Source organism: Mytilus californianus, unplaced genomic scaffold (genome assembly GCF_021869535.1).
Source record: "Mytilus californianus isolate M0D057914Y unplaced genomic scaffold, xbMytCali1.0.p SCAF_3, whole genome shotgun sequence".
In the NCBI taxonomy this organism is placed as follows: domain Eukaryota; kingdom Metazoa; phylum Mollusca; class Bivalvia; order Mytilida; family Mytilidae; genus Mytilus; species Mytilus californianus.
The window spans coordinates 115,555,226-115,621,091 of NW_026262679.1; the positions used below are offsets into that span (position 1 = coordinate 115,555,226).

At 31.9% G+C, this 65,866-nt stretch overlaps 2 protein-coding genes across 4 annotated transcripts; both read left to right on the top strand.

The window, feature by feature from the left end:
* Window positions 1–18,223: 18,223 nt before the first annotated feature.
* Window positions 18,224–39,384, top strand: LOC127735900 (ficolin-2-like). The gene is made up of 8 exons (XM_052246324.1): window positions 18,224–18,367; window positions 26,638–26,828; window positions 30,622–30,729; window positions 33,408–33,515; window positions 35,466–35,596; window positions 36,800–36,896; window positions 37,451–37,615; window positions 38,789–39,384. The coding sequence occupies exons 2-8, from the start codon at window positions 26,690–26,692 to the stop codon at window positions 39,037–39,039; spliced, it is 999 nt and encodes a 332-aa protein (XP_052102284.1). The 5' UTR covers window positions 18,224–18,367; window positions 26,638–26,689; the 3' UTR covers window positions 39,040–39,384.
* Window positions 39,385–45,999: 6,615 nt separating this feature from the next.
* Window positions 46,000–55,602, top strand: LOC127735902 (peptidoglycan recognition protein 1-like). 3 transcript variants are annotated; one of them, XM_052246327.1, is made up of 3 exons: window positions 46,000–46,087; window positions 54,041–54,229; window positions 55,129–55,602. In XM_052246327.1, exons 2-3 carry the CDS (start codon window positions 54,046–54,048, stop codon window positions 55,482–55,484), a joined length of 540 nt encoding a protein of 179 aa, XP_052102287.1. In that variant the 5' UTR covers window positions 46,000–46,087; window positions 54,041–54,045; the 3' UTR covers window positions 55,485–55,602. The 3 variants fall into 3 exon arrangements, with proteins under 3 accessions (XP_052102287.1, XP_052102286.1, XP_052102285.1); XM_052246326.1 differs by lacking the exon at window positions 46,000–46,087 and adding an exon at window positions 46,242–46,534; XM_052246325.1 differs by lacking the exon at window positions 46,000–46,087 and adding an exon at window positions 50,409–50,581.
* The last annotated feature ends 10,264 nt before the right edge of the window (window positions 55,603–65,866 follow it).

Sequence of the window (65,866 nt, forward strand, 5' to 3'; positions counted from 1 at the left end):
ACAAAAACAAGTCAGCCAGAAGGGGGTGCAAAATCAGTACCCATTTGAATACCTTCTTTCTGTTGGAATACCAATCTACAAAACCCTACTAATATGAAGTCGATCAAAACAATTAACGTTTTGATGATATTATCTTTATTGTATTTGTTATGGGAAGCAGTGTGGTCATTCAAAAGTAAGATTTTTTTCTTAACACAATGAATTTATTAATACGTTTCCCCTTTTTGTAGATATAAAAATCTTATTTACACCGAATATATATCCTACAAGTAATGTTAAGTATTTTCAGTGACGAATGGTTTCGAACGGCACCTTAAGACAAAATATGATAATCCTAATCTTCCCTATTTCCAATTTCTTTTGTTTGCGTTTAGAATGATTCTGACAGCACATGCATAACATATCTAATGGAATGTCTTTGTCAAAGATGACCACAAATCGATATGTGCTTCATGTCGTATAGTGTAGCCACAATTCCGTTATCATATCCTCATTTACGATTACAACAATTGAGATTCGTCCTCTGATTTTTTTGTTGTCGTGAGCAATAAGAAGGATGCCGCTCGTACTAGATGGAACTATTTACCCTTCGGTATGACCTGAGCTCGATCTTTTCGAATTTCTGTAGAATCCATGTTGCTCAGTCTTTAATTTCCTACGTAGTTGTTTGAAGACTTCTATTTGGTGTTTTTTGGGGTGTTTTTTCTATTATGTTATCTGTCTTTATTCGATTAAAACCGTGGTATCTCTTCATCACTTTCATTTTTTAGAGTAAAATATTTTGTTAATTGTTGTTTGTCTCTTGATCTTCATTCTTTGCGTGTTGTTTGTCTTTCTTTGTTTATAATGTTTTGTAATTTGTTATTTTCTCACATTTTTACATCAATCACAACAGATAAACAAAGAGATTGAAAATTGCAGCTGTGTACAACTTTGATATCAAAGTGGAAAAACATAAGCAAAACAAATAAAACACATCATGATTTATGGAGCAATACATAATTGGAAGTCCTGGGAGTATAGATAATTGACATCCGTTCCCTTATTAAATAACAAAAAGGCAAAAAAAATTGCTATAATATTCCACCAGATATGATACATTTCTGACATCTGATGTAATATTTTGACAATGTTAAACTTAAAATATTGCCGAATTTATAATAAGTATGTGTTTAAACTTTTAAATGCATAAGCTACATACAATAGAACATGAAAGTTCAAATTATCTGGTGAAAAATGACAATAACACTTTTAAAACGATCAAAACACATAAGCAGAACAAAAGAACAACATGGCGGCAAATACGACAAACAGCAGTCCATTTAAGACTACACCAAAAACTCAAGTTTGAGTATGAACCCCGACAAAATTAGAGGGAATTCACGTGCTCCGGAACGTCAGCAATTCCGGGTCCATTATTAACACATATCGTATTATTCTTGTGAATATCTTGTGATTATAGTGGAGACATAACAGTCATTTGTCTAATCCTAAGATATTACAAAATTCTAAAACCATCGGTCAGGTGAACTCTAAACTTGACCGAATGTGAACTGGAAAACACATTTTGGCAGGACATAGTCATGACAGATTGTAACTAATGGAAACAACACAGACATTCGAATAATAAATACACTGTATATCAAAATCAAATAAAGAAAGATAAAATAAAAAGTTCATTAATACAAACAAAATCAAACGTTAGACTGTATCAACCAAGAGAAAGAATGAAACTATCATATTCCTGACTTGTTACAGGCCTTTCCCGATGAAAATGGTGTGTTAAACCTGGTTTATACCTAGCTTAATCACCCACTCGTTACAGTTGTTTATAATTCTGTTAAATTGACAAAATTGGGTGAACAACCTGAACAGCAATGATAGGTAATTGTGACAATAATTGGGATCAACGCAGCCAAAACTGTGTAAACATAAGTCATTGATGAATCTTTCGGGGACAGAATGCGCGATTGGCGTACACAATTTTTAGCCTGGTATCTATGATGAGTTTAATCACAGACATACAACACAACTGACTAAAAAAATCAAACAAATGTACAAATTAATCTAACCAAGACGCCAAAAAATTATTTTTGCAGTTCTTTCTCGATCAAGTTCAAATTAATTAAAATATAAAGACCAGGGTTAATATAATGAAAACAACACTGTAACATAAACATTATGTGTCCAATATCACTTGACAAGCAATTTTTTTTTTTTTTTGTTTGAATTTGCAGAAAGTAAAATAAAGATAAGACACGGTGAATTTCAGATTAAGTTCCGGGAGTTCTAAGAAAAAAAAACATTTATGATTTTACGCTTTGGGCAAAACGAACTTCTGCCTAATACGGATACCATATTCAATTTTGCATGTTGTCGACCAATAGTTTGAATCTTGCAATTTTTCTTTAAATTCTTAGTGTACATGTTATCTCTAAACTAATACTAGAATCTTCATCATTATATTAGGCGCAGCTTTTTGAGAGCTTACTTGTTGATTGTTTATGTCTTAAAAGAGTGATAAGAATTTATCGATTAGACAAATGAACACACTATAAAACCAAATTTCTGTTTATCTTCAGCATCTAAACTCGTTATCCTGAAATGCAATACAGAATATAAGATGGTTAATTCTTAATAACATTACATATAAGTTGCATAGGATTCAATAATTTCGATTGACCAAGACATTATAAAAGTTATATTTTATTTCCGCGTAAATTGCAGCATCTATTACTGCATGTGCTCTACGTGACAACATTAAAACAATGCATAGAATTATAATACTTTATTTCCAAAAGCAATACAGCTTATAGGCATAACAAAATATACATTGAATTTCAATAAACATATAAATAAACAGTAATAGATAGCGAATAATATCGATATAAAATGATTACCATCAGTAGCGCATCATTGTCAAAAACCTATATTAAATACGAAAGAAAACAAATACTTCCCTAAATTGTTAATTAAGGTCTTTCCTTTCACTATTAGGAAAGACCTTACTGTATTTCTTTTGTTTATTATTATTATTCATTCCGCCAAACTTTAACGACATTTCCCAAAAAAAGGACGCGACATGTTGAAATGATATTAGGTATCAAGTATCGGTTGACCAAAAGCTATCTTGTGGTTAAGGCACAAGAACGTAACATTTCCTTTAAAGCGGTTATCTCCCCTAAACCTGAAAACCTTGTTATCATTCAAACACCGTTTGACCGAAGAGATTTGACCTATCCGTAAGGTGGCATAACCTCCGTTAACAGTTTTTGAAAAGACAAAACCAAAAGTCCTAGACCCGTGGGTCTTTTGCAATGATATCGTGGATCAATGACCTTGACATAGGTCATAAGGTCAAAAGTCAAGGTCATGTCCCAAATTGCGAATTATGAGTTTTGACCATATTTTAAGGGTTTTATGTGTGTTTTAGAGCTTTTTAATGCATTCTACGCTTATTTAAACATATATTTTACACAACGAAAAGGAAAGACCTCCCAATTGTTCACGAACAATTGACATTTGTGTATTGTTATCATAATTCTTCTCGGGGAAAAAAGTACCAAATGCAAGTGATCTGATCTTTTCTGAAACTACATGTCCAATTGACAACAAAATTTGCATTCAGCATGGTATACATGTATTACATCTTTATATAACAACGTTGTGCAGTTACCTCCCAAGAATTGTCGCAGCGGGAACAAATTTAAATCATATACAAATCGTTTTCGAGCTCCGTAAATATCTGTGAAATCCTAAAATAAAATGTCTGCTCATACATCAAAATACAAATATGTGTTACAAACTGCTGCTGAAATATATACATTGTATGAAAATAATCGATAAACGTGTTTTAAAAGTACACAGGAAAAAATAAATCAAAAGCATGCACTGCTCGTGAACTCCGATCAAAATATCACTTACCTACAGTGACAAAAGAAATACGATATGTGTTATTCCGTCGATATACAGATTGTCTGTCCAACATTTCTACCTAAAACGAAATAAATATGCTAAGTTTTCGCTAATATGAATAAGCCTCGTGGCGTCACAATCCGCTCGAGAAACGCGTGCGGGACCTGAAATAGAATATAAACTTTCCAATTTAAATATAGAAACTTAACCATATCAAGGATATGCTTCCTTGTATGAAAATGTGAACTTGGGTCCCGCCCTATTTTTATTAAAAAAAAGGGGGGAGTGTCATTAAACCTGTTTCTTTCTTTTACTGAATCCTAATAAATAAAGAAATATCTCTCATTGGTCAGTAAATCTCTTGTGTGTGCTTTACTTTTTTTTTCTCTCCTTGTAATGTAAACAATTGACTGGTAGACGTTAAGACATTTTTGAACAAATAAAACAAACAAACAAACAAAACAAGCAAGCACAAACAAACAAACAAACAAAACAAGCAAGCACAAACAAACAAACAAACAAGCAAACATAAAAAAACATATAAGCATAGCAATCAATCATGTTTCAAAGGGGAAAGACCGTTTATATTTGCTTTTTTAAAACAATTGATTTTATATTTTCTTTTACATCTTGTACTGTTAATATCTGACTAATGTTAAGGCTTAAAGATTTCTCAAAAAGTATTGTTTTATATATCTTTTACGTATTCTACATATTTCCTACATATTCAAATAAAATGATACTTATCTTCAATTAATCTATCGTTACACATTGTACAATAGAAAAACAAAAGACTTGATTTAACCATATACGACGTCATATACCTAAAATACTATATGTTTCTGATTTAACTCCATATTTCAGGTTTGTTTCATAACAATTTAATGATTCTGTTTGTAATTTTGTAGGGTGTAAAAGTGTTGAGTGTGCGGACATTGTTAGTATGAAGCGATTCTAATCTTTTTACAAAATGTGTTTTCGGTCCCGCCTTTACACTCCTAAGAAATTGTAAAAAAAAACAAACAGTCAATTTTTATATACTTACTTTAGTCCTTATTTTATACTGCACTTCAAAGTTGATAAAAGTTGCTGTCTATTACAAAGATGGTCAAATTATATTTTATTGGAATGGGCTGGTTCATTCACTTGTAACCAATTTCTCCTTTATTCTTTATTTAGGTAGTACTGCTGATGTATATTACCTAAAATCAACTTATGTTGTAAACATGATTTGTGAACATTTGACTGGAATTTAGCGACATATATATCTCTGGTTGAGTGTTACACCTGTCAAACTGCATCTGGTAACCAAATATTGAATTAGCCATACTAAAAAATCGATCCTGATCAAACTCTACACCCACTTATATGTTTGGGTAAATAATATATTGTTTGTATTATTATATAACCTATGTATGTTTCTTGAATAATGTATCACTGTTATTTTCGGACATGACATCAAACAAATGAGTCGATGGCGTGTGTCTGGTTAGTCTAATCAATTAGAGATACTTCCTTGTCTTTATTCAGTACAAGAATGAAGATGGTATTGCAGATAATGTATACCCTCAAATTGAGTTGCAGTACAGTACTGTATATTTAGACATGAAACAGATATAATTTTAAACATATTTTCTCAAATTTGCAGTTGATAAATAAAGATAATATTTAGAAACTAGAGTTGACCATAGATTAATTTGGCAATCCTTTTACGTCAGCTAACTGCTAAGGTTTTTATATAAATTTATACATTCCTGGAATGTCTTTCTACCTGAAATGTACGGTGAAATATTAGAGTCGTCTCCTTTTGTATGTATTTTAAATATTTCGCATTTATAGTCTGCAAAAATATTGTTTTGAGGTTTCGGTGTCAGTCATATGTGGATTCTCAAACGTTTTAAAGATCTACAATCAATCGTTATAATATTGCAGTAATAAAAAGTTTTCTTACACACAATTATCCAGACCCTTTTGAAATTTTGAATATTTTGTCTCGTTAAACAAAGCTTTTTCTACGAAAATGGGTTTCGTAGATGCAAATTTCTTGATTATACTCATAAAAAGAACCGATCTGATTCCAAAAAACAAATACACTAAGGTGGATATCATTAAACTGCAGGACATTTTGACCAACAATATATTTGTTGAGTTTAGTGGATTGATTTTCAAGCTGACAGTCCGTATTCCAATAGGTACTAATTGTAAATCCCTTATAGCTGACTTGTGTTTTGCACACCACACATAAAGAAGAACTCATACAAAACCGTTCAAAGACAAAACATCTTGCAAGTTGATTTCATTTCCAGATATATTGCTGATGTCCTGTTACTCAATAAGTACATTTTATTGGCTATTGCATCTCATACACTAGTATTCAAGTGAACTAGAGTTTAGGGAGACTACCAAAACTAGAAGGTTTGCTTCATAACTTGATAATTATCGATATTGAAACAGATGGACGACTTCAAACTAGAAATCTTTATGAAAATTTAATTATCACTAATGTGTTTTTTTCTATCAGAGTAGTAGAAAATAATAAGTTCAACATGTACACACCTCATTTATTATTTTAATACCCTGCTGAAATTAATCAAGTAACACTTTTTTTTAACTATCCTTTATTGTTTTAAACTATAAAACCTGTTTTGATACATATAAATATATTAATACTTAGTAATAAATACATCAATGAGACAGAGACAAATCGAATCAAAAAGGAATGTCTTCGGTAATTCTTAACGATCATTCTTGTTTGTCTAATCAATGAAACATTTAGGAACGTTTGTGTGTCCTGCATCCACTTGTACATCTACAGAAATATCAAAATTTTCATTTTAATTTCGAAGTAAAAATTTGCAAAGAAAACAGATGGACTGTTGGTACCAAGTCAGGAGCATGTGATTCAGTGGTTGTCATTGGTTCATGTCTGTCATATTTGTTTTTCGTAAATTGTTTTGTTTTAGTTTAGGTCGTTAGTTTTCTGAATTGAATTGTTTCATATTTTTCATGTCGGCGCCTTTTATAGCCGATGAAGTTTTTCGGATACATCTCATCTGAGAGCTAGCCCCCGTCGATGATATTTTATCCTGAGAGACACCCTCTGATTTTTGAAACCATAGATAATCAATAATTACTTACCGCCAAAATTTACCAAGATTGTATTAATAACACATGTGATTTTACATTTCTTATGATTACAGTTCTTTTAATTAACAAAGAATGATAGAATTTTAATGCAAATTTTACAAGTTTTAAATGCATTACTACTCAAAGTTATAATTCCAGTATGTGTGACAAATTCAAAATATATTCACCTCTTTTTGAGTAAAATTTTGAATTTTGTTGTTTTTTTTGGTCAAATTCTTTCTATTTAATTCACCTTGGTTTGAATTTCCCGAGAATGATATAAGGTTCAGTAGATACGGCTTATCTATATAATTTTGCCCTTTATAGCTTGCTGTGCGGTGTGAGCCAAGGCTCCGTGTTCAAGACCGTACGTTGACCTATAATGGTTTACTTTTATAAATTGTGACTTGGATGGAGATTTGTCTCATTGGCACTCATACCACATCTTCTTATATCTATATATATTATGAAATTAATCCGAGTTATTCAAAAAGTATTTAGAAACAATTATACGTTTTTGTAGTTTGTTTTTGTATGATTGTTAGATTGATACGCCGAGGCTACGCAAATAACTGCGCCTTTTAAACTTTCCTTACTCTCAAAATAAACGCTCAATTTTTTACGTTGTTTGAAAACTACAAGCCACTTGTATCTCTATTTTCATAAAAATGAAAATGTACAAATATCTATAGGAATTAGTGAATATTTCATTGCATATCACTAAAATGTCTATCCATCTTAATAATATCTCTCAATACCGTTCTACTTGTGTATACAGAATTTTTTGGAATACAAAAAGGGGAGGACTATGAAAAGGGAAAAATAACGTTTGCTTCTTTGGTATATAGACATGCTCGGAAATTTTAGAATATGATACGTGCTTTTTTGTCGCCATGTGAATTAAACAACACCAACGGTAACAATATTACAGCAGTAGGTACGCATTTTGACTTTTATATATCGTAATTATCCCTTCCAAAAACCTTACGGGCGCAATCACAAGTTGTTTGGCCGTTACTTATTATCAGTTTCACAGATAACGACGGGTATGTTCCAACTGTTGTAACCACAATCCCGTCATATTTTTCTCGAATGTGATGTACCGAATAAGACTTATCACCGGATTGTACTTACATGAACAACACGACGGGTGTTGTTTGTCTTTTTGTCGTTCTTCGGTTTTTGTCAAGGCATTGTCAGTTTGTTTTCGGGTTTGGATACACCTATCAATTTTTTCGCCTCTCTTCTAATGTTTCTTCGGCTATGTTCAAGGGCAAAATATTCGAACATCCAAAATCAAATACAAATGTTGAATACCTGATGAAACCAAAACGAAAAGCCAAAACCGGACAAGGAATGGGGACTATGCATGAACGAGATACATTCCATAGTTAGAAACGATTAAAAAACATTTTTACTAAAACAAATATATTTATTTTTATTTTTATGCAAGCACCAAGTACCTAAAAGGGCGTTTTTTTTCTGAAAACAACAACATTTTCGTTTGAAATCTCCGGACTGTTAATTTTTCTATTACGCATTCTTTTTATATTTTCTCTTTTCAGATTCATTTAAAAGACATCAAAGTTCTAAAAGTTTATTTTTGTTTCATAGATACTACACTAGAAATAGACTTACATTTGCTATAACATCCATGACTCCAGTCTATAATATGAAAGAAATATTGCAACTTTTATTTACATTGGGTAGACTTTAAGTTAACAGTAATGTATATGATAACTATTTTTAAAAGCCTTTAAAGTAATTTCTCATTTGATGTATACAAATATTTGATAAAAGTATATGTTAAAAGTTTGAGGGTCATGCTGTGATGATAAAACATCTGAAATTTAATTAACAAAAATGAAAGAATTATGATACGGTATCGAGTAATATTTTATACTGTTTGCACTTGTTACATTGATTAATAATGTTTGATTTTGTCAGTTTTATGGACTTTCCCTTTTTGAAAAAAGTAAAATAATAAAAGTACTGAACTCCAAGGAATTTCAAAAAGGAAAGTCCTTTATAAAATGGCAAAATCAAAAGCTCAAACACATCAAACGAAAGGAAAACAACTGTAATATTCCTAACGTGGTACAGGCATTTCCTTATGTGGAAAATGGTGGATTAAACCATTAAATTTGAATTTGTCTTGGAGTTTGGTATTTTTGTTATACTTTTGTTTGCAATTGAATTCAAAATACTTTTGATGAATGGTATTAGAACTTCATATTCGTTGAAAAAAAAACAATAAATAAGTACAAAAAAATAACAAAAAAATATCTCTGATCCGAATACTTATCTAACTATCGCCTTACATAATTCAAGAAACAAATTTCCGACGAGTTTATTTAACTATAGATCCATTTTCAAAATGTTTTCTCATATTTTTAAAATTTACAATTCAACCGTTCAATATATAGATATAGGAAGATGTGGTATGAGTGCCAATGAGACAACTATCCATCTAAGTTACAATTTATAAAAGTAAACCATTATAGGTCAAGATACGGCCTTCAACACGGAGCATTGGCTCACACCGAACAGCAAGCTATAAAGGGCCCCAAAAAAATACTAGTGTAAAACCATTCAAACGGAAACACCAACGGTCTAATCTATATAAAAACGAGAAACGAGAAACACGTATGAACTACATAAACAGACGACAACTACTGTAACAGATTCCTGACTTAGGACAGGTGCAAACATTTGCAGCGGGATTAAACGTTTTAATGGTACCAAACCTTCCCCCTTTTCTGAAACAATAGTATTACATCACAACATAGAAAAACACACTATAAAATATCAATTGGAAGGCTTAACTCAATCAAAAAACGTAAATTAACACACAATGAACGAATAAATTTGACCTGTGACACCTGAATGCAAATACACAGTTAATAAAAAAATTACAAGGGATAAATAATTAAAGTCAAAAGTAAATAAACAGGTTTAAACAAAGTTAAAGTATGATATCACTGTGAAATGTCAAACAATTTTTAGAAAATCATCACTTTTGAGGAAACCTGCGTCATATTATACACAGGTAAATGAAAATAATTTTGTTGTCTTTTTTGTTGTGTAACAGCATTATGACTAATGCTGGTCATAATGCTGAATCAGATTGCAATTTTATGTTTTAAATAGCAATAGCTGAGTTTTGTACAGAAAAAAAAGAATATTCTTTACAAGAATCAAAGTTTTACTGGTGGAAGAGTAATGTTTTGCCTTTAATCTATTCTAATTTATGTCGTTAACGGGAATCCTTTGAGGCAAAATGTAAAAGTGTGTTGTTTTTTTTTATATTTAAACTTTCTCCTTTTAATGATGGTATTAATTAACCTTGGTAGTCTGGTTTGGAAATATATATATTTGAAACTTAAATTTAACATATTTTCAATTATGCGATGTTTTGGGAACCCAACAGGAATACGTCCTCTAGAATGCTTTATGTCTTTAAACAATTTTGCTTCTTCAATTGATATATTTTCTTTAAGAAAATTCCTAAAGGGGCATTAGCTGCGAGATATGAAAAAAAATCAAATATGATTTTTGTTTTGTTCAATCATTGATGAAAGTGTAATAGTGAAATAATAATTCGATTTTAGCAGCCAGTTAAGTTCAATTTTGTCAAAATAAGCTAAGAAAAAGCTTGCAAGTGAATAATTCGACCTCATTGAATCCGGATTCATGTGACCTTCAATATAACCCCTTAGCTAGAGAGTGGTTACGCATGTATTAGGCGTGTTCAGCTATTAAAACGAAAAGAATGTCATCAAGTGAAACAAAGGTGAACCATTTCGTTGACTGATTCGATCCCCCCCAAAAAAATTCCTATACAGGTAAAAATGATGATTAAGTTATTTTTTAACCTACAACACGAAATCAAACAGACCTAGTAAAGTCCAATTGAACGTGGTCGTTATCTATTTATGTTTTTGTTTATGTTTATATCAGATTATGTGACCGTCGGCAGTCTTCGGATGTCATCTCGATGGTTAATTAGATAGCATCTAAACTAAACTACATACGAAATGTTGATCCTAAATTATCGAGTCCATGCATTGTTAATTGTTTATTTCAGACTTATTGAAATTTGGATATACCTTTCAGTATTATAAATCAATTATGAGAATTTGAGTCAAATCGGTGATCATGAATTTGACAGCTAATGACCCTTTAAATGGTTCAATATTTACCAGCATTACATATTTTATATATTATATCATATATTTTACGATCTAATAAGTTTTTTTATGATTTTTTCATTGTTTTCTTTTTGAAGCATACCGTTTTGATCTAAGATATTAAACGTTAAATTATCAGCATTGGTTTTATGATCATTATTTTAACGCAATGTTATTAAAACTTCAGAAGGTTTCAAATAAAATAGAGAATGGAAATAGGGAATGTGTCAAAGAGACAACAACCCGACCAAAGATCAGAAAAAACAGCCTAAGGTCACCAATGGGTCGTCAACACAGCGAGAAAATCCCGCACCCGGAGGCGGTCTTCAGCTGGCCCGTAAACAAAAATGTGTACTAGTTCAGTGAAAATGGAATTCACCCTAAACTGAAAAACATATAAATGAACTAAAATTAAAAAAAACATACAAGACTAACAAACCACCGATAAAATATGGGATGCTTCGCACTTCGGTAAGCCGCGGGCTGTCATCGAAATTTGTTTTTGCATGGTTATAAGAATATTGATCTAACACGTGTATTTAATATTTAATACCTTTGAGTCATATTAACCTGCAGTTTTAATAAGTCATTCACCTAGAAAAATCAGGGATGATGAATAACTATTTCAAACTGTTTAACGTCTGTATGTCAAGCAAAACAGTCTTTATTAAGTCACCTACATTTGTAAAATAGGGTATTTATTTAAGCACTTTAATTTTTCTAATATACTAGTTTGTAAAGATAAACAGTATTGTTGTACATCATGCGATTCCGTGTGATACTGCTATTAGTAAATCTGACGAAAAACCCTTGGTAAAAGCAAAAAGTAGGTGCGAGGTTTTCTAAGAGAATAGGAGTGATAAATGCTGATGAGGAAATAAAGAGGCAGCATATTCAAAAATGTTATGCAAAAAAGGGAATCAATGCGTCGCTTCTTGATGGTCAATTTCCTACAGTTATGAGCAACCGTTTCAGTATTCAGAAAGGTTGTTATATCTAATTCTTCTTCTACTTCTTCTTCTTCTTCTTCTTCTTCTTTATGCGATGTAGTTAAACAATTAAAAGTTATATGAATGTTTTAGTTTTTAGTTTCCTCAGTTAAGTGATATTGCAAGTTCTTTATCCATGTCGATTATTCGTTAAGAGAGAAGCGGATGATACCAAAACTAATACGTTGTAAACAAACTGACAACGCCATGGCAAACAATGAAAAACTACCAAAATACAAACAACAGTATACCAAACACAACATAGAAAACTAAAGACTGGTCAACTTCAACCCTACTAAAAACCGAGGGTGCTCCGGAGGGGAAAGTTGATCTTGCTCCAAATGCGACATCTTTCGTGTTACTCCTATCAAATACGATGATGAGTTATATCAAATGCCTAGGCATCCCACAATAGGGGATTGATTATTGTTTCTAACCCTAAGACATCACCAAATTAATAAACCATCGGTAAAGTAAATGTTCTTACCCTGAAACTCGACCGACTGAGTCAAAATTGAAATAGAAACACGTTTATCATGACAAATGTCGACGAAACGAAGGTCTATAATTACAAAACAAACAGGTTAAACGAGAAGTCAACACATTATGAATTCAAAACGTATATCTAACAAATTATAAGCCTTTGATCAATGATGAGTTTTACATATATTTATGTAAAAGGCCGTTAAAAATGAAAAGAAATGAAAAAAAAAGACCCACAAGAATTAGCTGCATATTCTCCCTTGTTAATCTTGCTTGTTGCAAAGGCTTTTTGTTTGTGAAATTCATGTTGCAATTTGTGGTCATTAATGGATGAAAATATATCATCCTATTTCATAAAAATTGTCGTTTGAAATGAACAGCAAAAAATTAAAAAAAAATCATTCGATCTGATCGCATTGAATTTCTCTTTTTAAATCAAACTAGAATTTTAAAAAAATGATTTGACAAAAACGTGTTAACGCATAGCATATAAAACTAATGAAATACTGCAGTTGACAAAGTTAAGTGCCTCAAAATTTAAACAATGTATGTAAATCGATAACTTTGAGTTGGGTATCTAAATAATCAAGTTAAAGCAAAGAAATTGAGATAAAAGTATACTCAGTTACTGGGGAAACATGCATTAATTAGCATTAATGATGTAATATATAAATGTATGAAAAAGGCGTTTGATTTTTTACCAGGTGCGGAAAAAATAAATACAACCGCTATAAACTATATTTATGGCATACTTGTATATTGATCTTTATCAAAATGCTTCATAAATGCTATGATAGTCTATCAACACAAATATAAAGCATAGTTGTTAAAATACAAAACGTTCAAATGGGCGATCAAATTGACTGCTCCTATCACGTGATTTCAGTAAATATACTGATAAACTACAGAAACTGTACGAAACACGTGTCTCTCTCATTTTCTTGTGCGATTCCCTCAGTTTTTGTTTGTTACCTTGAGTTGTTGCAGTTGCAAACATCGGTTAGTTGCTGCTGCCTTAATCTAATAAATAAAATTTCAAAAATGAGAAATTGCACAGAGATACATTAAAACAATATCATAACATACCCTGAAGACACAATATATCCGTGGAACAACAAACATTTCATTTCTTGCAGTGTTCAATTAGACAAGTTCCTTAAAGGCTTTAAATGTTTAAGTAAATAACGGTTTCTTAAGTACATCTAACCATATCGAGTAATCACTGCATATCTTTATCATTATTTTACTATGGTAATTTATAAAAAAAAAATAACAAAAAGACATTCCACCTTTGTAGTTTTTATCGGCTAACCGTAAAACTTTAGTAATTTATTATTTGTTGGGTTTCTGGTTTTGCAATGTTTTGTTCCTGTTAATTTATGTTTCTTATCTGGTTGGTTTTTTGTTTGGTTTTGTCGTCTTTTCTTTGTTCTTGTTTGTTTGTTGATCCTTTTTCGAGTTTGCTATTTTATAAAATATAGAAATAAATAGATTTAGTTAATAACTTGATTTCAACAATAAAAGACCAAAACGAAAAGCAATATTTTAATTAACAAAATCATACTTAAGAATGGAAAGGATACCAAGACTTAGCTCATATGTAAACTCTTGCAATGTATACGCGGCAATAAGCATAGAATTTGATATGATACTCAACATCTTTATTCCGTTATACATACATCCTTTTCACAAGACAATATAAGTGCACGATTGCTATTTTTGGTACTTGTGTTTGATGAGATGTGCCAACAGCAAATGTCAAATTGAGGGGCAGTCTATTCGATATTTATACGTGAATTATAGTTATTGATCGTTTTAAGTATAATTACCTAGCTCAGTTACCAAGAATAACATAAGCTAAGCTGCTAGTGTTGGTGTTTTTCTTGTCTCCGAGTGTATGACTATTTAAGTAGCTTGTATGGGTGGTCTACAAGTCCCGGAGCATATCACATGCTCAGTAGCCATTTGAGGTGGTCTGCAAATTTCTGAATGAATGTCTTGTTGCTAATTAGTCACTTGGGTTATTACTTGCTTAGTAGCAAGTGTTGTTTGTCGACAAGTTCGTTCTTTGCTCATCAGAGTTAAAATGAAGTGGTACTCGGCATTCATAGGCAACCGTGCGGCCTTCAAAAATGGTTCATGTCTGTAAATTTGTTTGTCGTAAGTTGTATTGATAAAAATTAGGCCGTTAGTTTTCATGATTGAATAGTTTCATATTTTCGGGGCCATTTATATCTAATTATACGACGTGGGTATTTCTCAATATTAAATGCCGAGCAGTAACCTATAAATGCCTCCATCTTCGTAATTAATTTGAACTCTGGTTGGTAATTGTTTTTGGCAATTATACCAATCTCCTTATTTTTTACATAGATATATGTCTGGTGTTGATTTGTGAAAGCGACCGTAGTTTTGTATAAGTATTTTGTTTATCTAGACCAAGTTGACATCGAATGAAAAGGTCTCACTATTTCACATTTCAATCTAATTTATATATTTTAACAGTTCATTTGCATTTGATAATACTTTTCATAATCAGATTAGATAGTCCCTACGTATATAAATATTTCCTACTGTGGTTTTCAAAATATAATTGGTGGAATATTCTAATAGTTAACGTATGTAATGAAATCAACATTTGAATACTGTTAATGTTTTAATATAGTTTTGTTTTATCAAAACAGATGACACATTTTAAAGCATTTCCCTTTCATTACTAAAGCGTAAAACTTTGGTTTTCTATGTTGTTTTGTGTACTGTTGTTTGTGTGTTTGTCCTTTTCTTTTATAGCCATGGTATTGTCAGTTTATTTTCGACTGATGGGTTTGGGTGTCCCTTTGGTATCCTTCGCCTTTCTTTTAACATTTTTCAAACGGTTAATTTACAGCAAATGAACATTTTACTGATATTTAATATCATTGCAACATTGCTGAGTACTGTGTTGGTCGTACCTTGGGGATGATACGTCCACCAATAGTGACATCGACCCACTTGTTGTAAAAACTCATAAAAATTACAAGGTTATGATTTGTGACGGCATATGCGTGTTTCGACAATATTAGACTCATCAGTGAGACGGTGTGATTGGAAACCCTTTAATGGCTTCTCAAATTAGAAGACCAAACATTATCAATTTTGAAAAGAAAGAAATTTACCGATTTCAAAATAGCACAATCATGTACTTTTGAAGTGCTTTGCTGAATTTACTTTTATCAGGAACGCCTCAACTAAAAAAATATGAAAACCAAGTGTGTATAAGTACCCGAAAACGTAATGAGTTATATGATTGAAAGGAACATTAAGGATATGTGAAATGCATTTATGGTCACATTTGTTTGTGTTTCAAAATAAATATAAATGTGGTGGTTCTATGTCACCAACGAAATGTCAAAAATATATGTGTTTGTTTAATTTTCTGTATGATGCAATCTTTTCGTTTTAAAACTCGATATGTAGGTAAAGGTCATCTAAAAAAAATTAACGTTTTAGGGTTATGAAGGTACTGTTTCTTTTATTTATTATTTATATTGAGTTTTTTCTTTTTGATGTATTCAGATTCATTTAAAGGTTTCTTGTGTTCTTGAACTGTATTTTTATTGCATAGTTATTAATCTAGAAAATGATTTAAATTTTCTATATTATATATGATTTTAGTCTCCAGCAAATGAATGCAATACGTTAAGCTTTATTCAAATTGTGTAGACATTCAGTTTATATTACTTCAAAATAAAACTATTTGAAAATTTATCATTGTTAATTCTACTTTGAAAATTTAAAATTATTTACAAGTATACGTTTAAAGTTTGGTCATGATATTGCTGTAAATCATCTGGAACGTAATAAATCAATGTGAAACAGACATCATTTGCTGCTTTTAAAAGTCTATTCGAATTAACCTCTATTTGGAAAGTGTGAAACCTTTGATACGGTTTCTAGTACTGCTTCATACATTTTTACAAAAACTGAATGAACTTTGAATAAAAGTTGATGAAAAGTTTTTATATTAAAAAATCACCCATAATGGTAACAAAAGTTGAAAAGTACAAAAATAGAATATTATCCCTAGCCCAAACAGAAAATTATTTAGGCTGTTGCTTTACAATTTTCATCAAACAAAATCCCGAAAAGTTTATTTTACTTATGGGTCATTTTAAAAATGTCATTTTATAGGTTCTAATATTCATAATATCACTGTTTTGTGTGTCGTTATGTTTCTAACTGCATTAAGGCTAAAGATAGCTCAATAGAATTGAGAATGGAAATGGGGAATGTGTCAAAAAGACAACCACCCGACCAAAGATCAGAAAACAGCCGAAGGCCACCAATGGGTCTTCAACACAGCGAGGCTTTAGCTGGCCCGTAAACAAAAATGTGTACTAGTTCAAGGAAACTGGACATCACACTAAACTCCAAAACATATAAATGAACTAAAATAAAAAAACATACAAGACTAACAAAGGCCAGAGGCTTCTGACTTGGGACAGACGCAAAAAAAGCGGCGGGGTTAAACATGTTTTGTGAGATCTCAACCCTCCCCTATACTTCTAGCCAATGAAGAAAAAAACAGACACAGCAATACGCACAGTAAAACTCAGTTTGAAAGATGTCCGAGTCCGATTCAGAATAGGTAACAAAAGAAACCAAGCAAAATGACAATGAAATATAAATGAACAAAGGACTACTAGCAGTTACTGACATGCCACCTCCAGACCTCAATTAAACTGATTGAAAGATTATGTCTTCACCATAAGAAAATCAAGCATATTCCCTCCCGTTACGGGTTTAGTATCATACCATCATAAAATATATGAGAAGAACATAACCCGTATACAGTTTTGATTATTTGCGCATTTGTTTTTTTTTTTATCTAAACAAATATGAAGGAAAAAGAACGGAGCTGTGGTATGAATTTATAAGAGACAATTATCCATCAGAAACTGAATGACGTTCCTACTTCTACAGTAGGATTTTCTTATCCCAGGAATAGACTACATTAGCCGTATTTGGCACAACGTTTAGGAATTTTGGGTCCTCAATGCTCTTCAACTTTGTACTTGTTTGGCTTTATAACTATTTTGATCTGAGCGTCACTGATGAGTCTTATGTAGACGAAACGCACGTTTGGCGTATTAAATTATAATCTTAGTACCTTTGATAACTAATTATAATTTACCTTTTACTCCATTTTTATTTATTTTGGTAGAACAGTCAATCCAGGCAAAGTGTTACAAAGCGTGTTAAAAAATATTTGTTGTGTGTAGATTATCCTTGTTGTAGGTTTTTTAAACCCTTTATAGTTGATTTCGATACGGTTTAAATTTCAGATTCGTACTTACCAAATACCGTTGAATAAATATAGGATGCTTTGCACTTAGGTAAGCGGGTTTATGTTGAATAATTATAGGACATGCTGATTTGAATATTGATTAATCACGTGTATGAAAAATTAAATACCTGCCAGGTATTTTAAGACTGTAGATTTACATATTCACTCTTCCAGAAAAATTTCGGATGAGGTGTAACTATATCAAACTGTTTAAAGTGTCATTGCAAATCAAATGTGTATTTATAAGTCACCTAAATTTGTGAAAAGATGGTTTATGAAAAGCGATTTAATTTAGAAGCTTAAAAAACTTTGATTTTTGTGTAATTTGGACGTATATTGTAAGTATTTTTCAAATACATATTCTAATAAAGATGAAGAGTATTGTTTCCAAACCATGTTTTTTCATGTGATATTTTAACCGTTTTTTAATCTAAAGCTGATGTTGAAAATCTTTAAGTTGAAACTATTCTCCTGGTAGATTTTTTTTAAAGAGTCAGCGAACGCGTACGGTATATTTCAAAAACTTATTTTCAGTAGATAAATATTTCTGATTCCTGTTATAAAAGAAATACGATTTGCAACGACTGAATTTTTATTTCAATATTTTATTATTTTATCATTATTCTATCTTTATTAGCATGGTTGTTACAATCATTGATAGCATTAATACATAATATTTATTAAAAAACTAAATCATTAGTTAATTCATATGGTGTTCTAAAACAATTTGGGTGGATCTTCATGATAACTGTACATGTAAATTGTCGACGAAACAGCAGCTCAACAATAAGACATTTGAACAAAAATGAAAACAAATGAACGCAATATCAAACAATAAAGTTTGTTAAAATGGCCGACTTGTATAAAGGCAGGAAAACAAAAATGTCACCAGAAAAAATACATTTGATAAGAAAAAAGCAAATAATTTAGAAATCATGTTAAATAGAATAATGGAATATATCGCTGTCATACAAACTTCTGATTCCGTCTTCCGGTTTGATTCTACTTTTGGTTTCATCAGCTCTTCAACGTTTTTTAGTTATTGATTTTCAAATACTTTGGCCTTCAGCATCACCGAAGAAACATTTTTTCTCGAAATTGGCGTCCATTGCAATAAAACTGGAACCGTTAATGTTTTTCAATTCGTCAATAAAAAATAAACAAAAAAGATGTTACTTTTAATCAAAATAATTCCCCAAAAAGATTCTAGCTACCAGCTAAAAGTATAATTTAAGCATGTGAGATATTACTTTTTTCATTTAGCTTGTGTACTATTAATAATAATTCATACGCTAACCGTTTTAATAATTGAGCACCTTGTACTAATGATACGCGTTCTGGCATAATTGTTCAGATTTTACATATTCTATGCAGAACCGTATAATATCTTTTATAGAATAACTAATCGAAGAATTCGAAAATAGAAAAAAATTCTACGAGTGATCGAACAACACATTAACTCACGAAAACGCATGAGTTACTTATCAGTGTTGTTAGGTCACGAGTTGAATATTTTTCGATATTTTAATTCTTCGATTAGTTTTTCTTTTTACTGCATTGACCGTGGGCTTTTTAATAGAAATACAGTAGATGGTAAAACGAAGTATTTATATTTTACCCATCCCCTATTCGTTTTGATGCAACGTGATCGACAACATATTGACGACAACCATTATTGTATGACGTTGAAGGAGTGAAAATGCCGGATTTATTTCAGTTGTGAAATTTTCGATTTTAATTTTTATGGGAAATCACGTTATTTCATTACAATCAATGTTACAAATTCTGTGGTGATCAGCGGTAAAATTAAGTGTTTCTTCTTAACTGTATGTAGTACAGTAAACAAGGCAAAATGCAATAAAATATATCAAACGTTTGACTAAGATTAAACAAGTAATCATTTTACAGTTATCAATACGAATTTAAATTTGAAATAGTATTTGACCTTCAAGGGATCTGGATGACAAACGCCTAGTGTAGGACAAACGCCAAGTGTAGCATTTTATCAAAACTTTCACCACTAAATATTACCCCGTTGTTTGTTAAAATTTTGTCGTGTTCTTTCTTTTTTTTTTTGTCATGTTGTTGCTTTTTTTACTTATGTTTTTTAATGTCCCCTTGGTATTTTCATTCGTCTTAAGATAAACCACTGAAATTGTAATACAAGGAACGTGTTTAAATTTTTGTTTAAAAACGGTCGTGTTTCAAACTATATAATATTGAGAATTGACAGTACACGACTAGTAAGGATATTGTTTTTTAAAAGGCATTGTTCAACATAGGATAAAGACAATTAGTTGATTGTACTTCCAATACCAATTGTTCCTGCAAAATCAAATAAACACATGAAATCTTCTTTAATGAAGCATTGCAGTAAGATTAAAGTCTCTCAAAATATGTCATTGTGTAAACCAATAAGTTTGTTTTTGGCGTATTTAAAAAATATGATCTAGCAAATTGATTGTGTTTAATGTTGGAATAATTACTGTTGGAATATTTGCACGAATCAGCATTTATGATAACATTATAAATATTCAAATTTGGTAAGTATGAAAACAACGTGGGATTATTGACATGGTGTGGAAAATATAATACGCTCACTATCAATTATGTTTACATAACATACCATATCCAAAGTTGAATAATTTGTTAGATAATCCATCAACATAAGTAGACGGGTTTAATTGTAAAAATAAACATTGGTTATGTGGGTGATGAAATCTTCACCTACCACAAATTAATAAGGATTAAGCGGATGTAAACTAGTCAATATCTGAATTCAAACGGAAGGGTATACTTCAAAGGTACAGGAATAGAAACCCAATATATCAAAGGAAAATCTCTGTTATTGGTCATCCCTTATAGTGCACGATGACGACGTTATGTCCTTATTTTGGACTACTGTCGCAATAACATTTTCCATAACTCTTTTTTAAAAGGTTTAGAGCAATCACACTAAATGCAAAAAAGTCCCATTAATAATATTCGATGTGCCAGCATTAATTCTCGTATGATCTGTCCGTCGATTTGATATTTATCCTACATTCACGAGCCACAGTCTAGTGATACCCTTTGGAGACTTACAGTGGTTGTACTTGAAAATCAGATAGTAAAATTTAAATAAAAAGTATTAACAAAAATACCGAACTCCTAGGTAAATTCAATAAGAAAAACTGACAAAATTAAACGTCAGACTTTATCAACCAACGGAAGGAATGGAAAAAACTGTCATATTCCCGACTTGGTACAGACATTTTCCCTTGAAAATAGTGGGTTAAACCTGGTTTTAAAGCTAGCTAAATTTCCTACTTGTATGACAGTTGTATATAACAAAAAAAACTCGATAGCTGTTTGCATAAATACCGAGCTATGTCAAAACTCATACGACAAAAAGGAACATAATAGCACACAGACAAAGAAAGGAAAAACTGTAAAGTAAACAAAATATGCACATTTTGAATAAAATCTTTTCTAATCAGATGTTTTCTTAACAAAATTTCTAGTTTTATAAATATTAATAGGTCAATCAAATTAAAAAATACTTACATTTTTTTTAATGTGTATCAGCAAAATAATTGGACAATATTGGATATTTCATTGCTTATTTGAAAGTTCAAATTTTACAAAATTTTTTCGATTCGAATAAAATCAACCTCATTTTTTTTTAAAACTCCAATAATACGTAAATAAATATAGATTCATTAACCTAAAAACATCGTCAGTGGTTATCTTCTGTTATTTCCTAGTTTTTGGTTTGTATGATTTTGGTCTCAACTACGTTTTAACTAGTTAAAAGCACTGAAAAATTAGTTGTAGAACACTTACTAGAGGCCGAGATGAAACGATATTTTACTGGTTTTGTGTACAGTTTAGGTAACCAATACATAGTAGGGACCTTCAAATGTTCAGGCCTTAAGCTGTGATGTAGTTATAATATGTTTGTTTACTATATGACTCTCTGTGAAGCGCACGGACTTGAATGTAGACTAATTTAAAATTTCATTCTTAAGAACGTCCGTGTAGTATTTACGGCATACCACAACCACATTGTTGGCTGCTTTGTCGGCCGGTACAAACACAAACCACTTTGAAAGTTCTTGAAGTTTATTTCTTATTCTGTAAATAGGCGTATTGTGTACTTTTTTATTTATTTCTGATTTTTTTTTCAAAATGTGATATTCGAATATCCACAACATTCATACATTTATTTAAATAAGAATCAAGAGATTTTTTATCAGATTTTTCCCGTTTACACCATTTTTTACAAAACGAGGAAAGCTTTTAACCTGTCTGTCTTGGACGATATTGAGGTCCTCTGTAATAACATGGCCATAGGCATCATATCTAAACTTCGACGATTCACAGTTTCAAGTTAAAGGAGTATTATTTTCTACATTGACGTCTGATGTTACTGACGTATAATTAAAAATTAAACTTCTGCTGGTTTTTTTGTATGTATACGAAATAATAGGTGGCTCTGTGTTATCAAAATAGGGAGGTATACAGTTTTGAATGGTAGAGTCATTAAATATACTCGATAAGTTGATAAAATCAATACCTCTGTTAATATATTTAATTTTCAGAAAGTGCCGTTTATGATCTCTCCGTGTAAAACTGAAATATCTAAATCTAGGAAAGGACAGTTATTAGATTTAGCGTTTACATTTGATTAATATAAAGTTAGTTCATTTAAGTAAATGTCGGCAGTATATTAAGAAAATTCTTGATTCACGGTTATACTATTGTTGTATTTTATTGTGGTTTCATTTTTACAATATTTTATGAAATAATGGTAGCACTTTATAAATTTGGTGCGTCCAAGTTTTTATTCATGATTCACGTATATCAGGAATGCTCAACCCCCAAAAAATGAAAGCCAATGCTGTATGAGAACATGGATACTTGAGGACCTAAATGGCAAAAAAGGACATAAAAAGAATGGAAAGGCAATCTAAGGTTACGTTGGCCGTAGGAGCTGGAACCTCTAATAGTTTACAAATTTATTGACGGAGATTATTTATGGATATATCATAACTTTTTTGTGAGATACTTTCACCTTGTTTGAACATTGGATTTATACTTCGGTTTAATATAAATATTACTCAATACCAAGTATTTTACAGTAAGATTTATGTCGTGTTTAAATATAAATTCTTCCATACAATCCCGTTGATAACGATATTTCTGCACTCGAGACAGTTAAATTTTCAAACTCCATATTTGACTATCGGGAGTATATAAATATTGTAGTAAACGGGGTCAATCGGTTTCTCTTTTGATCTTATGGAAAATGATGAGTGGAGTGCTCCGAATTGATACGGCGAAAAAAAAAAACTCGAGACAAAATTAATAAACTATGATTAATCAAAAATTATAAAACACTTCAAAACTGGTTTCAACGTATTCAGTCAAAATTACATAATTTCATGTCGATTTCAAATGTCTGATATTATTCACCATTTTAGCGAATGAAATATATGGTGTGTGCACGATATGTGTTTTGTTTAATGAAACATTTTCATCAGGTACAAGACACGAGACAAAATGTTTGAAAAACCAAATAATAATAAAAATAATAATTAAAAACCAGTTGTTCAGAGAATAATTAAAAGTCTATTCCAAGGACCTTTTTCCACAGGAATAGATTACCTAGCTTAGCTGTAATTGGCAAAACCTTTTGGAATTTTAATTCGTTAAAGCTCTTCAACTTCTTACTTTATTTGGCATTTTTAATTTTTTTGATTCGAGCGTCACAGATGAGTCTTTTGTAGACGAAACGCGCGTCTGGCGTTTAATAATGTTAACCAATTTTAACGCACCAGTTGCGCATTTCGACAATTAATGTCTCTACAGTGAAGCTCGAGGCCAAAATATTTAAACATCCAAAATCTATTACAAATGTTGAAGAGCGGATCAAACCAAGAAGGACCTGAAGTATAGCCAAATCCGGAGATATATTCCTTAATTTCAAATAATTTCAAATATTTTATAACAGCAAATTTTAATCAAACAATCTGTATTTTCATACTCGGAGTATTTTGACTTATAATATGACAAAAACATATGTTCAGCTTCTGATGAGTAAACAAGCAAATTCCAAAATGTATGTTTTTTAATTTTAGTTCATTTATATGTTCTGGAGTTCAGTGTGACGTCCATTTTCACTGAACTAGTACACATTTTTTGTTTAGGGGCCAGCTGAAGCCAGCCTCCGGGTGCGAGATTTTCTCGCTGTGTTGAAGACCCATTGGTGGCCTTCGGCTGTTTTCTGCTCTTTGGTCGGGTTTTTGTCTCTTTGACACATTCCCCATTTCCATTCTCAATTCTATTAGAACTTGACCTTGACCTTTGACCTTGACTCTAATTTTCTGCTGATGACTGAGGACCTAACATCAAAATACTCTAAGTTTCGATGACTTGGTGTATGAGTTACAATAACATACAAACGTAGCAAAAAAATTACTCTTGTTACATGTAAAAGAGGGACGAAAGATACCAGAGGGACAGTCAAACTCACAGATCGAAAACAAACTGACAACGCCATGGCCAAAAATAAAAAGACAAACAGACAAATAATAGTACAGATGACACAACATAGAAAACTAAAGACTAAGCAACACGAACCCCACCAAAAACTGGGGGTGATCTCAGGTGCTCCGGAAGGGTAAGCAGATCCTGCTCCACATGTAACCGGACCACTTCATTCCTGAGGTAGTAGCGAACATTTGGGAGTAAACATTTAAGTGATATCTTTCACGGTTTCTGAGGAGAAGTGATAACAAGAAAAAAAGTACATTGTATACAGGGATATAACTCCAATATGAAAAACTGTTAAGTTGAACAGAGTGAGATTCAACGGCGCTATAAGAGTTCGATATCATAAACTAAACATCGTATCGACATGATGCGAACCAAAAGCAACATTTCAGAAACGAAGGTTGTTGAAGAAAAAAAATGAAAGCATTTTATAAACTAAATGTTCAGAGGAAACTTTAAGGTCTCTCCACATAAAAATTTCCAACCGGTTAATGATTTAATTTAAAATGAATTTGAATAAAGATATGACATATTTTACTGAATGAAGGAGGAAAAAAGTAACTAACGGTTTAAATGTCATTTAAGGAATAATGAAAAAGCTTAGCTTACAGTTATTGTAAATATATACGGGTTGGTGAATCTTTTTATGAAGTACGGGAGATAATCAGCTACTTTCTATTAAATCAAATGATAGCTTTCTTTACACTGATTAAAAATATGAGGTTTCTATATACTTTTACTCGAGCAGGAGATAACTTGAACCCGATTTTGAAAAGTTACGTCTGGTGTCATATTTCAACTTATTTTACCCCGATTAAAAACATTTTCTGCGGGTGTCATATGATAGCTTACATAAGAATGATTCCAGAAATACATTATGTCTATTCACTTGGCTTGAAATAAGAATATAATTAGATACTTCTTGTATAAAATATTACTTCCGGTATCATGTGATATCTTACATTACATTTAACAAAATATGATAACAAAATATTAACTTTCTATGTTCTTTTGCTTCAGATAGCGACATTATTTTCTACTTCAAGTTTAACCCCAGACTGTATCTACTTGTTAACTGTAAAAAAAATCTGAGGCCATGGATATTGAATCAAAAGACTTCAAGTCTCTAAATTGTATGGTTAGGAAATTATCTTTTTATAATTAAGAGAAAACTCATAAATAAAATCACCCGAGTTTTTTTACCCAAATGTATTGGCATTGCGTTAAGTCATAACTTACAATTAGACTAAAACATTACTGAAATTCAGAAATTATTGCGTGCATTTCTTATTGCTATTTTTCCCGATTGAACAAAAATGTGAGATTAATTATTGCGATTTCAGGAAAAGCTTGATACTGTATGCGATATCAGAATGCGAGTTCTTATTATTGCGATACTCACCTATTCGCATTATTCGCACTAATGAAAACCTCGCAATGATTTCTAAATTTACAGTATCTGATAACGTTGAATCCTTTTAATAACACGTATCGTTACCTTGATTATATTTTTGTTTTACACAATGAAGACATCGCTAGGTATACTGCAGAAATTTATTGAAGGGAACTTGATTTAAATTCTAATATAATCAGCAAATCCTATCCTTTTCTAGATTTGGATATTTCAGTTGAACACGGAAAATTATTTTTCCAAAATTACGAAAAATGTTATGCCCGTGTCTGTGCTGACGTTTGAAATTTGAATGATCGTAATATATGTATGATTGTTAAATTATAAATTAAGGCATTTTGTTACCACAAATTACTTATTATTTTTTTTTATTTTTCACACTTTGTCCGTTGTATATGCACTAATTAAATTTGTAGTCTGGGAAAAATGATTTATTTATCAGTTGCAACTGGCTTTGACATTTCGTCTTTTATACTTTCTATACGATGTGGGTATTACCCGTTGTCGAAGGTCGTATGATTGTGTATTGTTGCTTACATCCAAGTCCTTTGGTCGCTGATTAATAGTTGTGTCATTGGCAATCATAAATCACATATCCTTATATTTGTATATCAGTTGTATGCTATTATTATAAAGTGAATTACGTTGCTTATATTTCAGAGATGCACTGATAAAACAATGACGTAGAACAAGATTGTCATATAAGCATAAAATGGAGAAGAAATTTATGGAAGTTGAGATTCGTAAGAGAAGAAAAATTACATTCTGGAAGCTGTGTACAATTTTCCTGATTATTTCAACTATTCTGTGTTTCATTCTATGTATCTACTATTCCCTTAAAAAAGATAAAGGTATAATACTTAAAAATAAAAATTCTCGCTTTGTCCACTAGACATTTTTACAAGTTTCGACATACAGATAACAAAAATTATTTTCAGTCATTATTACTAAAAATTAAGATTTATTAAACAATTGATGTGCTGATGTTTCCATTGGGTAGAAGCATATACCATTGTCTTTAACGTATCTCACTTGATACAATATGCGAGATCATGTCCTTAGTATTTCAGTTTTCAAATAGAAGTATAATAATTACTAAAGAACGCAGACTATGAGGAAGACTGACTTGAATTATCTCTTAATTGTCGATTCCCTGAGATTTTGCTTGTAAGTGGTAGTCACAATTTCACCATTCTTCCATTGTGAAATCCCCGAATGAGACTAATCACAAATTTTAACTTGCCAGGAACAACACGATGAACGCCAGTGAAGCAGGATTTGCTTGTCCTTTCGGATAATCTGACATCTCCCCGTGGGTGTTTTGTTAATTTTGGTTGCAGTCTTCTGCCTTTTTTTACCTGTAAGCCATGTTCCGCACATTTTTACCTGTTGCAACATATTACTATAATTAATCTGTTTTTTGGTATGGTCCTGACATTGATGCTTGCTACTTGCTATGACATTTGAATCTTACAAAGAGGAGTAATGCTTAACCTGTCGGTACCTCTAATCACACGCTATCTGCTATTAATGCGATGTGAACTACTTTTACAACCTTATCCGTGTGTTCGTACCTGTATTTCTAACCTCGGTTAACTACTTTTATATCTAATATGCAAATTTCAAGTGATCTCAGAATATTTGAGATCAATTAATAAACGTTATTCTTATTCACGATCTCGTTATATTTTTGTTTTCCAAATACTCATCGAAAGAACAATGATAGACATGGTCAGCAGACTCATCAAAGACGAATGTTGTCTTAAACATTATCATGTCGTACTTTAAAATAGCAAATGCTGATGTTTATTTTCTATACCGCTAAAATCATGGAAAATATTTTACCTTCTCCACTATCCCTAATAAACAAAAATATTTATCAAATAAGAAGCCTTGTAGTCCAAAATAAAAATAATGATTTTTTTAGGCCTGACATTAAGACAACTATATAAAAGGAACGGTGAACAATAGCAAGTTTTCAACGTTAGATATTCACTTTAATATGAATTGGTGACGACTTTAAAAGAAGATTTCAAATGATATTAACACACCTTAAAAGTCCTATTTAAAATACAAATGATTTTTTAATCATCTATACCACAATTTGAAAGTTCCGTTACAAGAGATGCCTTTATATTATTTTGTATTGACAAAATCGTCCCCGAAAACCAGTATATACAATGCAAATATGTACAGTATGTTAATAGTCTGGGTTGTTTTTTCAAATTTGTTTTAAAATCAAAGATTTAAAATCAGCACTATCGAAATTTTAAAAAAATCAACAGAGAACTAGTTTTCCATTCATTTGACTCTGAATTTTTCTCCAAAATTTTTGATTTGATGTCGAGTAAATTAATCAGAGTTTTACAAAATTTAGAAATTATTACTGAATTATCCCGCTACCCGATTTATATATTGCTCTAGAAAAATAATGCATATCATACGATATTGTAATGGTTTGTTTTTCTTTTAAATATGTATGTCTTTATATTACAAAATTCACCAGTAAAGTTTTAAGCAATTGTTACAAAAACTATAAGTACTCAAGGGTCACTGACTAAAATAAAAAAAATATGTGACGTTGTCAAAAAGTACATTTGTATCTATCGTATCTACATACATAAATGCACAGTACTGAATACAATAACGTAATATTATCACATTTTTATATAGATCCCATACTTTATATTTCAGAAAATTGTAGTTTGCAAAATATGGGTAAGAAGATCAGTTTAAAGATTAAGTTTCGAGTGACACCAAAGTCGATATTCTATATAATTGTTCAATTAAATTTTGACAATCCATAGAAACAATTTCATAAGAAATATTAAAAACCAATTGTTTAGAGAACAATTGAAGGTCTTTCCACACCAATTTCTAAATACTTGACGAGAAACTACTTCCGGTTTACTGAAAGTTATTATTGGCGTTCAATCATAGATTCCATCATACGGATTCATTAAGTATATGGTTTCTATATTATGTTGTCTGAAATACGGGAGATAATTTGCTACTTTTGGTTAAGAAAATGTTACTTCCGGTCTCATAAAATAGCTTTAGTCACATTGATTCCAAAAATATTGGGTTTCTATAAACTTTTGCCTGAAATAAGGGAGCTAATTGTCAACTTCCAGTTAGAAAATGTCCCTGTTGGTCACATGACAGCTGTATATACACTGGTTCCAAAATTATATGGTTTCTATATACTTTTGCCAGTTATAAGGGAGATAATTAGTTACTTCCGGTTTATCGTAGGTCACTTCCGGTCTCAAATGCCTTTTAATTAATATATGGTTTCTAGGTACTTTTCCATGCAATAAGTGCAAAAATGGCTACTTCCGGTTCACTTAAGATCACTTCCGGATGACATTTTTCAAAGTCATAAGTCATCGAACATTTTGCAGAAGACCCTTTTGCTTTATCATGTACCATGTTGAAGTAATAATCAATTAACCTTAAATCAAAACCTTTCAAGGGCAACAACTTCTACAAGATGTTATTGGATTGTTTCAGAACAATGTATACTATCTTCATCACAGTAAAGCAAACATTTTGCAGTAGTTCTTTAACAAATGTCTTTAAAAAGTGTCAGAGGAGTTCCTAAAACAAGAAAAAGTTAACATTGAGAATATGATCTTGACCTTGACCTTGACCTCAAATTCATTTCTCTGAACCAAGGATCTCAAATCAAAATACATTAGGTTTCTATCACTTATCATTCATGCGATACATTAAGATATCACTTATGTCAATTACAGAAGGGAAATAAATCTCATATGGAGTCTTCGTATCGCTTCGGTCGTTTTGGACAAAACATCCTGAGGATATAACGAGCAATATGGTAATATAAATTTTTCGATTTCTTTTACGGTTGCGAAGGAGTAGACATAACAAGAAAAACAGTGTACGGGGAGATAACTCTCACAGGAGACATTGTACGGTTACACAGGGTAACCTGCGAAAGCGTATTTATTGTTTGATAGCATGTACCAAAATTTTTTCTTCGATATCTTGCGAAACAAAAAAATATCTCAACATCAAAAGATGTGACTCAAATTGGATCGATGACACTGCTGTTGGACGTTTAATCCCACAAACCCAGCAGTTAGTGCTCCTGTGCTGACATGAAACACAATTGAAACGTTCATTTTCTTAAAAATTACCGTAAATTAAACTCTGAAATCATTTCAATCTCTAGCACTAGCCAGAACTGAGCTATAATACCACTGTTATTGACTACTACTGAAATCAAAATACATTAATTTAAAAATACGGGGAAGGAAATCAAAGGGACATCAAACACTATAAGTCAAAGACAAGAAGTCAACACAGCAACTAAGGTTAAAAAAAACGACGAAAAGACACAAAAAACTAAATGTTAAGAAACAAAAACCACACTATAACAAGGGATATAAGCATATACTGCGATAGGGTAGGAAGTTTCTTTTCCTCTACTTGCAATTGTCATGTTTTTCATGGTTATGTGAAAATTCGGTTTAAAGTCAGTGAAAACGTATTCTGATTATGTTTGTAAAGATTGCTTTTTAGAGTGACATCGACAGAAAATTTTGAATATTGATAAATCTATATTATTGAACCGTATTTATATCTCAGAAATAATGACTATATATACGAATGTTACAGATTCACCATGTTCCACCAATCCTTGCTATTACAACATCACATGCGCTGTAGTGGACGATGCTCTCTTCTGTATGTGCCCTGCTGGATACATGGGAACTTATTGTGAAGGTTTTAAACTTAATGTTTGTTAAAGGGGCATTAGCTACGAGATAATAATTCGCTTTTGGCAGCCAATTTGGTTCAATTTGGTCAAAATAAGATAAGAAACATAGAAACATCGCTGATGAATTGTTCACTTGCAAGTGAATAATACGACCTCATTGCATCAGTATTCATATGACCATCGATTTAACCCCTTAACAGGAGATGGGTTAGTAAATCTCAAGCTATTCAAAGGAAAATAATGTCAACATGTCAAGAGAAACAAGGATGAACCATTTGGTTTATTGATTCAATCCACAAAAAATCATTTTTATACAGGTAAAAACGATGATAATCATACGTTTTAACCTACAATCGGAAATAAAACAGACCTAGAAAAATCCAATTGCACGTGGTCGCTATCTGTTTATATTTATATTTATGTTGATATCGGGTTATATGACCATCGGCAATCTTCGGAGGTCATCTCGATGGTTAATTGGATGACGTCTAGACAAAAATACACACGAAATGTTGATAAATATTATCGAGTCCACGCACTGTTTATTGTTTATTTTAGACTGTTTGTAATTTGGATATACGTTTTAGTATGTTATAAATCAAATATGAGAATTTGAGTCAAATCGGTGAACATGCATTTGACAGCTAATGCCCCTTTGAATAAATGTGTTTCTTAAACATTTACTTATATTATATGGCCGGAAGCTAATGCTTGAATAGTGTAACAATGAAATAGCTATGCTGAAGGCAATTGTCTTGAAGTGTATTCTCTTTTTTTGGTCTGATGAAACTAAAAGGTATGATCAGAACTATTGTTGGCCCCTGAAATATATCTAATATGTACCAAGCAATACAAATAGCTCACCACTACTTACGATATATATTATTAACATATTAATATTTAAGCATTTTTCAAACTTTAGAATATTTTAAGCATAACATCGGTATGAGTTGTTTATTTCAAAGTAATTATTGGAGGCGATGAGTTTCTTTAGTTGTTGGGTACAAAACAACATGCAAGCCTTTCCAAATTATGTTAGCTCTTTTTTATTAATAAACAGGTCAATATACTTTGAACACGTTATTGCAGAAAGGTCACTTGTGATGTCATAAATATGTCGACCTTACATAGTTCTTGGACAAGATAGATATGAGCCAAGGCCTTGTCCATAAAGGTATTTTACATGCATTTACATCTTTGTATAAAATATCTTTGAGGAAATATTTTGTTTGGTTAAAGCCCTAGCTCATATCTAATTATTTATATCAAGACCTCAAAATGAGTCAATTTTGGCAGTTTTTGCTGTTTTGCACAAAAATGAAAGGTGTTAAGCCTCAATGCAAATATGTAAGACAAAATTCAAAAATATAAATACTGAAGTCTAACAGACTTATGACTAATGAACATCGAAAGGATGTTATTTGGTAGATTATAATATTGTTTGACTTTCGAGTTCAAAGGGTAGAAAAGGTGGCCTAATCATACCTATTCCTTTAAATATTTTAAGAGTTGAATATGTAATCATTTAGAAAAAAAACCTGTTTACTAATTTAATTGAACGTAGTTTCAGTGATTGACAAGATATCATGAGATTTGCATAGTCTTCTTCATTAAAATAACATAAAGAAGACAATACCAGATATATGTAAACTAACTCTACCGATGTATGTGGGGTAGTATATACCAAAAAACGTCTTTATTGTTTGAACTATTTCAGGGTGGATTAAGGTTAGCTTTCTTTGGTTCAATCTCCGGCGCAGAGTTCATATCCGTTCCGTACATGCTCCGCAATACTACACTTAATATTGATTGTAGTGTTACGTAGTATTGAACGGAACGGATATGATCTCTGCGCCGGAGATTGTCTTTGGTTTACCAATAATGCTTTATTGGCTGTTATAAAAAAAAGTACAATCATAATGATAAAATGGTCAATAAAATAACCTTTTGACACCTATATCATTATTTGATTGGTTTAACTATTGTTACTCCTGGTAATACTATGAAACGAGGGTAATATTGATATTTGTGGTCAAGCTAAAAAACAAATTGACTGAATTGTTCTTTGGGCACACTTAAGTATATATACTATAATACTTTCTGGTGATCACTAATAACTCTTTATAAAAAAGGAAATGTTGGATTCAAAATATATTGGCGATTTATTCCCGGATTGAGTTACAATAAAATCTAAGTGGTAAAATAAAATCTATGGTCTATTAGTACAATATACTATTTACTGTAATGTTCGTTCACCATTTACTTTTTAGAAATACTAAATCGGACTTCCTGCAATATTGACCGAACGAAAATCCATGAAAAATAAAAAACTCAAAACTAAAATAAGAGAAAACAATAAAATACAATATGAAAAAACAAAAAAGTGTAGTAACATGGAATATTACTGTTACAATATAGGATCAAAGTTATAAAAGATAATTAGAACATCATTGCGGATATTTGGAACACAATCCGATTTCAAAAGTGAACAAATATAAATCAAGGCAGATAACTAAAGATTATGCAATGTACTTATCTAATCATGCGATTCACATAATGTTGTGAAAACTATAAAATATAAAGAGGACTGAGTGACTTCTTTTAGAAAAAACATAAATATTACGCGTTTAAACCTGAATTTCGCATGATTATAGCTATAGACTGTTTCTAAATATTTTGACAGTCACCCCATGTTCCAACGGACCATGTTTGAATAATGGTACCTGCACAGTTGCAGGGGAATCTCACCTCTGTGTTTGCTCTGATGAATATGGCGGAACGCGATGTGAAGGTAAGTATATTACTCTTTACATAATATATTGGTACAAGCTTAAAAATGTATATAGGGTAGGGTTTTGAATCAAACCAAGATATGTAAAGCGTATGTTTATTCCCTTGCTGGTATTGAGTTTCTTAAACTCTAAAAGAAATTGTCTTCAAAGTGTGTTGGTCTCGAGCGTACTAGTAACTATTCAAAGTTATCGATGAAACACTTGTCATGTGCATTTGAATTGTTTTCAATGTAGATTAATTACTTTTTCGTGTGAAAAATAATTTTCATAGATTTCGTTGGGAAAGATAAAAGAGGATTTAAATGTTCCACGAAGCAAACATTTTCTATTGGATAGGATACAGACTTTGGCAAAACCACGAAAATACAATTTTTCATCATTCCTCGAGTAGTCAGTACTTCGGTATAACTGTTTATGTTCTTATATATCCTTGGCTCTCAAATATTCGGCTTTGTGCGTTCCTGATGAAGGTAAGTCCAGAAAAGCGCGTCGGACGCATGAAATTTATAACGTGTTGTTTTCATATTTTATATACACGAAGATAAATGAATTCACAGTATCACTGCCGCGACAACACTTCTAGGAGACCCCAAAGACTACAATAAGCAAACAAGACATTGCGTCGATTATTGCTTCTAATTATCATTATAAACAGCATTCATGTGTCGATAAGAAATATCATTATTAAGACCATTTGTGTAGACCAGGTACTATTCGGATTTAAAAAATGGCCCTAAAATGAATTTCTTTTGAAAAATTTCAGAATAAAAAGTTGAATCTACTAGTATACACTTTCATAAACCATTGGGGATTTAGTTTGAAATATTTGCCATTCATTGGTATTAGAGTTAAACAGACAGTAAACTCAGTGATGACGATTTCAGTCGTTCTTCATCACCACTCTGTTGAATTTATCTAGTGTTTATTTCAACTACCAGCACTGGGTTGATAACACTGCTGTTAGACTGGTAATCTTCGAGGGTATCATCAGCTCAGTAGTGCTTCAATACATGTTGGTTTTTTTTAAATAAAATTGATGGTTCCAATTTTACTGCACCAGATTTTCATTTAGACAGTTAGCGTCTCTTCAGTAATATACTCGAGGCGAAATATTTGAAAGACAAAAATCTTATACAAACGTTGAAGAGCTGATAAAACCAAAAGTAAATTCACAGCTGGACAAGGAATGATTGCGAAATTTTATAACAGGAAAATTGAAATCAAACATTATCTGTATTTTCATGCTAGGACCGAAGTGCTGAATACTGGGCTAGTGATTATCTCGGATTTATGTACCATCAGTGATGCTAGATGTCGAAATATTTGAAAATCCAAAACCTTCATAAAACAAAAAGTACTTAAAGCTCATCCAAACTCAGAGTTTTTTGTTTAGGGGCCAGCTGAAGCCCGACTCCGGGTGCGGGATTTTCTCGCTGTGTTGAAGACCCATTGGTGGCCTTGGGCTGGATTTTGCTCTTTGGTCGGGTTGTTGTCTCTTTGACACATTCCACATTACCATTCTCAATTTTATTATCATGTACATCCGTAATCTGACTGATTTGTATTATTAATAATGTACTAGTACGTGTTTCTTACAATGCTCAATTAACAGTGATATTTGAAGTTTATTTGCGTGTGCGGAAGGTTGATAAACGCCCATCTGGACATCAAACAAGGAATTCTTACCAATTGTGTCATAATCATGTATGAGACTCTTTGAATAAGTGTGGATTCACATGGCGGACGATGCAAGAAAAGCAGATGACGCTAAACCTGTCGACCATGCCGGTTTGATCCTTTTGGAGTCAATGCAATTCTCTCATTTTTTGTTGTGTATCTTGTTTCTTACCTTGATTTTCTTTATGAATTTATAAGATTTGAACTTCGGTAAACTATTGTTGGTTATATATCCAAAGGTTATACGATACTAGTATGACATTTTGTTTCAGACAGAAAAATAAAGGACTGCAATGACCTGCCACAAAATAGTAGTAGTAGTGGTGTGTATACACTTTACCTTGAGAATGATATGAAAATATCAGTATTTTGTGAAATGTCTGAAGACAATGGAGGATGGACAGTAAGCATTTTTCTTTATAATGAACATTGATCGAGAAGACCTTTTCTTTACCTGTAGCTCCTTTATACCCAAGCATCTGCCCTTTTTCTTTATAATGAACACTGATCGAGAAGACGTTTTCTTTACCTGTAGCTCCTTTATACACAAGCATCTGCCCTTTTTCTTTATAATGAACATTCTTCGAGAAGACCTTTTCTTTACCTGTAGCTCCTTTATACCCAAGCATCTGCCCTTTTTCTTTATAATGAACACTGATCGAGAGGACCTTTTCTTTACATGTAGCTCCTTTATACCCAAGCATCTGTCCTTTTTCTTTATAATGAACATTCATCGAGAAGACCTTTTCTTTACCTGTAGCTCCTTTATACACAATCATTTGCGCCTTTTTCTTTATTGCAAAGCAAACATAAGGATGAGAAATCAATCAAACCTTCTTTCTTCACTGCTATTATTCCCATTGTAATAAATGCGTTTCTGTCAATTCGAGAAAAAAACAACATTATACTCGACAGTAATGATATATTTAACATTGATCAGAGCCAAAGTAAATATCTGTTCATACCACAGAGTAAGGAAACAGGGAAAAGCATATATCATGTATGTTCGGCAAAGACTGTAATTCACAGTAAGGTTTTGTATACCTTCGAATTTGCACATTACTGTATATATCCTTTTTTCATATAACTCATACCCAAATGCTATATTTCTATATATATAGATATTGTTCATTTAAACACCTAGATATACTGTGCAATTGTGTTTCTATTATCAAAAATCTAGACATAGCACAAACTTTACCGCCTTTTTCGGTATTTCAGACACTATTTACAGTTGTTGATCTGTTTTAATTTATGAGTTTGTGTATGATAAACATTATTTTAGAAGATTGCTTGACAATTGGAAACCCTCAGCTTTTCACTACTACACAATTTGTTGTTTTTTTTATGAAATATCTGTTATAACATTAACGGTACCAATTTTCTCACCAGATACGCGTTTCGACAGTAAATGTCTCTTCAGTGATGCTCGATACCAAACATTTCAAAATTCTAAACTTGTTAAAAATGAAAAGCTTATCAACCAAAAAGGACACAAAAGTATAGCCAAAGCCGGGCAAGGAATCAGAGCTTTGCTCAATTAATCAAGTACGAAGCCCTGTAATACTTCAATGTAAAGTAATTAATTTTGTTTTGATTTTTACAGGTCGTACAAAGAAGATTAAATGGAAAAACGGATTTCTTAAGGTTTTGGGACGACTACAAAAATGGTTTTGGTGACCTTACCGGTGAACATTGGCTAGGTAGTTTATATACTTTTAAGAATATGTAATTCCTATGCTGTTGTTGGACTGTTGGTCCCCGAGGGTATCATCAGCTCAGTAATCATGATTCATAGCAACTATTTTAAAATTTTACGTAATAAATATCATTATTAAGAATCTCAGGTTCTAACTCCCTCGTGCAATTCTAACAACAAATACCATGAAAACAATATCGTCAAAATGCTGGACTTTTCTTTATGTTGCTGAAAATATATTTCTACAAACAGTCGGTATTCCAATTGGTACTAATTATGCTCCACATCTAGTTGATTTGTGTTTGTATTCACGTAAATCAGAAATTCTCATATTCCAAACGTTCTTCGGTTTTACTTTGGAAAAAGCTTCAAGATTTGAAGAACTATTGATAAAGTCTCTATTCTTTTAAATAACGAACATTTCAATGATTGAAAACAACTCATATACTATATATACCAGTGGATCTGAAATTAAGGACCTACCAAATAAAAACGGTCTGCTTCATATTTGGAAATTAGACACACATTTTATGATACATGTACTTGCTCTGTTTGTAGGCAATGACAATCTTCATTGCATCCTGCAACAAAATGCCTACAAAGTTCGATTCGATCTCGAAGCCTTAAATGGAAATACAGCGTATGCAATATATGATAATTTCAATATCAGCAACGAGGAAAAAAACTATAAATTGAGTATATCTGGTTACCATGGAACAGCTGGTAAGATGCATTGTTGTTTTTTTTTTAAACTGAAACTTAATTATTGATTTAAAATATTAAACATTCATTATGTTCATATCGTAAATTAATATTTTTTGCTTAAAGGGGCATTAGCTGTCCAATTTATGTTTATCGATTTGACTCAAATTATCATATGTGATTTATAACATACTAAAACGTATATCCAAATTACAAAAAGTCAAAAATAAACAATTAACAATGCATGGTCTCGATAATATGTATCAGTATTTTGTGTGTATTTTAGTCTCGATGCTATCTAATTAAACATCGAGATGGCTTCCAAAGATTGCCGACGGTCATATAACCCAATTGTATTTTTCTAGGTCTGTTTGATTTCATATTATAGGTTAAACAATAGTTAATCGTCGTTTTTACCTTATAAGAATGACTTTTTGTTGATCGAATCAGTCGACCAAATGGTTTCTCCCTTGTTTCACTTTCAATGTTAACATTCTTTTCCTTTTTAAATAGCTTATAACATACCTAGTGCATGCGTAACCTATCTTTTGATAAGGGGTTAGATTGAAGGTCACGTGAATACGGATTCAATTGTGTTAAATTATTAACTTGCAAGTCAAAAATGCATCAGCGATGTTTTTGAGTTTATTTGACAAATTTGGGGCGAACGACTGCTTATGACAAAATATTATTTCAAAATTCCGCTTGTCTAAATCGTAGCTAATGCCCCTTAAGTATCCAACAGTTTTTGTCAATTGATTGTCGATAACGACACTTAACGGTACAAGGTACAACAATTTTCTGTCAGCTTATTATATGTTGATTCCTCGAGGGAAACATTTTGATATTGGTCGACGTTCTTAAATATATCATACAAACTTCATTACATCTTGCAACAAAATGCCTAAAAATTTCGATTTGATCTCGAAGACTTAAATGAAATATCAGTGGAATATTAATATAAAACAACAACAAAAACATATTTCGAGGCATTAAAAAAAAATATTTTATACATGCAATAATATTAACGTACCATGTGCGCATTTCGACAATTCGTGTATCTTCAGTGATGCTCGAGGCCAAAATATTTGAAAATCCAAAAATGTTTATGAACTTTTCTTTAATATAGAGCATCATTTTTGTAATGTTTTTATTTGCACTTATCCTCTTGCACAGTTTTTTATGTTTCAACAGGTGATTCTATGAAAGATTCCCAAGGTAACACCCACGATAATTTCATGTTTACCACTATCGACAGAGATAACGATATTGCCGGTAGTAATTGTGCTATAACTAAAATGAGCGCTTGGTGGCATGCTAAATGCACTTGGTCAAATATCAACGGACTGTATCTTGATGGTTATAGTGAAATCAATATGCACTGGAATAGCTGGAAAGGAAAATTAGGGCTAAAAACGACCAGAATGATGATTAAGCCGAACTGATATAATTGAAATTCATGAAGGGTGTGGGAGCACTTTGAAAGAAAAATATCAGTGATAAAAATATACCTTTAATTTTGTTCTTTTTTACAAATCATTTTTCTTCAGATTTAAGAGGTAATTTTTACGATGTTTACTTTAATATTAATCTTCGTGATATAAATATAAATAAAAGCGTGGAGTGAAAATATGTTTACGAAAATCAAAGAAGACAATAATTGGAAGAAAAAAATGTTACATGCAAGAGTCAACAATGCCAGACAAAAGATGGCGCGTTATACTATAGGATCAAATATTTCTTGAAGATTTTTTTCTGAAATAAAAATATAATATTTGTCTATATTTTTACTGGTCTTACTTAATAAACATACATAAAAATCAGAGTATTTCCGATGAGTTAAAAATACTGCATATTGACCAATATTGCATTCTAACTGGCATGGTACGCACCATAGTTGTTCAGATAAAAACTATATTTACATCCAAGGTCTTGTAATATAATATGCTGCTCGAAACAAAGTTCCTCATTATATAGTACAATAACCCTATAATATCGTAAAGAGTAACAGAAATTTCGTCACTACAAATGGTCTTCGCCAGTTTCGTTCTTTTTTTTCAAATGAAATGATATTATCTTGCATTGGTGTAGTCCTTTATGTAATCTCTGTGTTAGATTATCGATATAATGCTTTGAAATATTTCTATTGAAACTTTGGAATTTCACAGTACGAACAATATTCAACACTGAAATTATTTAAGGAATGACTATAATATTTTTTTCTGTCTATGAGAAATAACATCAAAAATGTGGTGCACACTTAATAACTCGCGTAGCGTGTTATTTAAAAGTGTGCATCACTTTTTTTAGATTACAGTCATTCCTGATAATTTAGTTCTAAAAAGGAATAAATCATGATAAAAACGTTGATGACGTCACGGTCACATGACAAAATTATGTCTATGAGCTGATAGTCATAACACTTTCAGCCAATCAGAAGACGTGTTACATCCAAAATTAAATTATTTAAAAATCACCTAGTTTTCTAGTGCGCTGAACAAAGAATTAGTCAGATTCAAAATTGGGCTAGATTTCAGAAGAAGTATATACAAGTTCAATCCTTGAAAATTGCAATGTTTAGGCGGACAAGTCGTTAACAAGAATGCAAAACTAAAACGAAAATAACAATGTTAAACAACTGTCTTGTTCAGCAATGTTCACAAATTATATCATTTAGTGTGTTTGTACTGAAGATATTTCCACGTACTTTTCTATTTATGTTTTTTTTTTTTTGTGTGTACTGTGTCTATATACATGTATGTTATAGTCAATGGGAAGATCTAATTTTAACATGCTGGCCTAATTTGATGTCTGTAAACAATTGACCACTCATGTTGCAAAGCACAATCGCTACTACTTCTGCTGAAAACCTGTCACAATGAAGCCTTTGGGCGATCGCTTATTGAAATATTGAAAAAAAAAATCCAAAGATACTTGACAGACCGAAAACCGAGTTTTGTATATAATAATTGTTTTATGTTTGTTGTTTTGTACATATATCAAGCCGTTGTTTTTCTCGTTAAAATTGTTTTTCATTTTGTCATGACACAGGGGTGCGTATCATAGATGTTTGGGGGTGGAAATATATGCCAGTCGACTGGTATGCGTTATACATTGTGTTAATAGCGAATAACACAATGTATAACGCATACCAGTCGACTGTCATATATTTCCGCCCCAAAACATCTATGATACGCGCCCCTGTGGTCATGTCGGGCCTTTTATAGCTTTCTATATGGTATAGGTTTCGCTCATTGTTGAATGCCGTACAGTGATCTATAGTTGCTAACATCTACGTCATTTGGTCTCTGGTGGATTGTTGTCTCATTGGCAATCGTACCGCATCTCCTTATTTTATATCATTTATCAATGCTCTTAAAATAATTGAAAGATGTTTTTCAGTATAGTTAGCAGAGATCATGGTCATCATACTTGGTTGAAATATACCAAAATATTATAACAACGACAACCACTGACGAGGTTCCTGGCTTCGTACAAGCACATAATCATATGACCAGGTTTTATGGATGGTCATATCGGTGTTTAATTTACTCAGAAACAATTCGAGTCACACAAATATTAGTCAGACAAAAGTATTTCAATACCAATATAGCGCTAAATAGCCACAAAATGCCTAGAAAAAAAACGAAAGTATCCGATCTTTTGCTAAAGGACGTAATAATGATAAATATTTGGTAATCAGAAACAAAATACTTTAAGGCCTACATATCAAATCAAATCCTAAGATGTAACAAAGGAATCTAATAGAATAAGAATGAAAAAGTAACACATAAAAACGCAAAAAAAAAAAATCCAAATTCAATGTCAATAGCATACACGATATTTACTGAAGGTTATTGAAACAAAGTAAAAAGGAAACTGGTCTGTCTTAGTTACCGTATATAATCTATTGATATTAAACTCGTTACGCCAACATTTCAGTAATTGAATTCCGTAACAGGTTTAATTTCTCGAGAATAATTTCGTATCCTTGGAAATACAATGTTCATATTGTTTTCCTACTGCATCCAATATATCAATGACACTCTGTGAAGTTGTGAAAGAATAAATTTTTGTAAGAGAATGATAGGCTAAACAGAGGAAGAACTACTGAAACGACGCTATATCAGTTTCACGGTCATCATTGCGATTTGGTTAACGGATATGATATGTCGGTGTCTCAACTTACAGGCGACATGTCTTAAGACACTAGTATATAGATTCGCATGGCGTGGGATACATGCATAGCAGGAGACGCTTACTCTGTCGTAGCTCCCTATCTTGCTCCTTTAAGGGTTTATACGATTCCCTCAGTTTTGTTTGTTACCTTAATTTGTCGCTTCTTAATCGATTTGCGAGATTTGAACATCGATGAACTACTGTCACTTTAATTCAATGAACGTATACATACTCATGAGTCGATAAGTCTAATTCGGTAGGTCACATTCGAAGAAACGAAAACGGGATTATTGTTACGACAATTGGAACATATCCGTCCTCACCTGTGAAACAGATATTCCATAACGGTGAACCAACTTGTGATGGCGCCCGTAACATTTTCTAACCATACTTTTACTTCTTGATATTTTGTCCTATCGCTTTGTAACATGATATGTATTTAATTCGATTTTTTAGTTCCGTAGTATTCCATCTTCCATACAATTTGTTCACAAGCAAGGAGGATGCATTCGATTCTTATTCTGCATTCCGTGTATCTTTTCTTTTTCATCGTGCAGACAACGGCCTTCATCAATCTTTGTCAAAGATTTGATGTCAGGCATGTTATTTCTAAAAGTAACTTCCATCAGTTTTCCGACGTTCATAATTTTAATGTGTCCTTGTGCAGGTTCATTTTGTTTCATGAAAACCTTGCTCTCGGGATGTATCTTACTTCAATTATCATACACAACATCCTCATATCCTTCCATCATTGAAAACTGTGCAGTAGATGAAAACGCAGAAATAAAACGAGGTTCTGCTGGCATAAGTTTTTGTGAATTGATCAAGTCATTCACATCCTTTCTCGTTAGTTTAAACGTTTTCCTGATTATGAGCACCGTGTGAACTTTATTGCTTAATGATTCAAAATTTAGTCTCTGTCTTCGGCTACGTGTTTTTATTTTGTAACGTATCATCAGCGTTATAATGAATACTTAGATTTTCAGCTGGGGCATATTTTTCTATCATTCGTATCAAATTTGTAGGCATCTGGGAAGATATCTTTTATAATATCATAGCTTCAGTTTTTACTTTAACGATACATTAACATATACTGTAGATTAGTATACATGGTAAAGTAAATCAGTTAATGATTTTTTTATAAATATTTGTACGCATGAAATTTATAAAGTGCTGTTTTTATTTTGTACACCACTGGGTCGATACCGCTGCTGGTAGACTATCAGTCCCCGATGGTATCATCAGCTCAAAAGTCATTACTTCGGTACTGACATGTATAACAAACCTTTCTTAAATATTCTTGTTTGGCTACCATTTTTGGTCTATTCGTTTGGTCGTATAGCTCTTCAACGGTTTCGGTTCTTATACATCCTTGGCTTTCAAATATTCGGCTTTCAGCGTTCCTGGATATTGAATTCCCGTAAAGTTCTTCGGACGCATGAAATTTATAGTGTTGTTTTTACTTTTTATTTGTTCTGTATACTTAAATAAACAATTATCTATGCAGCTTTTAAATTTAAGAAAATATATTTTGATATTTGAACAATCGAATATCTAAGTCTTATAAAATCTACACACACAATGATCTGTAGTTTTTCTTGGTATTTCAAGGGTCAGTGTCAAATTAAATATTAGTAAATTCTACCAACAAATATTTACCAAGTGATCATTATGTCAAAAAGTGATTTAAAATAAATATTGAAGCATAAAATGATTAAAATATCGTGAGAGGTATACTTATATATATATGGGTAGACTTCCTGTTTGGTTAAACGATACCAACTTTACTATATTCCTGACCTTTATATGAACTCAGTCCCATTGTTGTAAGCAAAGTGTAACATACGGAGGGGAATCGTGATATTAGTTTAAACGGGAGGGTTGAGATTTTCGTTGAACTGAATTTAGTTTAAGCCCGCTACATGTTCATGTGCTTGTCCAAATTCAGGAACGTCGGATTTCTTTGCTATATCTCAATGTTTCTGTTTTGGGGTAATTTGGCTTTGTTGCCAGATCTCTGTTAGTCTCAGCTCACAACTTTTTACTCCTGCTGATTGTCGCTTTTATCATTGTTATATTATAGTTCGTTTCTGTGTGTGTTACATTTTGATGTTGTGTTTCTGTTGTTTCATAGTTCTCCTCTTATATGTGTTTCCCTCAGTTTTAGTTTGTAACCCGGGTTTGTTTTTTTCTCAATCGATTTATGAATTTCGAACAGCGGTATACTACTGTTGCCTTTATTTATCGAATTAATTTTCTTTTCTTTCTCTTTGAAAGTATATATTTTGTTTTCATCAGAAATACTGAAAACGATGACCTTATCTACCAGAGAAGCACTCTCTTATTTCACCTTATGTCTTCCTTTGAGATATAAGAAGGATTTTCATGGATTATGAAGACAAAAATTTCATCATTGCTGTACTTTTACTAAATTTAAACCTGAATTTCTTTTCCATAGAAGTGATGGGTTTTTTCGTTAAACCATCTGCAGAACCAATAAAACTTACATGTTAACATTGTGGCAAAACAGAGGCGAACACAATACTTAAAAATGGGAAAACAAGGTGAAGGTATGCTTATAAATATGTTATGAAAATTCACAATTGTTCTGCTAGTTAATAATTTAGCACACAAAAACTTCATAGTGTTGTCCCTTTTTATTCGGATAATGAATGCACTGACAGAGGTTCCATTGTAATTCTAAATTCAGATAATTGAATACTGTCGTTAGAATCAAAATACATTTCAATATCGATTTTTATAATTGTGTATTGATCAAGTGCGTGTTTTCCCACAATTATGCCGGATATAGTACATTTAATCTTTAATAAATAACATTCTGAAAAATAACATGAATAAGCCATTTTAAGTCCCCAAAAATGAACCAAATAGAACAAGAATGATTTAGAAATTACTTTGCATGAAATTTAGCATTTGGTGTCATTGTGTTTATAAAACTTTGTGTTCACAGTAAAATAAGCTTCTTTTTTTGTCGTTGTTTTAGCGTTTTGGTGATTTTCACATAAAATTCATTTCAGACGAGAAAAGTATGTTGCAAAATTATATTAGACATATTCCAAATTTATATATATTTAAAGACAACCGTTGAAGAGACTCAGTTTCCGAACTTTGAACTTGAATATTTCATTATTGCGGCTTTAGCACTTAATCCTCCCTCTTTTCAATCTCGATCAGAGGAATGACAAAAGGTACATGTAAGAACGAACAATCAAAATCAGGTAACAAACAGAATTTGAATGCAACTATACAAAACCGGTATAAAACACAACTAAATAATAGTAAAAGTGACACCGTTATAAATGTTACCAAGTCAAATAGTGCTAGCAGTTACTAAAACAAGGTCATGTCATTAACCTACTGTAAGGACATCCTACTGTCCTACACTCATGCGTCAGCGGTTGTACTACGGAGTATGTACACTAGGCTTGGTACTATGCACTGTATTTACTCATGAAATTAACCTACTGTAAGGACACCATACTATCCTACACTCATACGTCAGCGGTTGTACTACAGAGTATGTTCACTAGGCTTGGTACTATGCACTGTATTTACATATTCAAGATGAACAACTACAAATGTGTAATTGATACACTGGTTTCACAGACACCATTCACTCGGGTTTAAAACATTTGATGTTGCAGTTACACTATAAGTTCAAAAGATTCTTCAAGTATATTAAAGAACTCCAGTATTCCGGTTTGCCGCTTATCTTCCTTTATCGTTAAAAAAGGAAATTACTTGGTCATTAGGACTAAAAATTACAGTATTTGTAACAAATGATCGTTAGCATATTTCCTCACAAGGTCACGTTAACTTGACCCATACTGGGTTTGACGCTTGGACAGTGGACAATATGATGATTATCGCATGTCAAGTCTGGATATGCTTGAATACCCTTCTGAGACAATGTTTGGTTCCTTATTGTCTTCTGTCTGTTTAATGTATACTCATGTAGTATCTATGAAAATAACACGCATAATATATGAATTTTCTGTGAAATGAACATTTTTGTCGTTCAACTTTCGCGTTAAATGTGTTCCTGGATTTCTGCCTTTCATATTATTTTTTGTATATGATTAAAAACATACTTATACCTTAAACATCAACGTCACTTTGGACTCTGATTGATAGTAGTCTCATTTGCAAGTGTATCACATTTCCTTATTTTTATACCAAATGACTAAATTCATCCGATAAAATTATGGTATCATCGCTATACACCATGTTAACTAAGGAAACCGTTTGAAAACGGATCTTTAGTGAAGGAAGAACTTACTTGATGATCCTTATGTAAGTATATAGGTGTTTTCACATGAAACAAATGAAATAAAAGAGCTTTATATAAATAGTAAACTATTCACAAAGACAATATAATTATTCATAGTATTACAGGTCATTCACCTGTAAACACTCCATTAAAGTTTTAAATAACTTTCGGAAATTTGGAAGGGAAATTTCAAATATTTTATACTATTTATGTTCAGGATAAACTTTGTAATATGTCACTTGGAAAACAATACAATGTACTTATGAAATATACACACAAAGTCCGGGAAAGGTTTACTTCAGGGTAGACCTATTAAAATTCATAACCAATATTAATGAATAATACATAGGAAGTAGATATAAAGGTGTAGACTTTGTCGTGGTCAGGATTACCTACATATAAAAACATGTGTATTTAATGTCTTTTTTACAACGATATAAATGTGTTGTGACAACAAGGACCAAACAAAGGTTAGTGTTTAATTTTACTATTTTTATCGTTTAGCTCCCTGGTAAAAGAAAAGTGTAAAATATTCAAGGTCAGATAATTCATATTATTAACAATGTAATTCGTGCGACCTACATTTGAATGATAAGTTCAGGTTGTTATTTGAATTTTTAATACTTAATTTTTCTTTCTTTCTTTCTTTTTTCATTTCATTTTATATAAATATTTTCATATACTAATTTCAATAAAATTTCGCCTTTGTAATGTACCTTGTTGATTAAGCTTGAATAATTATAGCTCATAACTACTTTTTTTTGCACTGGAGAAAAACCCAAAAGATCGATATAAAGTTACTGTAAACCTTAGCAATTCAATGAGGCTATTTGTCTCTGAAGAAACCAAATAGACGCTTCCTCATCAGATGTATTAACTTTTTAAACAGTTGAAAATATGTATTATATGAAACCTTATTGCCATTTAACACGCTTATACTTTCATTCTGAGAATGGCTAGAGGGGCGATTCTTTACATTGTCTCAAAGCACGTTACGTGTCTCCAGAAGTGCATCCAGTCCTCCCTATGAAATGCATAAACATATTAGTTGATTTTTTTTCGCTTTTCAAGAAAACATGGATTTTTAGGTAATCAAGCATCTACCTATGTTAGTTGTCACATGACTATTGAGTTTTCTACGTTCATTGTGTTTTATCAAAAGCACACACAGGCAAATACGTAAAACATAAACATATGGGACGGTATAAAACAAAAACATATAGGACGGTATAAAACAAAAACATACATGTTTGGATAAAGCGATATATATACCAGATCTGGACATTATTTCGTTTTCTTTTTCATTCAATCATATAAGATAAGGAAATGTAATATCATAAACACCGAAGACCAAAGGACAAGGATGCGTGTTAGATAATGGTTTCTACAGTATTTTCCTACACTGCATTTACAGTTATTGTTTACGGAAGGCTAAAACGTCCAGTCGAATTGGAAATTTGAGAGCTGTTGCACATAAACTGTCAACACAAACATAAACAACTTTCATTTCAAATATTGTTGGAACGCATTATTCCTTTCAAAAATTTCGAAAATGTCATGCAAAATCCGTGAAGTATACAATTTTTTCTTGCTCACTGTATTAATTTCCTAAAACATTCAATAAAAAGGTGATAATGAATTTCCTGAAACATCAGATAAAAAAGAGAGGCGAAAGGTACCAAAGGGACATTCGAACTCATAAGTCGAAATAAACAGACAAACAAACAAACAATAGTACACAAAACACAACATAGAAAACTAAAGACTGAGCAGCACGAACCCCACCAAAAACTGGGGGTGATCTCAGGTGCTCCGTGAGGGTAAGAAGATCCTGCTCCACATGTGACACTCGTCGTCAGAGAAGAAGATAATAAATTTCCTAAAACATTCATAAAAGGAGATACTATATTTCCTAAAACATTCAATAAAAAGGAGATATTTGTATTTCCTAAAACTTTCAATCAAAATAAGATCATGTATTTCCTAAAACATTCGATAAATGGAGATAATGAATTTCCTAAAACATTCAGTAAAAAGGAGATAGTGAATGTCCTAAAACATTCAATGAAAAGGAGATAATGTATTTCCTAAAACATTCAATAAAAAGGAGATAACGTATTTTCAAGAACATTCGTTGAAAAGGAGATAAAACATTTCCTAAAGCATTCGATAAAAAGGAGATAATACATTTCCTAAAGCATTCAATAAAAAGGAGATAATGTATTTCCTAAAGCGTTAGATAAAAAAGAGATAATGAATGTCCTAAAACATCAGATAAAAAGGCGATGATGTAATTCCTAAAACATTTGATAAAAAGCAGATAATACATTTCCGAAAGCATTCGATAACAAGGAGATAATGTATTTCCTAAAACATTCAATAAAAAGGAGAAAATGAATGTCCTACAACATTCAATAAAAAGGAGATATAATTTATTTCCCAAAACATTCAGCAAAAAGCAGAAAATGAATTTCCTATAACATTCAATTAAAAGGAGATAATGAATTTCCCAAAACATTCAACAAAAAGGAGATAATGAATGTCCTAAAACATTCAATGAAAAGAAAATAATGTATTTCCTAAAACATTCGATGAAAAGGAGATAATGCATTTCCTAAAAAAATCAGTAAAAAAGAGATAATGAATTTCCTAAAGCGTCAGATAAAAAGGCGATGATGTATTTCCTAAAACATTCGATAAAAAGAAGATAACGATTTTTCTTAAACATTCGATGAAAAATCAATAATACATTTCCTAAAAAAATCAATAAAAAGAAGATAATGAATTTCCTAAAACATCAGATAAAAAGGCGATGATGTATTTCCTTTAACATTCGATAAAAAGTCGATAATACATTTCGAAAAGCATTAAAAAAAAGGAGATAATACATTTCCTAAAACATTCGATAAAAAGGAGATACTGTATTTCCTTAAACATTAGATAAAAAGGAGATAATGAATGTCCTAAAACATAAGATAAGAAGGCGATGATGTAATTCCTAAAACATTCGATAAAAAGAAGATAATGTATTTTCTAAAACATTCGATGAAAAAGAGATAATACATTTCCTAAAGCATTCGATAAAAAGGAGATAATATATTTTATAAAACATCAGATAAAAAGGAGATGATGTATTTCCTAAAACATGCAACAAAAAGGAGATAATGAATTTCCTAAAACATCAGATGAAAGGCAACGATAAATTTCCTAAAACATTCGATAAAAAGAATTAAGATAACGTATTTTCTAAAACATTCGATGAAAAGGAGATAATACATTTCGTAAAGCCTTCAATAAAAAAGAGATAATACATTTTCTAAAACATTCGATTAAAAGGAGATGATACATTTCCTAAAGGATTCGAGAAAAAGGAGATTATGTATTTCCTAAAACATTCTATAAAACGGAGATAATGAATTTCCTAAAATATTCGATAAATAGGAGATAATGTATTTCATGAAATATTCAATAAAAAGGGGATAATGAATTTCCTAAAACATCAGATAAAAAGGCGATGATGTTATTCCTACAACATTCGATAAAAAGAAGATAATGTATTTTCTAAAACATTCGATGAAAAAGAGATAATACATTTCCTAATGCATTCAATAAAAAGGAGACAATGTATTTCCTAAAACATTCGATAAAAAGGAGATTATGCATTTCCTAAAACATTCAATAAAAAGGAGATGATGTATTTCCTAAGACATGCAAAAAAAAGGAGATAATGAATTTCGTAAAACATTCAATAAAAAGGAGTTATTGTATTTACAAAACATTCAATAAAAAGGAGTTATTGTATTTACAAAACATTCAATAAAAAGGAGTTATTGTATTTACAAAAAATTCAATAAAAAAGGAGATAATGTATTTCCTTAAACATGCAACAAAAAGGAGATAATGAATTTCCGAAAACATTAAATAGAAATTAGATAAAGCATTTCCCAAAACATTTAATAAAAAGGATACAATGTATTTCCTACAACATTCAATAAATAGGAGATAATGAATTTCAGTAAAAATTCGATCAAAAGGAGATGATGTATTTTTTCAACATATAATAAAAAGGGGATAATGAATTTCCTAAAGCTTTCGATAAAAAGGAGATAATTCATTTCCAAAATCATTCGATAAAAAGGAGATTTCTTATTCATAATCATAATCATAAAATGAACTTTACAGTAGAAATCAAAATTTGTGTGGCTTGATAATGATTTTTTTTCTGCGTAGAATTGTTTTTATATTATGGATCAATATATTATGAAATGATGTACTTTGTTTTCACGATCAATCATAACTATTCTTCTCCGACTCTTGGAATTTATTAAATTTATAGTTATGGAGCACAATGACACAAAGGTCAAACTAGAGCATACTGTATGCTAATATCCTAGTGGTGGCCTCAAATAACATGTCGTCATTGGAAAACCTAACTTTTCCTTATCAGAGTTGTTCTGTGCTAGTCCTGTGAATCAATATGGCCACGTATATAGTGCTTCTATTATGTTTTGCTCGAGGTAAGACTTATTTTTAAAGGAGATTTTATTTAAAATAATAATTCCATAAGATTACCTTTAATTAACTCAATCCTTTTCTGTTGCTGCAGGAAAGACAGACTTCAGAAATCGATACAAAGGGTCTAAACACATTGTTTACCTCGGAGAAATTAGTTTGCGATATTTTATTTACGTCGGATTTATTGAGCATGTCCTTAAACGCAAACGTTTACCACAAACCCTTTAATCAGTCAATGGAATTTATTACAGCTGAGCAACTTTGATGTTCAGCTATAACGTATTTAGGCCGACAAGGGGATATCCTGTTCTGCTTGCAATAATTTTGATAAGTTAACAAACTGTTACGTCATCATTTTAATTTCTTTAATTTTGATGTTTCCCCTTATTAATTTTTGTTATTTGTTGCTCATAACACTGTACGTCCATTCAAATAAAAGATCGGAATCAAAAGAAAATAACTATCAGCTTATCGCCGTATTATAGTGCTTTAAATATGATAATGTGCATTGTACGTTATAGCCATGTAATGACGCTTGACGGAAAAGGTGCTAATAAATCTGAGATTTTTGTGTGTGTAAATAAAAGGTTATATTGACGCTTGACAGCAAAGGGCGATTTTCATTTGTGCATCACAGGTCTTAGTTGCATTGAAGGTAAATGGCGTTATTTAATATAGTATTGTACTCGTCAAGTCGTGGTCCTGCATGCCACTTAAAGGTGAATAGTGCTTTTGAATGTAGTATTTTGTATCCTGACTTATGGTCATGAATGACTCTTGAAGGTAAATGACGTTATTGAATTAAGAAATAATTCATGGAAGCCATAGATTTGTCGGAAATTCACACATGGCCCAGGCCATGTGTAAATTTACAACAAATCTATGGCTTCCTTAATTATTTCGATTCTAATAGGACAAATACGGTCATTAAAAAAATGAGGCTAGGGTGGGTATGACGTGTGTGTGGCTGTTCTATTTTACCCCCTGTTAGATAAATCTAAAAAATTCTGATAAATCTGTAGCTTGCATGAATTATTTCTTAAATGACCGACAGAAAAAATTGTTTTTAATTCTTTTATTTCTCAAACCTAACATTTGCCATTTTAAATTTACATTTTTTTCTCGTAAGCTACGGTACCATTAAATTCACTGTTGACATTTTGTATAAAAGGAGCCGCCATATTGACTTGCTGAAATCAGTGAATGTGCGAATAATGCAACAAAATAGAAAAAAAAAAAAAACAACACCTACCTCAAAATTTCATTTTAATGCAATATTATCCGAACTTGGAGAGTTACCGCAATAGAAAAACCTTCAGCTTTGACGTTTTCATTCGAATGACGTCATGTTTTGAAACGACGTTAATGCACCAAAAACATTAAAGGAATTTCGCGGAATTTCATTTTATTTCGTTTTTTTACATTTTTCCGAGCTCTAATGCATTAATTCTTTTTGTTATGCGTCAGAATAAGAATCATGGTTCTGTAGGGTTTTTTCAATTGCAATTTTTAACACAATGAAATCGACATAGCGTTTGCACATAGGTTACGATACATGTGGATTTACGTGGGAGGTATATTTTAACAGCCATTATATTGTACATCTCGGAGTCTATGCTAAATATATATATATCGAGAATTTTATCACGGTGTTGTTTACAAAGCGAAAGAAGCACGTCATATTAGAATATAGTATTTCATATCCTGAGCCATGATCGTTATGCGTGACAGGGGGCCTCGGTGGCCGAGTGGTCTAAGTAGTTACTACTGTAATCACTAGCCAGTCAACACTGAGGTTGTGAGTTCGAACCCCGCTCGTGCGGGTGCACTCGACTCCAATCTTAATTGACTAGGATTGTCAGTTTTCCTATCGAAGGTCGGTGGTTTTCTCCGGGCACACCTGCTTCCTCCACCAATAAAAACTGGCCGCCACGAAATAGCCCAAAAGTGGCGTTAAAACACCAAAAATCAAATCAAATTATGCGTGACACTTAAAGGTACATTGTGCCATTTAATTTATTACTGTGCTAAACAATGTTTTTTTCTGTTATTGTCTTCCTTCCATTTGAAGTTTTTAGGCACATTTTGTATTGAAAACAGATTTTTTTGAAGTATTGATTGTTTTTATACTGTTTGTCTGAAATTATATGTTAACCTCTCACCGCCTTTGAGCAAATTTCCTTTTTAGCTCACCTGGCCCGAAGGGCCAAGTGAGCTTTTCTCATCACTTGGCGTCCGTCGTCCGTCGTCGTCGTCGTCCGTCGTTAGCTTTTTACAAAAATCTTCTCCTCTGAAACCACTGGGCCAAATTTAACCAAACTTGGCCACAATCATCATTAGGGTATCTAGTTTAAAAATGTGTCCGATGACCCCGCCAACCAACCAAGATGGCCGCCATGGCTAAAAATAGAACATAGGGGTAAAATGTAGATTTTGGCTTATATCTCTGAAACCAAAGCATTTAGAGTAAATCTGACACAGTAAAACTGATTATCAGGTCAAGATCTATCTACCCTGAAATTTTCAGACAAATCTGACAACCTGTTGTTGGGTTGTTGCCCCTGAACTGGTAATTTTAAGGAAATTTTGCAGTTTTTGGTTATTATCTTGAATATTATTATAGATAGAGATAAACTGTAAACAGCAATTATGTTCATCAAAGTAAGATCTACAAATAAGTTGTCATGACCAAAATTGTCAGTCGACCCCTTTAGGAGTTATTGCCCTTAATAGTCAATTTTTAATAATTTTTTGTAAATTTTTGTAATCTTTTACAAAAATCTTCTTCTCTGAAACTACTGAGACAAATTTAACCATACTTGGCCATAATCATTATTAGGGTATTTAGTTTAAAAAATTTGTCCGATGACCCCGCCTTCCAACCATCATGGCCGATTTGGTTAAAAATAGAACATAGGGGTAAAATGCAGTTTTTGGTTTCTATCTCTGAAACTAAAGCATTTAGAGCAAATCTGACAGGTGGCAAAAATGTTCATCAGATTTAGATTTATCTGCCCTTAAATTTCCAGACGAATCCGACAACCAGTTGTTGGGTTGCTGCCCCTGAGTTAGTAATTTTACAAAAAATTTGCAGTTTTTTGTTATTATCTTAGATATCATTATTATATCTAATATCTAATACATTAATTAGGATTTTAACCTTATTTTACATGATTTCCAAAGCATCAGTAAATACAGGTGAGCGACACAGGCTCTTGAGAGCCTCTAGTTTATATTTAAACAAAACTGTATAGTGTCTCCTTTATAGACCCATGAGACAAGTCATATTCACTCACTTATTCAGCATGACCAATGATGTGGCATGATCTTGGTCCAGTGCCGTATCTGTTTTGGATTGTTTTTTTAATTTGGCTAAAATTACATGGGGTTTGTTTACTTGCACATAGTAAATATATACACTCAAAATCAATGTCACTACAATGTTTGATTATATTGTGCAGGTGTCATGTCCTGTGATAATGCTGTAACCAGAGACCAATGGGGAGCCAGGCCTTCAAGGGGCATAAACCTGATGTCAACGCCTGTTGGCTTTGTATTCATCCATCACACAGCCATGAGCTACTGTTTTGACCAAAATGCATGCTCACAAGAACTGAGAGTCATTCAGAATTATCATATGGACAATCGTTGTAAGTTGTTTAGCCCCTATCTCCCACAAATATATATGTTTTTTTTTTTTTATCTTTCAGTAAAAAACACAGGGTGTTTGTGCTAGTTGTGAAAAATTGTGTGCTTGTGTGCGTGTGTGTTTTGGTTGTTGTTTGATAGACTGGGTTACAAGTTCACTAAGTTTATTCAATAAAGTTTTTTTTTCAAATATTAATATAATCATCGTCCCGAACATGCATGAAATATTTGCCACTGGACGTTAAGAAACCAACAATCGATCAATCATAATTTCTCGTGGTAGTGTGCTAGCTTCGAACGCGGGGTTTCATATGATCAATTCCTGACCTGCTCATACCAAAGACTTGACAATTTTTATTTACTCATGTTTGCTAAGCAGCAGTAAGGATCGGCATAAGAATAACATATCCAAGTCGGGTGACATGACTTTCTGCAAACTGTACGTTTCCATATGAACTATCAAGAAACCATTGACAGCCTTCTTCTTCTTTTTTAGTTCCCTCCAATATTGGAGCACTTGGAAATAAATCCAATAGTTTAATAGTACTAAAATATAATGTTCTAATCCTCTTAATAGTAGAACAGTGTATTTACATCCACAAGTGCAAAGTATAAAAAATATCATGTACACTACCAATAACTTTTGTACATCAGATATTGATATCACAATAACATGTTCTCGTCCTGGAGTGTAATATTTGCCAATAGACGTTAAACACGAGCGTATAGGCATCGTCATCAAAATAGTGGTTATGGATAGACTTTGATCAGCAGAAAATTAACAAAACAAGCTGATCGGACAATGTAATGAAAAGCTAACTTTTTTACTATTCAGATTTTCTGTTACTACAAACTAGGAAAAGTGTTATAGGTTTTTTTAATTTAAAGCATTATTTTACAGCATGGGACGATCTTGGATACAACTTTCTTATAGGAGAGGACGGTCGTGTATATGAGGCACGAGGATGGGACAGAATCGGGGCGCACACGTACGGCTGGAATGACGTTGCAGTGGCGTTTTCTATCATGGGGAATTTTAATGACCGTCTGCCAAACGACAAGGCTTTGACTGCACTTAAGAATGTAATTGCTTGTGGTATTAAAATGGGAAAGATAACTCATAATTATAAAATGTACGGACATAGGGATGTAAGACAGACCGAGTGTCCAGGTAACAGTTTATACGCTTTGATAAAGACTTGGGATCACTTTGGTCATACAAAGCCAATAAAACCAACCAGTTCATCCCAATATTGATTATGGTTGGGAAGAAAAATACTGTATATTAAAAGTCATATGTGTCTAGTTTGTGTAGTTTTTATGTGTGCATGTATGTGTTTTTGTTTTAAGAAAATGTATCAATATTTATAACTATTTTCTATATTTCCTTGTGTCTATATCATAAGTTCAGAAAAATCTGTGTCGAGGTTTTTTAAAGTCAAAATGTCATTAGAATATTCTTACTAATACACTCATAATAGATACCAGGGTTCTTCTACAAAAGACTCATCAGTTACGCTCGAATAAAAATAGTTAAAAGGCCAAATAATGTACGAAGTTAAAGAGCGATGAGGACCCAAAATTCCACAAGGTTTTGCCAAATACAGCTAAGATAATCTATTCTTGGGGTAGAGAATCCATTGCATTTCGAAAAAAATAAGTTTTGTAAACAGTTGAATAAACTAGTAAATGATATTGAGTTCAACACGACTTTTATCATATCAAATTTTTCAAAATTTATTTGGAAAAGATATGTTTAATCAAAATTGTAAATAGGTTATCAGTTTATATAAATTATATTTAGATATTTATAACATATCGCGGTCGACAGTTTTACATGTATACCCCGTCAAAAACTTTCTATTAACCTTCAATAAACCTCTTGATAAAGAGATTATGATGATAAATCATTACGCCTGGTATTGTTTTAGGACGTAAATAAATTTGCCAATTTTTTAGGGTTTCAATCAAACTTAAATATGTCTTGAATAAATATTTTGTTTGCATTTGAATTCTGCGTGAATGTTTCCGAGGCATTGCACTAGATGGCATCCGCATGTTATTATCATAATTATACAGTATTAACAGCGCATTATATAAAATGAAAATCACCCTAAGCGCTTTACAACTGTATCAGTTCACATCTGCAAATATTTACAATAAAATATGAACGCTCATGATAAAAATTTAGCATATGAGAAACGATCACTAATAACTTTAAAAGATTAAAAAAGGGATGTTAAAATTTATTAAAATCTGATTTGAAATATATTGCATATAAAACTCTACTATTAAGTTTACTGATAAACAACAAAAATTTTAAAAAATGGGCATGGTAAAATAAAAAGACAATAAAACCGTACAACAAAAAATTAGTTAGAAATTCAAAAACATTTAGTTAAAAATTCAAAAATTGCAATGAGGTAGAAATATTTTAAGAACTATGAAAAAGCATGTCTGAATAAATAAGTTTTCATGTTTTTCTTAAAAACGCTCATAGAATGTATGTTTCGTAGTTCACTTGGCAAATCATTCCACAGAACGGCGTCTGCTTTGTCGAATCTTCTTTTCCCATATGAATTAATTCTTATATTCTGTGTTGTTAAAACCATGGCATTTTCAGATCTAAGTGCTCGCATCGGTTTGAAGTTATTAACGAGGTCTTGCAGGTGGACCGGTGCCTCCTCGTGCAAAGCCTTGAACACATACAAAAGAAGTTTATATTGGCATCGATTCGTTACGGGCAGCCAATGAAGAGACTAAAGGATTGTTGTGATGTTGTCGTACTTCTTCCACCTTGCAATGACCCTGGCTGCTGTGTTTTTGACTCGCTGTAATCTTTGAATAATGGTAGCTGGAAGTCCATACAGCAATGCGTTCCCATAGTCCATCGAGAGGTAACTATAGAGCATACGTTTTGCATGCTTCTTTGGTAATAAATGGACGGACGACGGACGACGATGACGGACAAATCATTCCCTTAGAAATGTAACGAAATCACTAATATATAATATAATTTGTTCTCTATATCAATCCAAATAAAGCTGAAATTGCTTACCAACAGGAAATACAATTCCGACTTCACTTTTTGTTAATATACATTGTCTAGACCTGAAAACAATTCAATGATTAAACGGTAACCCACAACTATCCAAAGAAAAAAAGAAAAAAGAAAACAAAATAAATGGCAGTTTATGTAAAACAAAAAAGGTTATTGAATAAACATACGTTTGTTTTGATTCGCCGTGTGCAAACAGTTATTCAAAATATCATGCATAATTAAAACTTTTAAAAAAAGCAAGAAACATGCAAAATACACATAAGACCAGCAAGGCATCTGAATAGCAGGTCAAGTGAAAAGCAGCTCGATGGTTTGTTATTTAGATCACCTTATAGTAGCTCTGGATCAATAAAAGGTATGTTAATAATAAACACACATAGTAGAATGACATAAAAAAAAAGCATAAACAGCTATATTTTAGAAAGATGTAAAGGAAATAATTAGAAAATAAAAACGATGGAAATAAAACAAAATGAATGGTTAAAGTCAGGACGGAGACTGGTTTTTTTTTAAATTAGTAATCTTCGATAATCAGGGTACTAAAAATAGAACCACAGGCTTACAACAACAACAAACGGGTAGGATTTAATGAATAGTTAGAAGCTATTGGCCTTAGTTTCCATAGGATTTAATGAATAGTTAGCAGCTATTGGCCTTAGTTTCCATAGGATTTAATGAATAGTTAGCAGCTATTGGCCTTAGTTTCCATAGGATTTAATGAATAGTTAGAAGCTATTGGCCTTAGTTTCCATAGGATTTAATGAATGGTTAGAAGCTATTGTCCTTAGTTTCCATAGGATTTAATGAATGGTTAGAAACTATTGGCCTTAGTTTCCATAGGATTTAATGAATGGTTAGAAGCTATTGGCCTTAGTTTCCATAGGATTTAATGAATGGTTAGAAGCTATTGGACTTAGTTTCCATAGGATTTAATGAATGGTTAGAAGCTATTAGACTTAGTTTCCATAGGATTTAATGAATGGTTAGAAGCTATTAGACTTAGTTTCCATAGGATTTAATGAATGGTTAGAAGCTATTGGCCTTAGTTTCCATAGGATTTAATGAATGGTTAGAAGCTATTGGCCTTAGTTTCCATAGGATTTAATGAATAGTTAGAAGCTATTGGCCTTAGTTTCCATAGGATTTAATGAATGGTTAGAAGCTATTGGCCTTAGTTTCCATAGGATTTAATGAATGGTTAGAAGCTATTGTCCTTAGTTTCCATAGGATTTAATGAATGGTTAGAAACTATTGGCCTTAGTTTAGGATTTAATGAATGGTTAGAAGCTATTGGCCTTAGTTTCCATAGGATTTAATGAATGGTTAGAAGCTATTGGCCTTAGTTTCCATAGGATTTAATGAATGGTCAGAAGCTATTGGCCTCAGTTTCCATAGGATTTAATGAATGGTCAGAAGCTATTGGCCTTAGTTTCCATAGGATTTAATGAATGGTCAGAAGCTATTGGCCTTAGTTTCCATAGGATTTAATGAATGGTTAGAAGCTATTGGCCTTAGTTTCCATAGGATTTAATGAATGGTTAGAAGCTATTGGCCTTAGTTTCCAACACCTAACAAGATAAAGAACTGCAGTAAAATCGATGTTCCTAAAATATATTTATATCTTAGTCTTGATGGTATGTACTTCTACATCTATCCTATATTTACTCTTTCCCAATGGAGGATGTATTCTCTAACACATTGACATGTGTCCACTTACCGCCAGGATGGGATAAGTGGTCAGTCCAGAAGACATTCGGAGCACCTGAGATCACCCCAGTTTTTGGTGGGGTTCGTGTTGCTTAGTCTTTAGTTTTCTGTGTTGTGTCTTGTGTACTATTATTTGTCTGTTTGTCTTTTTATTTTTTAGCCATGGCGTTGTCAGTTTATTTTCGATCTATGAGTTTGACTGTCCCTCTGGTATCTTTCGTCCCTCTTTTGTTATTAAACTCGTTATAGGTCTTACATCCGGTCGGCACTTATGTATGGAATTGCTTATTCTGTTTTTATACTAATCAGATTGAGGTGTACTGATTGAAATTTAATCTAAAAAAATGTTTTGTGTGCTTTTTACTTAGTACCAATCTAATGAGTCAACTCAATTCAACTTGATTTTTACATTTTCATTTTTGTTCTGTTATGTTGTACTCCTCTGTCTCGGATTGGTGTGAGTTAAACGCTCACGAACAAGTTTGTTGTCGTTGGTTGCTGTCTGTCATAATTATGTTTTCTGTTTATTATTGTACAATATATCAAGCCGCTGTAATTCTCGTTTGAATTGTTTTACATTCAGTCATCCCGGGGCCTTTTAAAACTAACTAATACAGTATTTGTTTCGCACATTGCTAACGGCTGTTAGAGTACAGTGACCTGTACTGGTTCACATCTTTGTCCTTTGATCGTAAATGGATAGTTGTCTAAATGACAATTTAACTTTTTTTTATTGTATATCTAACAATATGCATGAAATGGCAATTTGGAAGAAGTTTGTATTATACATGTACACACACAAAATACAAACGAAGATGATGCTTGATATCATGCAGAACATATACATTTTACATATATCAAAAGTTTGGTTAACAAATGCTTTCTGCTTGGCAATGTAGGTTGAATTGCTTTCTTCTTGTCTTACATACAAGACTTTCAAAACCTTATAAAAAGCTTGTGTGTGCTAAATATCCTTCTAACAACACTGCAGGTGCTTTGTGTATACTTAAGTAAACCCAAGATCTATAAAGCCTATAAACTGCTTGAATACATTGAGCCTTTTTTCAGCATGTTAGCAGACTGGGGTTACATTAATTGTTTAAAGATATGTTTCGAGAAGGAAAAAAGAACCATCCATACGGACAATAATTTTCTTCTTAAACAAAATACTTTTAGAATTTAAAATAACAAAACAGTGTAAACACTAGTTTATACAAGAAAAGACATAGACAAAGGGAGATAACTTTGTATTTCAATACTGCTTTTTTGCTTTAATTGTTGACTTACAATTTAAAACAGTCTCGAGTCCTCGTGCAGAGTGTTAATCTTTTATTTCCTGCTTTTTACGCATAATATTCATCCTTTTTCTGTTTATGAAGGGTTTTAGGAAGACAACTTCTACAAAATGCTTGTACTGGAAATAAAATGCTTCTATATGTTTGATTAATTGTCTTTCTGAAAATATCAAAGCACGCCGCTCTTCTAATACGAATACGAAAGTTTTATTTTGATTCGGTTCACATATATAACAGTACAAACATCAGCTCTGGGGAGCTTTTTACCGAATATAAATAACATATAAAAAACATAAACATAACATACAAAACATATAAATAACATATAAATAACATATAAATAACATATACATAACATATAAATAACATATAAATAACATATACATAACATTTAAACACAGAACATGCAGGTAAGATATATAAGCAGCAATTATTTCAATGCATAGATACAGCACAGGCATATTGAAATACATTCAAAGCACTACTAAACTACACATCTAAACATGCCAAAATTGAAGCATAACTAAAATTTAAGCACAACTAAAAATCTAGCAAAAAATTATTTTAAGCACAAATAAAAAATAAAGCACACATGCAAAATTTAAGGCATAATGCATCATTTAGAGCTAATTCTAAAGAATAATATATGAAAAGCTTATCTACAGAACAATGGCATTACGATCCATTCAGGACTATATAAGGCTCTTGAATTGTGAAAAACTATGTTCAGTGCTGATAATGGTCGGGTAGGTTGTTCCACAGAATAGCAACTGCAAATCTAAAAGTTTTTTTACCAAACTATGTTGATTTTACATGTGGAACATCCAATATATTACTATATCTGAAAGAATATATACATTTAATAGATCATGTTAACAGACAGGTTCTAATTTATTAACTATATTAAAAGTTTCAATTGCCACTGATCTTTGTCTTTTAAAATGCAGTGAAAGCATCTTAGCCTTTTCAAGCAACTGCAGGTATGAGCTTGCATGATCTTTATCCACAAACCTTGGTGCTCTTTCTTGCACTTTTTCTCATTTTTTTAAAAAAATTCTCAGTACAAAAATGCCATGCCAAAGGGCAGATATTGAAATTGCTCAAAATAAATGTATGGAATATAGTTAGCTTAGATAGCTTGTTCAAATAAGTTTCCAAACGTTTCAAAATATTAAGTTGCTGAGATGCCTTCATGCATATTTTACTGATATGAGTATCAAAATTTTAGCTGATAATCAATGTCAATGCCAAGAAGTTTGGCAGTAGACTCACACGAAAGATTAGCACTTTGAATACGTATACAAGGATTTTTGTTATATGTCTTTTTCCCAACTGCTAAAATATGAAATTTGTCAGGGTTTGCCTGCATTTTATTAATTTTGAACCATTCAATAAGTTTAAGTGATTCAGATTCTGAAGTAGAAATTAAAACATCATAATCTGGATTAAATTAAGATAAAGTATTGTCATCTGCATAACTATACAGAGTTCCATTTTTTTATAAATAAGAATATATCAATAATAAAAACATTGACCAGTAGGGGGCCAGGATTGAAGTGTGGGGAACCCCCTTATGAGTCAGCCCAACTGCTAAGAATACTATTTATTTTCATTTGTTGTTTCCTGTTTGACAAATAAGATTGAAAAGTGAAATCGAATGAGAAGTAACACCATATATGCTGATAATTTATCCAACAGAATGTCATGTGGTAGCCTAGGCAATCAAAAGACTTTGAAAGGTCCATTAGGACAAATCAACATGCAGAGTCAGTCTTTCAGAGTCTAATTGAATCTAGGAAAAAACACCCAGGTAACTTCATGGTAGCATATATGAATATAAATAGCATAAGGTATAAGTTCGATGAGATTAAAGAACTATCCTATGCTAAAATCGTAGATCTCCTTATAGTGGCAGAAACGAAAATTGACCAATCGTTTAATAATAACTTGTTCAAAGTGGATGGCTACAAACTTCATAGGCTAGATAGAAACAAACAGGGTGGTGGCATCTTGTTATTTATCAATTCTGTCTTTCCATTTAGTCGTAGTGCTGACATAGAGTCTGATAATTTAGAGAACATTAGTTTAGAGGTTCGCTTAGATACCACCAGATGGCTGATGATGGGTATTTATAAACCCCAATCAGTATCTGACAATAATTTTTCAGATAATTTTACAAAAAATGAAGACAAATGTATAATGAATTATGACAATATTTTAGTTCTTGGTGACCTGAATTTTGACATGTTAAATAGTAAAAAAAGTCAATCTATGAATGACATATGTGATATTTTCAACTTATCACAATTAGTATTAAAACCAACTTGTTTATGAAACGTAAGGTTTTGAACCCTCACTTGTTGATGTTATACTCACAAACAAGGTAAATAGGTGTTTTAACACTCATAATTTATCTACAGGTAATAGTGCTTGTCATAATCTTTTATCAGTTACAAACAAGGGTAAAGTTCATGCCCCAAAACAGCAAAAAATTTCATATCGAAGTTATAGAAATTTTGATGTAGATAAATTCAACACAGATCTAGACCAGTTAAAAATGCCATTCACAGAAAATGTCTCTACTTATCAACAGTTAAACAATGCATACAATGAAATTGAAGATATGTTCACAAATATCCTCTATATCCTTCTCAGTCATGGCATCGTTGTAGTTATGCATTGAAGGAATAGTTGGATTATTATTTTGTATCATCAGAAGGAATGTCTCCGAGATCCTGAACCATCAATTAAGAAAATGCACCTCGCAATTTTCCATGACGACACCTTAAAAGAGGAACATGCTCGCCATTAAATTTAAGTAGAACTGGAACAATTTGTGAAATGTCAGAAGTAGGAGACACAGATCGAACTAAATAACAGTCTACCCTTGTTCAACTATCTACACCAGTATGAGATAAAATTTTGACAAAACTTCCAAAAAATATAAATGTTGCCAGATTTACAAACAAAAATTGCAAAATTACCAAAAAAAAAAAAAAAAAAAATCAGCAGAATTACAAAAATTTTTAATTTTGGCTAAAAAAAAATTTTGTTTGCAAAGATTCCAAAAAAGTTAACAAAGCTAAAAAATGTGTAGTGGAAGTTCTTTTTCAATTGTTCATCCTGATATTAAAATGAGCATGCAAGGATTTGTAACGTCACTACCCAAATTGCACCGAGTAGGACTACCCAAATTGCACCTATTCAGCAAAAATATCAGCGGAAATCTTATAAGTTTTCTTTGAAATTAAGTATTTTTATGATTTGACATTATACACGTCTTTCAACATAGGTATAAATATATTTAAATATACACAAAACTTTCACAGTATATATCAACAGATGAAGTATACACTTGAAAAAGTAAAATCTACGGAAACGTCGCCATGCGACTTCCACAAAAAGTCATCTTTTAAAAATGAGCAAACAAAATATGTTACAAGCATCCATTTCTTAAAAAATGAATACTAAGCATGGACTAATGTCAAATTGTTCTAAATATTTGAAGAAATAAAACAAAACGTCTGTTATTCGATTTTTAAGCATTTAAGCATGGATGCAATTTGGGTACTCCTCATTACAGAATCATGGATCGTTTGGTGGTCGGTTCAAACCCATTTTTATACGACCGCAAAATTTTTTTTTGGATCGTATAATGGTATGATGTCGTCGTCGTCTGTGTCATCGTCCGAAGACGCATTTGGTTTCCGGACAATAACTTTAGTTTAAGTGAATAGATCCCTATTAAATTTTTAAAGAAGGTTCAATACCACAAAAGGAAGGTTGGGATTGATTTTGAGGGTGATGGTCACAACTAATAGGAATTAGAGGCCAAAAAGGGGCCCAAAACAAGCATTTTACTAGTTTCAGGATAATAACTTGTATAAGTATTTTGATTGCTCTGAAATTGTACCACAATGTTTAATACCACAAGTAGAAGGTTGGGATTTATTTTGGGGGTTATGGTACCAACAGTTTAGGAATTAAGGGCCAAAAAGGGGCCAAAAACAAGCATTTTTGTAGTTTCCGGACAATAACTTGTGTGTGAGTGTATGGATCACTCTGACATTGTACCACAAGGTTCCATATTACAAAGGAAAGTCTGGGATTGAGTTTGGGGGTAATTGCCCCAAAAAAATGGAGGAATAAGGGGCCAAAAAAGGACCAAAAACAAACATTTTTCTAGTTTCCAGATAACAACTTGTGTTTAAGTAAAATTGAGAATGGAAATGGGGAATGTGTCAAAGAGACAACAACCCGACCATAGAGCAGACAACAGCCGAAGGCCACCAATGGGTCTTCAATGCAGCGATAAACTCCCGCACCCGGAGGCGTCCTTCAGCTGGCCCCTAAACAAATATGTATGCTAGTTCAGTAATAATGGACGTCATACTAAACTCCAAATTATACACAAGAAACTAAAATTAAAAATGATACAAGACTAACAAAGGCCAGAGGCTCTTGACTTGTAACAGGCGCAAAAATGCGGCGGGGTTAAACATGTTTTTTTGAGATCTCAACCCTCCCCCTATACCTCTAGCCAATGTAGAAAAAACAAACGTACAACAGTACGCACAGTAAAACTCAGTTTAAGAGAAGTCCGAGTCCGATGTCAGAATAGGAAACAAAAGAAAATAAACAAAATGACAATAATACATGAATAACAACAGACTACTAGCAGTTACTGACATGCCAGCTCCAGACCTCAATTAAACTGATTGAAAGATTATGTCTTCATCATATGAATATCAGGCACAATTAATCCCTCCAGTTAGGGGTTTAGTATTATACCGTCATAAAATATATGAGAAGAACATAACCCGTGTCATGCCAACAACTGGTTTTAGAATAAATATGTTTAATTCCGATGCAAAGACCCTATAAGTGAATCAATATTAAAGCCAAATAAGCAATCTTTAATGACCTGACAACAGTATCGTAACTATATCCCTTCTTAATAAGTCTGTTTAAAGGTTTTGTTAGCTTTTGAGGTGAATACTGACATGTTTGTGCTTTGTAAAGAATATTACCATAAAAGATTGGATGTGAAATACCCGAACGTATAAGATGTCTGCATGTTGAGTTATATTTACGAATGATGTCCTTATATTGCCGATGATAAAATTTAGTGAATGGATCTCTCTGAAATTGTACTACAAGGTTCCATACTACAAAGGAAAGGCTGGGATTGAGTTTGGGTGTAATTGCTCTAAGGAGGGATTCAAAAAGTTTTTTTGGGGGGAGGGGGATTATTTTTCCAATTTTTTTAAGGGGTTCATATTTTTTTTCAAAATTTTGAAAAGTTTCAAGAAGAAACCTTCAATTGCACAGTATTGCGCAATAGATTTGTAAGATCTTTGACCACCGATGATTTATTTTGTGTCAGAAACCTATATTATGTCAAAAATGTGATCACAATCCAAATTCAGGCAGTATCAAGCTAAGTTGTGTCCAAATTTGCCCCAACTGTTCAGGGTTCGACCTCTATGGTCGTATCAGGCTGCGCTCAGCGAAGCATTTTATTCTATATGGATTCAAAATTAAATTGGTGTAAGTAAGTAAGTAAGTAAGTAAAT

Coding starts and splice junctions, on each gene's coding strand:
- LOC127735900 (XM_052246324.1), top strand. CDS start 26,690: ATGGAGAAGAAATTTATGGAAGTTGAGATTCGTAAGAGAAGAAAAATT. Junction 26,829..30,621: donor TTCCCTTAAAAAAGATAAAG/GTATAATACTTA, acceptor CGAATGTTACAG/ATTCACCATGTTCCACCAAT. Junction 35,597..36,799: donor AAGACAATGGAGGATGGACA/GTAAGCATTTTT, acceptor TGATTTTTACAG/GTCGTACAAAGAAGATTAAA.
- LOC127735902 (XM_052246325.1), top strand. CDS start 50,542: ATGGCCACGTATATAGTGCTTCTATTATGTTTTGCTCGAG. Junction 50,582..54,040: donor TCTATTATGTTTTGCTCGAG/GTAAGACTTATT, acceptor TATATTGTGCAG/GTGTCATGTCCTGTGATAAT. Junction 54,230..55,128: donor TTATCATATGGACAATCGTT/GTAAGTTGTTTA, acceptor ATTATTTTACAG/CATGGGACGATCTTGGATAC.